The sequence below is a fragment of the Gavia stellata genome, unplaced genomic scaffold (genome assembly GCF_030936135.1).
Source record: "Gavia stellata isolate bGavSte3 unplaced genomic scaffold, bGavSte3.hap2 HAP2_SCAFFOLD_154, whole genome shotgun sequence".
NCBI lineage: Eukaryota > Metazoa > Chordata > Aves > Gaviiformes > Gaviidae > Gavia > Gavia stellata.
This window is the reverse complement of record NW_026777042.1, coordinates 72,956-140,950: the sequence shown is the minus strand read 5'-3', so window position 1 is coordinate 140,950 and position 67,995 is coordinate 72,956. Positions and strand designations below refer to the sequence as shown.

Sequence of the window (67,995 nt, the reverse complement as noted above, 5' to 3'; positions counted from 1 at the left end):
CAATAAACAGGAGGGTTCTGGGAAGAGGTGTGGCATTTGTGTCCCCATCAGGTGTAGCCCGGTGAGGCGCAGGCAGTCTTTCTGTTGTGGGAATGTGCAGCGTGGCTCTTTGGCACAGCAAAACGAGGGAGAAATGAGGAATTTCCCAGGAAGCCCTAGGAGATGAAGAACTGGGATGCATTCAAGGAGTTTCCCAGGAGTTGCTAGGAATGACTGTCTCCTAGGAGATTGGCAGGAACATGGTACATTTGTTGGCTAGGAATTTCCAAATGGGAACAAAGATACCTGTTCCACTGCTGTTTTCTAGGATTGCCCACAGTCTAGGATTGCCCACACTAGTTTTGAAGCATGTGAGGAGCACATCACCATATGGCTCTGGAGGAGCGCTTCACCGTTTGGTTTTCCTCGCGGTCCTGCACCGTTTGTTTTTTTGGGAGCTCTCCACACAGGGGATTTCTTGGAGCGCTCTATCTGGGGCTTTTTGGGAGCTGTCCAGGCCAGGCCTTGGGAGTGCTTCACCCCGGTGCTTTTTAGGAGTGCTCCATCACTTGGGTGTTTTGGAGCTCTGCCCCCCGGGGCTTTTTTGGAATGCTTCACCATTTTGTTTTTTGGAAGCCCTTTATGGTTTCACTGTTTTCTGGAATGCTACACCACCTGGGGTTTCTGGAGTGCATCACCATGCCACCCCAGAGGAGTGCTTCACCGTTTGGCTTTTTTTGGGAGCCCTCTATGTGGGGCTTTTCCGGTTTGCTTCACCGGTTGGATATTTTGGAGCGCTTAACACCGGTGCTTTTTCGGAGTGCTCCATCCCGGGCTTTTTCAGAGTCCTCCATCGTTGTGCTGTTTGGAGCTCTGCACCCTGGGGCTTTTTGGGAGCGCTCCAACCCGGCACTTTGTTGGACTTGTGCACCCTGAGGCTTTTTTGGAGCGTGTCACCATTTTGTATTTTGGGATCCCTCTACAGTTTTGCTCTTTACTGCAATATTACAACAGCCAGGACTTTTGGAGTGCTTCACCGCTCTGCCCCGGAGGAGAGCTCCACAATGTGGTTTTCTAGGAGCCGTTGTCCATTTGGTTTATAGAGGGGACAGCTGCATCGTTTGGTTTTCTTTTTGGAGCTCTGCAACCAGGCAGTTTTTTGGAGGTGGCCACGCTGGGGCTTTTTTAAAGTGCTTAACCAATTTGGTTTTTTGCAGCCCTTTTTGCTGTATACCGGAATAATACAACACATGGCGAGTGCCCCCCCGACGAGAGGATAGCCGCGCCGCCTCCTTGCCCCTCGCCGCAGAGGATCGCTCCGCCACCCGAAAGGATAGCCGCGCCGCCCGCTTGCCCCGCCGTCGAGCGCATCGCCGCGAGGCCCGCTTGCCCCGCCGCCGCAGACGATCGCCCCGCCTCCCGTTTGCGCCACCGCTGCAGAGGATCGCCGCGCCGCCCGCTTGCCCCGCCGTCGAGAGGATCGCCGCGCCGCCCGCTTGCCCCCTCGCCACAGAGGATCGCCGCGCCACCCGCTTGCCCCGCCGTCGAGAGGATCGCCGCGCCGCCCGCTTGCCCACCGCGAGGAGAGCATCGCCGCGCCGCCCGCTCGCCCCGCCGTCGTGAGGATCGCCGCGCCGCCCGCTTGCCCCGCCGTCGAGAGGGTCGCCGTGCCGCCCGCTTGCCCCGCCGCCACAGAGGATCGCCGCGCCTCCCGCTGCCCGGCCGTCGAGAGGATCGCCCCGCTGCCCATGTGCCCCCTCGCCGCAGAGGGTCGACGCGCCGCCCTCCTGCCCCGCCGTCGAGAGGATCGTCGCGCCGCCCGCTTGCCCCCTCGCCACAGAGGATCGCCGTGCCGCCCGCTTGCCCCCTCGCCGCAGAGGATCGCCCCGCCGTCCGCCTGCCCCGCCGTCGAGAGCATCGCCGCACCACCGCAGAGGATCGCCGCGCCGCCCGCTTGCCCCGCCGTCGAGAGGATCGCCGCGCCGCCCGTTTGCCCCGCCGTCGAGAGGATCGCCCCGCCGTCGAGAGGATCGCCGCGCCGCCCACTTGCCCCGCCGTCGAGAGGATCGCTGCGCCGCCCACTTCCCCCTCGCCGCAGAGGATCGCCGCGCCGCCCGCTTGCCCCGCCGCCACAGAGGATCGCTGCGCCGCCCGCTTGCCCCGCCGTCGAGAGGATCGCCGCGCCGCCCTCTTGCCCCCTCGCCGCAGAGGATCGCCGCGCCGCCCACTTGCCCCGCCATCGAGAGGATCGCCGCGCCGCCCCGCTTGCCCCCTCGCCGCAGAGGGTCGCCGCGCCGCCCTCTTGCCCCGCCGTCGAGAGGATCGCCGCGCCGCCCGCTTGCCCCGCCGTCGAGAGGATCGCCGCGCCGCCCGCTTGCCCCCTCGCCGCAGAGGGTCGCCGCGCCGACCGAGAGTATCGCCGCGCCGCCCGCTTCCCCGTCGCCGCAGAGGATCGCCGCGCCGCCCCGCTTGCCCCCCGCGACGAGAGAATCGCCGCGCCGCCCGCTTGCCCCGCCGTCGAGAGGATCGCCGCGCCGCCCGCTTGCCCCCTCGCAGCAGAGGGTCGCCGCGCCGCCCTCTTGCCCCGCCGTCGAGAGGATCGCCGCGCCGCCCGCTTGCCCCGCCGTCGAGAGGATCGCCACGCCGACCGCTTGCCCCGCCGTCGAGAGGATCGCCGCGCCGACCGAGAGGATCGCCGCGCCGCCCGCTTCCCCGTCGCCGCAGAGGATCGCCGCGCCGCCCCGCTTGCCCCCCGCGACGAGAGCATCGTCGCGCCGCCCGCTTGACCCGCCGTCGAGAGGATCACCCCGCCGTCGAGAGGATCGCCGCGCCGCCCGCTTGCCCCGCCGTCGAGAGGGTCGCCGCGCCGCCCGCTTGCCCCGCCGCCGCAGAGGATCGACGCGCCGCCCCGCTTGCCCCGCCGCCACAGAGGATCGCCGCGCCGCTCGCTTGCCCTCCGCGATGAGAGCATCGTCGCGCTGCCCGCTTGCCCACTCGCCGCAGATGATCGCCGCACCGCCCGCTTGCCCCGCCGTCGAGAGGATCGCCGCGCCGCCCACTTGCCCCGCTGTCGAGAGGATCGCCGCGCCGCTCGCTTTCCCCCTCGCCGCAAAGTATCGCCGCGCCGCTCGCTTGCCCCGCCGTCGAGAGGATCGCCGCGCCGCCCGAGAGGATCGCCGCGCCGGCCGCTTGCCCCCCGCGACGAGATGATCGCCGCGCCGCCCACTTGCCCCGCCGTCGAGAGGATCGCCGCGATGCCCCAGAGGATCGCCGCTCCGCCCGCTTGCCCCGCCGTCGAGCGCATCGCTGCGCCGCCCAGTTGCCCCCTCGCCGCAGAGTATCGCCGCGCCGCCCGCTTGCCCCCCGCGACGAGAGGATTGCCGCGCTGCCCACTCGCCCCGCCGTCGAGAGGATCGCCGCGCCGCCCGCTTGCCCCGCCGTCGAGAGGATCGCCGCGCCGCCCGCTTGCCCCCTCGCCGCAGAGGATCGCCGCGCCGCCCGCTTGCCCCGCCGCCGCAGAGGATCGACGCGCCGCCCGCTTGTCCCATCACCGCAGATGATCGCCGCGCCGCCCGCTTGCTCCGCCGTCGAGAGGATCGCCGCGCCGCCCACTTGCCCCCTCGCCGCAGATGGTCGCCGCGCCGCCCGCTTGCCCCGCCGTCGAGAGGATCGCCGCGCCGCCCGCTTGCCCCGCCGTCGAGAGGATCGCCGCGCCGCCCGCTTGCCCCCCGCCGTCGAGAGGATCGCCGCGCTGCCCACTTGCCCCGCGGTCGAGAGGATCGCCGCGCCGCCCGCTTGCCCCGCCGTCGAGCGCATCGCTGCGCCGCCCAGTTGCCCCCTCGCCGCAGAGTATCGCCGCGCCGCCCGCTTGCCCCCCGCGATGAGAGGATTGCCGCGCTGCCCACTCGCCCCGCCGTCGAGAGGATCGCCGCGCCGCCCGCTTGCCCCGCCGTCGAGAGGATCGCCGCGCCGCCCGCTTGCCCCCTCGCCGGAGAGGATCGCCGCGCCGCCCGCTTGCCCCGCCGCCGCAGAGGATCGACGCGCCGCCCGCTTGTCCCATCACCGCAGATGATCGCCGCGCCGCCCGCTTGCTCCGCCGTCGAGAGGATCGCCGCGCCGCCCACTTGCCCCCTCGCCGCAGATGGTCGCCGCGCCGCCCGCTTGCCCCGCCGTCGAGAGGATCGCCGCGCCGCCCGCTTGCCCGTCGCCGCAGAGGATCGCCGCGCCGCCCGCTTGCCCCCCGCGACGAGAGCATCGTCGCGCCGCCCGCTTGCCCCGCCGTCGAGAGGATCACCCCGCCGTCGAGAGGATCGCCGCGCCGCCCGCTTGCCCCGCCGTCGAGAGGATCGCCGCGCCGCCCGCTTGCCCCCTCGCCACAGGGGGTCGCCGCTCCGCCCGCTTGCCCCGCCGTCGAGAGAATCGCCGCGCCGCCCGAGAGCATCACCGCGCCGCCCGCTTGCCCCGCCGCCGCAGAGGATCGACGCGCCGCCCACTTGCCCCTTCGCCGCAGACGGTCGCCGCTCCGCCCGCTTGCCCCGTCGTCGAGAGGAACGCCGCGCCGCCCGTTTGCCCCGCCGCCGCAGAGCATCGCCGCGCCGCCCGCTCGCCCCGCCGTCGTGAGGATCGCCGCGCTGCCCGCTTGCCCCGCCGTCGAGAGGGTCGCCGCGCCGCCCGCTTGCCCCGCCGCCACAGAGGATCGCCGCGCCTCCCGCTGCCCCGCCGTCGAGAGGATCGCCCCGCTGCCCATGTGCCCCCTCGCCGCAGAGGGTCGCCGCGCCGCCCTCTTGCCCCGCCGTCGAGAGGATCGCCGCGCCGTCTGCTTGCCCCCCGCGTCGAGAGGATAGCCGCGCCGCCCACTTGCCCCCTCTCCGCAGAGGATCGCCGCGCCGCCCGCTTGCACCGCCGTCGAGAGGATCGCCGCGCCGCCCGCTTGCCCCCTCGCCACAGGGGGTCGCCGCGCCGCCCGCTTACCCCGCCGTCGAGAGGATCGCCGCGCCTCCCGCTTGCCCCGCCGTCGAGAGGATCGCCGCGCCGCCCACTTGCCCCCTCGCCGCAGAGGGTTGCCGCGCCGCCCTCTTGCCCTGCCTTCGAGAGGATCGCCGCGCCGTCGAAAGGATCGCCGCGCCGCCCGCTTGCCCCCCGCGACGAGAGCATCGCCGCCGCAGAGGATCGCCGCGCCGCCCGCTTGCCCCGCCGTCGAGAAGATCGCCGCGCCGCCCGCTTCCCCGTCGCCGCAGAGGATCGCCGCGCCGCCCGCTTGCCCCGCCGTCGAGAGGATCGCCTCGCCGCCGCAGAGGATCGCCGCGCCGCCCGCTTGCCCCGCCGTCGAGAGGATCGCCGCGCCGCCCACTTGCCCCGCCGTCGAGAGGATCGCCCCGCCGTCGAGAGGATCGACGCGCCTCCAGCTTGCCCCCTCGCCACAGGGGGTCTCCGCGCCGCCCGATTGTCCCGCCGTCGAGAGGATCGCCGCGCCGCCCGCTTGCCCCGCCGCCGCAGGGGATGGCCGCGCCTCCCGCTTGCCCTGCCGTCGAGAGGATCGCTGCGCCGCCCACTTGCCCCCTCGCCGCAGTGGATCGCCGCGCCGCCCACTTGCCCCCTCGCCGCAGAGGATCGCCGCTCCGCCCACTTGCCCCCTCGCCGCAGAGGATCGCCGCGCCGCCCGCTTGCCCCGCCGTCGAGAGAATCGCCGCGCCGCCCGAGAGGATCGCCGCGCCGCCCGCTTGCCCCCCGCAACGAGAGCATAGTCGCGCTGCCTAATTGCCCCGCCGTCGAGAGGATCGCCGCGATGCCCCAGAGGATCGCCGCGCCGCCCGCTTGCCCCGCCGTCGAGCGCATCGCCGCGCAGCCCAGTTGCCCCCTCGCCGCAGAGGATCGCCGCGCCGCCCGCTTGCCCCGGGCGACGAGAGGATTGCCGCGCCGCCCGCTTGCCCCCCGCGACGAGAGCATAGTCGCGCTGCCTAATTGCCCCGCCGTCGAGAGGATCGCCGCGCCGCCCTAGAGGATCGCCGCGCCGCCCGCTTGCCCCCCGCGACGAGAGGATCGCCGCGCTGCCCACTTGCCCCGCCGTCGAGAGGATCGCCGCGCTGCCCACTTGCCCCGCCGCCCGAGAGGATCGCCGCGCCGGCCGCTTGCCCCCCGCGACGAGACCATAGTCGCGCTGCCCACTTGCCCCGCCGTCGAGAGGATCGCCGCGCCGCCCGCTTGCCCCGCCGTCGAGAGGATCGCCGCGCCGCCCGCTTGCCCCGCCGCCGCAGAAGATCGCCGCGCCGCCCACTTGCCCCGCCGTCGAGAGGATCGCCGCTCCGCCCATTTGCCCCCTCTCCGCAGATGATCGCCGCGCCGCCCGCTTGCCCCGCCGTCAAGAGTGTCGCCGCGCCGCCCGCTTGCCCCCCGCCGCAGAGGATCGCCGCGCCGCCCGCTTGCCCCGCCGCCGCAGAGGATCGCCGCACCGCCCACTTGCCCCCTCGCCGCAGAGGATCGCCGCTCCGCCCACTTGCCCCCTCGCCGCAGAGGATCGCCGCGCCGCCCGCTTGCCCAGCCGTCGAGAGAATCGCCGCGCCGCCCGAGAGGATCGCCGCGCCGCCCGCTTGCCCCCCGCGACGAGAGCATAGTCGCGCTGCCTAATTGCCCCGCCGTCGAGAGGATCGCCGCGATGCCCCAGAGGATCGCCGCGCCGCCCGCTTGCCCCGCCGTCGAGCGCATCGCCGCGCAGCCCAGTTGCCCCCTCGCCGCAGAGGATCGCCGCGCCGCCCGCTTGCCCCGGGCGACGAGAGGATTGCCGCGCCGCCCGCTTGCCCCCCGCGACGAGAGCATAGTCGCGCTGCCTAATTGCCCCGCCGTCGAGAGGATCGCCGCGCCGCCCTAGAGGATCGCCGCGCCGCCCGCTTGCCCCCCGCGACGAGAGGATCGCCGCGCTGCCCACTTGCCCCGCCGTCGAGAGGATCGCCGCGCTGCCCACTTGCCCCGCCGCCCGAGAGGATCGCCGCGCCGCCCGCTTGCCCCCCGCGACGAGAGCATAGTCGCGCTGCCCACTTGCCCCGCCGTCGAGAGGATCGCCGCGCCGCCCGCTTGCCCCGCCGTCGAGAGGATCGCCGCGCCGCCGCAGAGGATCGCCGCGCCGCCCGCTTGCCCCGCCGTCGAGAGGATCGCCCCGCCGTCGAGAGGATCGCCGCGCCTCCAGCTTGCCCCCTCGCCACAGGGGGTCTCCGCGCCGCCCGATTGTCCCGCCGTCGAGCGCATCGCCGCGCCGCCCGCTTGCCCCGCCGCCGCAGAGGATCGCTGCGCCGCCCGCTTGCCCCGCCGCCACAGAGGATCGCCGCGCCTCCCGCTTGCCCCGCCGTCGAGAGGATCGCCGCGCCGCCCTCTTGCCCCCTCGCCGCAGAGGATCGCCGCACCGCCCGCTTGCCCCGCCGTCGAGAGGATCGCCGCGCTGCCCCAGAGGATCGCCGCGCCGCCCGCTTGCCCCGCCGTCGAGCGCATCGCCGCGCCGCCCGCTTGCCCCGCCGCCGCAGAGGATCGCTGCGCCGCCCGCTTGCCCCGCGGCCACAGAGGATCGCCGCGCCTCCCGCTTGCCCCGCCGTCGAGAGGATCGCCGCGCCGCCCTCTTGCCCCCTCGCCGCAGAGGATCGCCGCGCCGCCCGCTTGCCCCGCCGTCGAGAGGATCGCCGCGCCGCCCGCTTGCCCCGCCGTCGAGAGGATCGCCCCGCCGCCCACTTGCCCCGCCGCCACAGAGGATCGCCCCGCCGCCCGCTTGCCCCCCGCGACGAGATGATCGCCGCGCCGCCCACTTGCCCCGCCGTCGAGAGGATCGCCGCGATGCCCCAGAGGATCGCCGCTCCGCCCGCTTGCCCCGCCGTCGAGCGCATCGCCGCGCCGCCCAGTTGCCCCCTCGCCGCAGAGGATCGCCGCGCCGCCCGCTTACCCCGCCGTCGAGAGGATCGCCGCGCCTCCCGCTTGCCCCGCCGTCGAGAGGATCGCCGCGCCGCCCACTTGCCCCCTCGCCGCAGAGGGTTGCCGCGCCGCCCTCTTGCCCTGCCTTCGAGAGGATCGCCGCGCCGTCGAAAGGATCGCCGCGCCGCCCGCTTGCCCCCCGCGACGAGAGCATCGCCGCCGCAGAGGATCGCCGCGCCGCCCGCTTGCCCCGCCGTCGAGAGGATCGCCGCGCCGCCCGCTTGCCCACCGCGAGGAGAGCATCGCCGCGCCGCCCGCTCGCCCCGCCGTCGTGAGGATCGCCGCGCCGCCCGCTTGCCCCGCCGTCGAGAGGGTCGCCGTGCCGCCCGCTTGCCCCGCCGCCACAGAGGATCGCCGCGCCTCCCGCTGCCCGGCCGTCGAGAGGATCGCCCCGCTGCCCATGTGCCCCCTCGCCGCAGAGGGTCGACGCGCCGCCCTCCTGCCCCGCCGTCGAGAGGATCGTCGCGCCGCCCGCTTGCCCCCTCGCCACAGAGGATCGCCGCGCCGCCCGCTTGCCCCCTCGCCGCAGAGGATCGCCCCGCCGTCCGCCTGCCCCGCCGTCGAGAGCATCGCCGCGCCGCCGCAGAGGATCGCCGCGCCGCCCGCTTGCCCCGCCGTCGAGAGGATCGCCGCGCCGCCCGCTTGCCCCCTCGCCGCAGAGGATCGCCGCGCCGCCCGCTTGCCCCGCCGTCGAGAGGATCGCCGCGCCGCCGGCTTGCCCCGCCGTCGAGAGGATCGCCGCGCCGTCTGCTTGCCCCCCGCGTCGAGAGCATAGCCGCGCCGCCCACTTGCCCCCTCGCCGCAGAGGATCGCCGCGCCGCCCGCTTGCCCCGCCGTCGAGAGGATCGCCGCGCCGCCCGAGAGCATCACCGCGCCGCCCGCTTGCCCCGCCGCCGCAGAGGATCGACGCGCCGCCCACTTGTGTCCTCGCCGCAGAGGATCGCCGCGCCGCCCGCTTGCCCCGCCGTCGAGAGGATCGCCGCGCCGCCCGTTTGCCCCGCCGTCGAGAGGATCGCCCCGCCGTCGAGAGGATCGCCGCGCCGCCCACTTGCCCCGCCGTCGAGAGGATCGCTGCGCCGCCCACTTGCCCCCTCGCCGCAGAGGATCGCCGCGCCGCCCGCTTGCCCCGCCGTCGAGCGCATCGCCGCGCCGCCCGCTTGCCCCGCCGCCACAGAGGATCGCTGCGCCGCCCGCTTGCCCCGCCGCCACAGAGGATCGCCGCGCCGCCCGCTTGCCCCGCCGTCGAGAGGATCGCCGCGCCGCCCTCTTGCCCCCTCGCCGCAGAGGATCGCCCCGCCGTCCGCCTGCCCCGCCGTCGAGAGCATCGCCGCGCCGCCGCAGAGGATCGCCGCGCCGCCCGCTTGCCCCCTCGCCACAGGGGGTCGCCGCGCCGCCCGCTTGCCCCGCCGCCGCAGAGGATCGCCGCGCCTCCCGCTTGCCCCGCCGTCGAGAGGATCGCTGCGCCGCCCACTTGCCCCCTCGCAGCAGAGGATCGCTGCGCCGCCCGCTTGCCCCGCCTCCACAGAGGATCGCCGCGCCTCCCGAGAGGATCGCCGCGTCGCCCGCTTGCCCCCCGCGACGAGATAATCGCCGCGCCGCCCGCTTGCCCCCCGCGACGAGAGGATCGCCGCGCTGCCCTCTTGCCCCGCCGTCGAGAGGAACGCCGCGCCGCCCGTTTGCCCCGCCGCCGCAGAGCATCGCCGCGCCGCCCGCTCGCCCCGCCGTCGTGAGGATCGCCCCGCTGCCCATGTGCCCCCTCGCCGCAGAGGGTCGCCGCGCCGCCCTCTTGCCCCGCCGTCGAGAGGATCGCCGCGCCGTCTGCTTGCCCCCCGCGTCGAGAGGATAGCCGCGCCGCCCACTTGCCCCCTCTCCGCAGAGGATCGCCGCGCCGCTCGCTTGCACCGCCGTCGAGAGGATCGCCGCGCCGCCCGCTTGCCCCCTCGCCACAGGGGGTCGCCGCGCCGCCCGCTTACCCCGCCGTCGAGAGGATCGCCGCGCCTCCCGCTTGCCCCGCCGTCGAGAGGATCGCCGCGCCGCCCACTTGCCCCCTCGCCGCAGAGGGTTGCCGCGCCGCCCTCTTGCCCTGCCTTCGAGAGGATCGCCGCGCCGTCGAAAGCATCGCCGCGCCGCCCGCTTGCCCCCCGCGACGAAAGCATCGCCGCCGCAGAGGATCGCCGCGCCGCCCGCTTGCCCCGCCGTCGAGAGGATCGCCGCGCCGCCCGCTTCCCCGTCGCCGCAGAGGATCGCCGCGCCGCCCGCTTGCCCACCGCGAGGAGAGCATCGCCGCGCCGCCCGCTCGCCCCGCCGTCGTGAGGATCGCCGCGCCGCCCGCTTGCCCCGCCGTCGTGAGGATCGCCGCGCCTCCCGCTGCCCGGCCGTCGAGAGGATCGCCCCGCTGCCCATGTGCCCCCTCGCCGCAGAGGGTCGACGCGCCGCCCTCCTGCCCCGCCGTCGAGAGGATCGTCGCGCCGCCCGCTTGCCCCCTCGCCACAGAGGATCGCCGCGCCGCCCGCTTGCCCCCTCGCCGCATAGGATCGCCCCGCCGTCCGCTTGCCCCGCCGTCGAGAGCATCGCCGCGCCGCCGCAGAGGATCGCCGCGCCGCCCGCTTGCCCCGCCGTCGAGAGGATCGCCGCGCCGCCCGCTTGCCCCCTCGCCGCAGAGGATCGCCGCGCCGCCCGCTTGCCCCGCCGTCGAGAGGATCGCCGCGCCGCCCGCTTGCCCCGCCGTCGAGAGGATCGCCGCGCCATCTGCTTGCCCCCCGCGTCGAGAGCATCGCCGCGCCGCCCACTTGCCCCCTCGCCGCAGAGGATCGCCGCGCCGCCCGCTTGCCCCGCCGTCGAGAGGATCGCCGCGCCGCCCGAGAGCATCACCGCGCCGCCCGCTTGCCCCGCCGCCGCAGAGGATCGACGCGCCGCCCACTTGTGTCCTCGCCGCAGAGGATCGCCGCGCCGCCCGCTTGCCCCGCCGTCGAGAGGATCGCCGCGCCGCCCGTTTGCCCCGCCGTCGAGAGGATCGCCCCGCCGTCGAGAAGATCGCCGCGCCGCCCGCTTGCCCCTCGCCACAGGGGGTCGCCGCGCCGCCCGCTTGCCCCGCCTCCACAGAGGATCGCCGCGCCGCCCGCTTCCCCCCGCGACGAGAGGATCGCCGCGCCTCCCGCTTGCCCCGCCGCCGCAGAGGATCGCCGCGCCGCCCGCTTGCCCCGCCGTCGAGAGGATCGCCGCGCCGCCCGCTTGCCCCGCCGTCAAGAGTGTCGCCGCGCCGCCCGCTTGCCCCCCGCCGCAGAGGATCGCCGCGCCGCCCGCTTGCCCCGCCGCCGCAGAGGATCGCCGCGCCGCCCGCTTGCCCCCCGCCGTCGAGAGGATCGCCGCGCTACCCACTTGCCCCGCGGTCGAGAGGATCGCCGCGCCGCCCGCTTGCCCCGCCGTCGAGAGGATCGCCTCGCCGCCGCAGAGGATCGCCGCGCCGCCCGCTTGCCCCGCCGTCGAGAGGATCGCCGCGCCGCCCACTTGCCCCGCCGCCGCAGAGGATCGCCCCGCCGCCCGCTTGCACCGCCCCCGCAGAGGATCGCCGCACCGCCCTCTTGCCCCGCCGTCGAGAGGATCGCCGCGCCGCCCGTTTGCCCCGCCGTCGAGAGGATCGCCCCGCCGTCGAGAGGATCGCCGCGCCTCCAGCTTGCCCCCTCGCCACAGGGGGTCTCCGCGCCGCCCGATTGTCCCGCCGTCGAGAGGATCGCCGCGCCGCCCGCTTGCCCCGCCGCCGCAGGGCATGGCCGCGCCTCCCGCTTGCCCCCTCGCCGCAGAGGATCGCCGCTCCGCCCACTTGCCCCCTCGCCGCAGAGGATCGCCGCGCCGCCCGCTTTGCCCCGCCGTCGAGAGAATCGCCGCGCCGCCCGAGAGGATCGCCGCGCCGCCCGCTTGCCCCCCGCGACGAGATGTTCGCCGCGCTGTCCGCTTGCCCGCCGTCGAGAGGATCGCCGCGATGCCCCAGAGGATCCCCACGCCGCCCGCTTGCCCCGCCGTCGAGCGCAATCGCCGCGCAGCCCAGTTGCCCCCTCGCCGCAGAGGATCGCCGCGCCGCCCGCTTGCCCCGGGCGACGAGAGGATTGCCGCGCCGCCCGCTTGCCCCCCGCGACGAGAGGATCGCCGCGCTGCCCACTTGCCCCGCCGTCGAGAGGATCGCCGCGCTGCCCACTTGCCCCGCCGCCCGAGAGGATCGCCGCGCCGCCCGCTTGCCCCCCGCGACGAGAGCATAGTCGCGCTGCCCACTTGCCCCGCCGTCGAGAGGATCGCCGCGCCGCCCGCCTTGCCCCGCCGTCGAGAGGATCGCCGCGCCGCCCGCTTGCCCCGCCGCCGCAGAAGATCGCTGCGCCGCCCGCTTGCTCCGCCGTCGAGAGGATCGCCGCGCCGCCCACTTGCCCCGCCGTCGAGAGGATCGCCGCTCCGCCCATTTGCCCCCTCTCCGCAGATGATCGCCGCGCCGCCCGCTTGCCCCGCCGTCGAGAGGATCGCCGCGCCGCCCGCTTGCCCCGCCGTCAAGAGTGTCGCCGCGCCGCCCGCTTGCCCCCCGCCGCAGAGGATCGCCGCGCCGCCCGCTTGCCCCGCCGTCGAGAGGTAGGATCGCCGCGCCGCCCGCTTGCCCCCTCGCCGCAGAGGATCGCCGCGCCGCCCGCTTGCCCCGCCGTCGAGAGGATCGCCGCGCCGCCCGCTTGCCCCGCCGTCGAGAGGATCGCCGCGCCATCTGCTTGCCCCCCGCGTCGAGAGCATCGCCGCGCCGCCCACTTGCCCCCTCGCCGCAGAGGATCGCCGCGCCGCCCGCTTGCCCCGCCGTCGAGAGGATCGCCGCGCCGCCCGAGAGCATCACCGCGCCGCCCGCTTGCCCCGCCGTCGAGAGGATCGCCGCGCCGCCCGTTTGCCCCGCCGTCGAGAGGATCGCCCCGCCGTCGAGAGGATCGCCGCGCCGCCCGCTTGCCCCTCGCCACAGGGGTCGCCGCGCCGCCCGCTTGCCCGCCGCCGCAGAGGATGGCCGCGCCTCCCGCTTGCCCCGCCGTCGAGAGGATCGCTGCGCCGCCCACTTGCCCCCTCGCAGCAGAGGATCGCTGCGCCGCCCGCTTGCCCCGCCTCCACAGAGGATCGCCGCGCCGCCCGCTTCCCCCCGCGACGAGAGGATCGCCGCGCTGCTCGCTTGCCCCCCGCGACGAGAGGATCGCCGCGCCTCCCGCTTGCCCCGCCGCCGCAGAGGATCGCCGCGCCGCCCGCTTGCCCGCCGTCGAGAGGATCGCCGCGCCGCCCGCTTGCCCCGCCGTCAAGAGTGTCGCCGCGCCGCCCGCTTGCCCCCCGCCGCAGAGGATCGCCGCGCCGCCCGCTTGCCCCGCCGCCGCAGAGGATCGCCGCGCCGCCCGCTTGCCCCCCGCCGTCGAGAGGATCGCCGCGCTACCCACTTGCCCCGCGGTCGAGAGGATCGCCGCGCCGCCCGCTTGCCCCGCCGTCGAGAGGATCGCCTCGCCGCCGCAGAGGATCGCCGCGCCGCCCGCTTGCCCCGCCGTCGAGAGGATCGCCGCGCCGCCCACTTGCCCCGCCGCCGCAGAGGATCGCCCCGCCGCCCGCTTGCACCGCCCCCGCAGAGGATCGCCGCACCGCCCTCTTGCCCCGCCGTCGAGAGGATCGCCGCGCCGCCCGTTTGCCCCGCCGTCGAGAGGATCGCCCCGCCGTCGAGAGGATCGCCGCGCCTCCAGCTTGCCCCTCGCCACAGGGGGTCTCCGCGCCGCCCGATTGTCCCGCCGTCGAGAGGATCGCCGCGCCGCCCGCTTGCCCCGCCGCCGCAGGGGATGGCCGCGCCTCCCGCTTGCCCCCTCGCCGCAGAGGATCGCCGCTCCGCCCACTTGCCCCCTCGCCGCAGAGGATCGCCGCGCCGCCCGCTTGCCCCGGGCGACGAGAGGATTGCCGCGCCGCCCGCTTGCCCCCCGCGACGAGAGCATAGTCGCGCTGCCTAATTGCCCCGCCGTCGAGAGGATCGCCGCGCCGCCCTAGAGGATCGCCGCGCCGCCCGATTGCCCCCCGCGACGAGAGGATCGCCGCGCTGCCCACTTGCCCCGCCGTCGAGAGGATCGCCGCGCTGCCCACTTGCCCCGCCGCCCGAGAGGATCGCCGCGCCGCCCGCTTGCCCCCCGCGACGAGAGCATAGTCGCGCTGCCCACTTGCCCCGCCGTCGAGAGGATCGCCGCGCCGCCCGCTTACCCCGCCGCCGCAGAAGATCGCTGCGCCGCCCGCTTGCTCCGCCGTCGAGAGGATCGCCGCGCCGCCCACTTGCCCCGCCGTCGAGAGGATCGCCGCTCCGCCCATTTGCCCCCTCTCCGCAGATGATCGCCGCGCCGCCCGCTTGCCCCGCCGTCGAGAGGATCGCCGCGCCGCCCGCTTGCCCCCGCCGCAGAGGATCGCCGCGCCGCCCGCTTGCCCCGCCGCCGCAGAGGATCGCCGCGCCGCCCGCTTGCCCCCCGCCGTCGAGAGGATCGCCGCGCTACCCACTTGCCCCGCGGTCGAGAGGATCGCCGCGCCGCCCGCTTGCCCCGCCGTCGAGAGGATCGCCTCGCCGCCGCAGAGGATCGCCGCGCCGCCCGCTTGCCCCGCCGTCGAGAGGATCGCCCCGCCGTCGAGAGGATCGCCGCGCCTCCAGCTTGCCCCCTCGCCACAGGGGGTCTCCGCGCCGCCCGATTGTCCCGCCGTCGAGAGGATCGGTGCGCCGCCCGCTTGCCCCGCCGCCGCAGGGGATGGCCGCGCCTCCCGCTTGCCCCGCCGTCGAGAGGATCGCTGCGCCGCCCACTTGCCCCCTCGCCGCAGAGGATCGCCGCGCCGCCCGCTTACCCCGCCGTCGAGAGGATCGCCGCGCCTCCCGCTTGCCCCGCCGTCGAGAGGATCGCCGCGCCGCCCACTTGCCCCCTCGCCGCAGAGGGTTGCCGCGCCGCCCTCTTGCCCTGCCTTCGAGAGGATCGCCGCGCCGTCGAAAGGATCGCCGCGCCGCCCGCTTGCCCCCCGCGACGAGAGCATCGCCGCCGCAGAGGATCGCCGCGCCGCCCGCTTGCCCCCGCCGTCGAGAGGATCGCCGCGCCGCCCGCTTGCCCACCGCGAGGAGAGCATCGCCGCGCCGCCCGCTCGCCCCGCCGTCGTGAGGATCGCCGCGCCGCCCGCTTGCCCCGCCGTCGAGAGGGTCGCCGTGCCGCCCGCTTGCCCCGCCGCCACAGAGGATCGCCGCGCCTCCCGCTGCCCGGCCGTCGAGAGGATCGCCCCGCTGCCCATGTGCCCCCTCGCCGCAGAGGGTCGACGCGCCGCCCTCCTGCCCCGCCGTCGAGAGGATCGTCGCGCCGCCCGCTTGCCCCCTCGCCACAGAGGATCGCCGCGCCGCCCGCTTGCCCCCTCGCCGCAGAGGATCGCCCCGCCGTCCGCCTGCCCGCCGTCGAGAGCATCGCCGCGCCGCCGCAGAGGATCGCCGCGCCGCCCCGCTTGCCCCGCCGTCGAGAGGATCGCCGCGCCGCCCGCTTGCCCCCTCGCCGCAGAGGATCGCCGCGCCGCCCGCTTGCCCCGCCGTCGAGAGGATCGCCGCGCCGCCGGCTTGCCCCGCCGTCGAGAGGATCGCCGCGCCGTCTGCTTGCCCCCGCGTCGAGAGCATAGCCGCGCCGCCCACTTGCCCCCTCGCCGCAGAGGATCGCCGCGCCGCCCGCTTGCCCCGCCGTCGAGAGGATCGCCGCGCCGCCCGAGAGCATCACCGCGCCGCCCGCTTGCCCCGCCGCCGCAGAGGATCGACGCGCCGCCCACTTGTGTCCTCGCCGCAGAGGATCGCCGCGCCGCCCGCTTGCCCCGCCGTCGAGAGGATCGCCGCGCCGCCCGTTTGCCCCGCCATCGAGAGGATCGCCCCGCCGTCGAGAGGATCGCCGCGCCGCCCACTTGCCCCGCCGTCGAGAGGATCGCTGCGCCGCCCACTTGCCCCCTCGCCGCAGAGGATCGCCGCGCCGCCCGCTTGCCCCGCCGTCGAGCGCATCGCCGCGCCGCCCGCTTGCCCCGCCGCCACAGAGGATCGCTGCGCCGCCCGCTTGCCCCGCCGCCACAGAGGATCGCCGCGCCGCCCGCTTGCCCCGCCGTCGAGAGGATCGCCGCGCCGCCCTCTTGCCCCCTCGCCGCAGAGGATCGCCCCGCCGTCCGCCTGCCCCGCCGTCGAGAGCATCGCCGCGCCGCCGCAGAGGATCGCCGCGCCGCCCGCTTGCCCCCTCGCCACAGGGGGTCGCCGCGCCGCCCGCTTGCCCCGCCGCCGCAGAGGATGGCCGCGCCTCCCGCTTGCCCCGCCGTCGAGAGGATCGCTGCGCCGCCCACTTGCCCCCTCGCAGCAGAGGATCGCTGCGCCGCCCCGCTTGCCCCGCCTCCACAGAGGATCGCCGCGCCTCCCGAGAGGATCGCCGCGTCGCCCGCTTGCCCCCCGCGACGAGATAATCGCCGCGCCGCCCGCTTGCCCCCCGCGACGAGAGGATCGCCGCGCTGCCCTCTTGCCCCGCCGTCGAGAGGAACGCCGCGCCGCCCGTTTGCCCCGCCGCCGCAGAGCATCGCCGCGCCGCCCGCTCGCCCCGCCGTCGTGAGGATCGCCCCGCTGCCCATGTGCCCCCTCGCCGCAGAGGGTCGCCGCGCCGCCCTCTTGCCCCGCCGTCGAGAGGATCGCCGCGCCGTCTGCTTGCCCCCCGCGTCGAGAGGATAGCCGCGCCGCCCACTTGCCCCCTCTCCGCAGAGGATCGCCGCGCCGCTCGCTTGCACCCGCCGTCGAGAGGATCGCCGCGCCGCCCGCTTGCCCCCTCGCCACAGGGGGTCGCCGCGCCGCCCGCTTACCCCGCCGTCGAGAGGATCGCCGCGCCTCCCGCTTGCCCCGCCGTCGAGAGGATCGCCGCGCCGCCCACTTGCCCCCTCGCCGCAGAGGGTTGCCGCGCCGCCCTCTTGCCCTGCCTTCGAGAGGATCGCCGCGCCGTCGAAAGCATCGCCGCGCCGCCCGCTTGCCCCCCGCGACGAAAGCATCGCCGCCGCAGAGGATCGCCGCGCCGCCCGCTTGCCCCGCCGTCGAGAGGATCGCCGCGCCGCCCGCTTCCCCGTCGCCGCAGAGGATCGCCGCGCCGCCCGCTTGCCCACCGCGAGGAGAGCATTGCGCCGCCCCGCTCGCCCCGCCGTCGTGAGGATCGCCGCGCCGCCCGCTTGCCCCGCCGTCGTGAGGATCGCCGCGCCTCCCGCTGCCCGGCCGTCGAGAGGATCGCCCCCGCTGCCCATGTGCCCCCTCGCCGCAGAGGGTCGACGCGCCGCCCCTCCTGCCCCGCCGTCGAGAGGATCGTCGCGCCGCCCGCTTGCCCCCTCGCCACAGAGGATCGCCGCGCCGCCCGCTTGCCCCCTCGCCGCATAGGATCGCCCCCGCCGTCCGCTTGCCCCGCCGTCGAGAGCATCGCCGCGCCGCCGCAGAGGATCGCCGCGCCCGCCCGCTTGCCCCGCCGTCGAGAGGATCGCCGCGCCGCCCGCTTGCCCCCCTCGCCGCAGAGGATCGCCGCGCCGCCCGCTTGCCCCGCCGTCGAGAGGATCGCCGCGCCGGCCCGCTTGCCCCGCCGTCGAGAGGATCGCCGCGCCATCTGCTTGCCCCCCGCGTCGAGAGCATCGCCGCGCCGCCCACTTGCCCCCTCGCCGCAGAGGATCGCCGCGCCGCCCGCTTGCCCCGCCGTCGAGAGGATCGCCGCGCCGCCCGAGAGCATCACCGCGCCGCCCGCTTGCCCCGCCGCCGCAGAGGATCGACGCGCCCGCCCACTTGTGTCCTCGCCCGCAGAGGATCGCCGCGCCGCCCGCTTGCCCCGCCGTCGAGAGGATCGCCGCGCCGCCCGTTTGCCCCCGCCGTCGAGAGGATCGCCCCGCCGTCGAGAAGATCGCCGCGCCGCCCGCTTGCCCCTCGCCACAGGGGGTCGCCGCGCCGCCCGCTTGCCCCGCCGCCGCAGAGGATGGCCGCGCCTCCCGCTTGCCCCGCCGTCGAGAGGATCGCTGCGCCGCCCACTTGCCCCCTCGCAGCAGAGGATCGCTGCGCCGCCCGCTTGCCCCGCCTCCACAGAGGATCGCCGCGCCTCCCGAGAGGATCGCCGCGCCGCCCGCTTGCCCCCCGCGACGAGAGGATCGCCGCGCCGCCCGCTTGCCCCCCGCGACGAGAGGATCGCCGCGCCGCCCTCTTGCCCCGCCGTCGAGAGGATCGCTGCGCCGCCCACTTGCCCCCCTCGCAGCAGAGGATCGCTGCGCCGCCCGCTTGCCCCGCCTCCACAGAGGATCGCCGCGCCGCCCGCTTCCCCCCGCGACGAGAGGATCGCCGCGCTGCTCGCTTGCCCCCCGCGACGAGAGGATCGCCGCGCCTCCCGCTTGCCCCGCCGCCGCAGAGGATCGCCGCGCCGCCCGCTTGCCCCGCCGTCGAGAGGATCGCCGCGCCGCCCGCTTGCCCCGCCGTCAAGAGTGTCGCCGCGCCGCCCGCTTGCCCCCCGCCGCAGAGGATCGCCGCGCCGCCCGCTTGCCCCGCCGCCGCAGAGGATCGCCGCGCCGCCCGCTTGCCCCCCGCCGTCGAGAGGATCGCCGCGCTACCCACTTGCCCCGCGGTCGAGAGGATCGCCGCGCCGCCCGCTTGCCCCGCCGTCGAGAGGATCGCCTCGCCGCCGCAGAGGATCGCCGCGCCGCCCGCTTGCCCCGCCGTCGAGAGGATCGCCGCGCCGCCCACTTGCCCCGCCGCCGCAGAGGATCGCCCCGCCGCCCGCTTGCACCGCCCCCGCAGAGGATCGCCGCACCGCCCTCTTGCCCCGCCGTCGAGAGGATCGCCGCGCCGCCCGTTTGCCCCGCCGTCGAGAGGATCGCCCCGCCGTCGAGAGGATCGCCGCGCCTCCAGCTTGCCCCCTCGCCACAGGGGGTCTCCGCGCCGCCCGATTGTCCCGCCGTCGAGAGGATCGCCGCGCCGCCCGCTTGCCCCGCCGCCGCAGGGGATGGCCGCGCCTCCCGCTTGCCCCCTCGCCGCAGAGGATCGCCGCTCCGCCCACTTGCCCCCTCGCCGCAGAGGATCGCCGCGCCGCCCGCTTGCCCCGCCGTCGAGAGAATCGCCGCGCCGCCCGAGAGGATCGCCGCGCCGCCCGCTTGCCCCCCGCGACGAGATGTTCGCCGCGCTGTCCGCTTGCCCCGCCGTCGAGAGGATCGCCGCGATGCCCCAGAGGATCCCCACGCCGCCCGCTTGCCCCGCCGTCGAGCGCATCGCCGCGCAGCCCAGTTGCCCCCTCGCCGCAGAGGATCGCCGCGCCGCCCGCTTGCCCCGGGCGACGAGAGGATTGCCGCGCCGCCCGCTTGCCCCCCGCGACGAGAGGATCGCCGCGCTGCCCACTTGCCCCGCCGTCGAGAGGATCGCCGCGCTGCCCACTTGCCCCGCCGCCCGAGAGGATCGCCGCGCCGCCCGCTTGCCCCCCGCGACGAGAGCATAGTCGCGCCGCCCGCTTGCCCCGCCGTCGAGAGGATCGCCGCGCCGCCCGCTTGCCCCGCCGCCGCAGAAGATCGCTGCGCCGCCCGCTTGCTCCGCCGTCGAGAGGATCGCCGCGCCGCCCACTTGCCCCGCCGTCGAGAGGATCGCCGCTCCGCCCATTTGCCCCCTCTCCGCAGATGATCGCCGCGCCGCCCGCTTGCCCCGCCGTCGAGAGGATCGCCGCGCCGCCCGCTTGCCCCGCCGTCAAGAGTGTCGCCGCGCCGCCCGCTTGCCCCCCGCCGCAGAGGATCGCCGCGCCGCCCGCTTGCCCCGCCGTCGAGAGGATCGCCGCGCCGCCCGCTTGCCCCCTCGCCGCAGAGGATCGCCGCGCCGCCCGCTTGCCCCGCCGTCGAGAGGATCGCCGCGCCGCCCGCTTGCCCCGCCGTCGAGAGGATCGCCGCGCCATCTGCTTGCCCCCCGCGTCGAGAGCATCGCCGCGCCGCCCACTTGCCCCCTCGCCGCAGAGGATCGCCGCGCCGCCCGCTTGCCCCGCCGTCGAGAGGATCGCCGCGCCGCCCGAGAGCATCACCGCGCCGCCCGCTTGCCCCGCCGTCGAGAGGATCGCCGCGCCGCCCGTTTGCCCCGCCGTCGAGAGGATCGCCCCGCCGTCGAGAGGATCGCCGCGCCGCCCGCTTGCCCCTCGCCACAGGGGGTCGCCGCGCCGCCCGCTTGCCCCGCCGCCGCAGAGGATGGCCGCGCCTCCCGCTTGCCCCGCCGTCGAGAGGATCGCTGCGCCGCCCACTTGCCCCCTCGCAGCAGAGGATCGCTGCGCCGCCCGCTTGCCCCGCCTCCACAGAGGATCGCCGCGCCTCCCGAGAGGATCGCCGCGCCGCCCGCTTGCCCCCCGCGACGAGATAATCGCCGCGCCGCCCGCTTGCCCCCCGCGACGAGAGGATCGCCGCGCCGCCCTCTTGCCCCGCCGTCGAGAGGATCGCTACGCCGCCCACTTGCCCCCTCGCAGCAGAGGATCGCTGCGCCGCCCGCTTGCCCCGCCTCCACAGAGGATCGCCGCGCCGCCCGCTTCCCCCCGCGACGAGAGGATCGCCGCGCTGCTCGCTTGCCCCCCGCGACGAGAGGATCGCCGCGCCTCCCGCTTGCCCCGCCGCCGCAGAGGATCGCCGCGCCGCCCGCTTGCCCCGCCGTCGAGAGGATCGCCGCGCCGCCCGCTTGCCCCGCCGTCAAGAGTGTCGCCGCGCCGCCCGCTTGCCCCCCGCCGCAGAGGATCGCCGCGCCGCCCGCTTGCCCCGCCGCCGCAGAGGATCGCCGCGCCGCCCGCTTGCCCCCCGCCGTCGAGAGGATCGCCGCGCTACCCACTTGCCCCGCGGTCGAGAGGATCGCCGCGCCGCCCGCTTGCCCCGCCGTCGAGAGGATCGCCTCGCCGCCGCAGAGGATCGCCGCGCCGCCCGCTTGCCCCGCCGTCGAGAGGATCGCCGCGCCGCCCACTTGCCCCGCCGCCGCAGAGGATCGCCCCGCCGCCCGCTTGCACCGCCCCCGCAGAGGATCGCCGCACCGCCCTCTTGCCCCGCCGTCGAGAGGATCGCCGCGCCGCCCGTTTGCCCCGCCGTCGAGAGGATCGCCCCGCCGTCGAGAGGATCGCCGCGCCTCCAGCTTGCCCCCTCGCCACAGGGGGTCTCCGCGCCGCCCGATTGTCCCGCCGTCGAGAGGATCGCCGCGCCGCCCGCTTGCCCCGCCGCCGCAGGGGATGGCCGCGCCTCCCGCTTGCCCCCTCGCCGCAGAGGATCGCCGCTCCGCCCACTTGCCCCCTCGCCGCAGAGGATCGCCGCGCCGCCCGCTTGCCCCGCCGTCGAGAGAATCGCCGCGCCGCCCGAGAGGATCGCCGCGCCGCCCGCTTGCCCCCCGCGACGAGATGTTCGCCGCGCTGTCCGCTTGCCCCGCCGTCGAGAGGATCGCCGCGATGCCCCAGAGGATCCCCACGCCGCCCGCTTGCCCCGCCGTCGAGCGCATCGCCGCGCAGCCCAGTTGCCCCCTCGCCGCAGAGGATCGCCGCGCTGCCCGCTTGCCCCGGGCGACGAGAGGATTGCCGCGCCGCCCGCTTGCCCCCCGCGACGAGAGCATAGTCGCGCTGCCTAATTGCCCCGCCGTCGAGAGGATCGCCGCGCCGCCCTAGAGGATCGCCGCGCCGCCCGATTGCCCCCCGCGACGAGAGGATCGCCGCGCTGCCCACTTGCCCCGCCGTCGAGAGGATCGCCGCGCTGCCCACTTGCCCCGCCGCCCGAGAGGATCGCCGCGCCGCCCGCTTGCCCCCCGCGACGAGAGCATAGTCGCGCTGCCCACTTGCCCCGCCGTCGAGAGGATCGCCGCGCCGCCCGCTTGCCCCGCCGTCGAGAGGATCGCCGCGCCGCCCGCTTACCCCGCCGCCGCAGAAGATCGCTGCGCCGCCCGCTTGCTCCGCCGTCGAGAGGATCGCCGCGCCGCCCACTTGCCCCGCCGTCGAGAGGATCGCCGCTCCGCCCATTTGCCCCCTCTCCGCAGATGATCGCCGCGCCGCCCGCTTGCCCCGCCGTCGAGAGGATCGCCGCGCCGCCCGCTTGCCCCCCGCCGCAGAGGATCGCCGCGCCGCCCGCTTGCCCCGCCGCCGCAGAGGATCGCCGCGCCGCCCGCTTGCCCCCCGCCGTCGAGAGGATCGCCGCGCTACCCACTTGCCCCGCGGTCGAGAGGATCGCCGCGCCGCCCGCTTGCCCCGCCGTCGAGAGGATCGCCTCGCCGCCGCAGAGGATCGCCGCGCCGCCCGCTTGCCCCGCCGTCGAGAGGATCGCCCCGCCGTCGAGAGGATCGCCGCGCCTCCAGCTTGCCCCCTCGCCACAGGGGGTCTCCGCGCCGCCCGATTGTCCCGCCGTCGAGAGGATCGGTGCGCCGCCCGCTTGCCCCGCCGCCGCAGGGGATGGCCGCGCCTCCCGCTTGCCCCGCCGTCGAGAGGATCGCTGCGCCGCCCACTTGCCCCCTCGCCGCAGAGGATCGCCGCGCCGCCCGCTTACCCCGCCGTCGAGAGGATCGCCGCGCCTCCCGCTTGCCCCGCCGTCGAGAGGATCGCCGCGCCGCCCACTTGCCCCCTCGCCGCAGAGGGTTGCCGCGCCGCCCTCTTGCCCTGCCTTCGAGAGGATCGCCGCGCCGTCGAAAGGATCGCCGCGCCGCCCGCTTGCCCCCCGCGACGAGAGCATCGCCGCCGCAGAGGATCGCCGCGCCGCCCGCTTGCCCCGCCGTCGAGAGGATCGCCGCGCCGCCCGCTTGCCCACCGCGAGGAGAGCATCGCCGCGCCGCCCGCTCGCCCCGCCGTCGTGAGGATCGCCGCGCCGCCCGCTTGCCCCGCCGTCGAGAGGGTCGCCGTGCCGCCCGCTTGCCCCGCCGCCACAGAGGATCGCCGCGCCTCCCGCTGCCCGGCCGTCGAGAGGATCGCCCCGCTGCCCATGTGCCCCCTCGCCGCAGAGGGTCGACGCGCCGCCCTCCTGCCCCGCCGTCGAGAGGATCGTCGCGCCGCCCGCTTGCCCCCTCGCCACAGAGGATCGCCGCGCCGCCCGCTTGCCCCCTCGCCGCAGAGGATCGCCCCGCCGTCCGCCTGCCCCGCCGTCGAGAGCATCGCCGCGCCGCCGCAGAGGATCGCCGCGCCGCCCGCTTGCCCCGCCGTCGAGAGGATCGCCGCGCCGCCCGCTTGCCCCCTCGCCGCAGAGGATCGCCGCGCCGCCCGCTTGCCCCGCCGTCGAGAGGATCGCCGCGCCGCCGGCTTGCCCCGCCGTCGAGAGGATCGCCGCGCCGTCTGCTTGCCCCCCGCGTCGAGAGCATAGCCGCGCCGCCCACTTGTGTCCTCGCCGCAGAGGATCGCCGCGCCGCCCGCTTGCCCCGCCGTCGAGAGGATCGCCGCGCCGCCCGAGAGCATCACCGCGCCGCCCGCTTGCCCCGCCGCCGCAGAGGATCGACGCGCCGCCCACTTGTGTCCTCGCCGTCGAGAGGATCGCCGCGCCGCCCGCTTGCCCCGCCGTCGAGAGGATCGCCGCGCCGCCCGTTTGCCCCGCCGTCGAGAGGATCGCCCCGCCGTCGAGAGGATCGCCGCGCCGCCCACTTGCCCCGCCGTCGAGAGGATCGCTGCGCCGCCCACTTGCCCCCTCGCCGCAGAGGATCGCCGCGCCGCCCGCTTGCCCCGCCGTCGAGCGCATCGCCGCGCCGCCCGCTTGCCCCGCCGCCACAGAGGATCGCTGCGCCGCCCGCTTGCCCCGCCGCCACAGAGGATCGCCGCGCCGCCCGCTTGCCCCGCCGTCGAGAGGATCGCCGCGCCGCCCTCTTGCCCCCTCGCCGCAGAGGATCGCCCCGCCGTCCGCCTGCCCCGCCGTCGAGAGCATCGCCGCGCCGCCGCAGAGGATCGCCGCGCCGCCCGCTTGCCCCCTCGCCACAGGGGGTCGCCGCGCCGCCCGCTTGCCCCGCCGCCGCAGAGGATGGCCGCGCCTCCCGCTTGCCCCGCCGTCGAGAGGATCGCTGCGCCGCCCACTTGCCCCCTCGCAGCAGAGGATCGCTGCGCCGCCCGCTTGCCCCGCCTCCACAGAGGATCGCCGCGCCTCCCGAGAGGATCGCCGCGCCGCCCGCTTGCCCCCCGCGACGAGAGGATCGCCGCGCCGCCCTCTTGCCCCGCCGTCGAGAGGATCGCTGCGCCGCCCACTTGCCCCCTCGCAGCAGAGGATCGCTGCGCCGCCCGCTTGCCCCGCCTCCACAGAGGATCGCCGCGCCGCCCGCTTCCCCCCGCGACGAGAGGATCGCCGCGCTGCTCGCTTGCCCCCCGCGACGAGAGGATCGCCGCGCCTCCCGCTTGCCCCGCCGCCGCAGAGGATCGCCGCGCCGCCCGCTTGCCCCGCCGTCGAGAGGATCGCCGCGCCGCCCGCTTGCCCCGCCGTCAAGAGTGTCGCCGCGCCGCCCGCTTGCCCCCCGCCGCAGAGGATCGCCGCGCCGCCCGCTTGCCCCGCCGCCGCAGAGGATCGCCGCGCCGCCCGCTTGCCCCCCGCCGTCGAGAGGATCGCCGCGCTACCCACTTGCCCCGCGGTCGAGAGGATCGCCGCGCCGCCCGCTTGCCCCGCCGTCGAGAGGATCGCCTCGCCGCCGCAGAGGATCGCCGCGCCGCCCGCTTGCCCCGCCGTCGAGAGGATCGCCGCGCCGCCCACTTGCCCCGCCGCCGCAGAGGATCGCCGCACCGCCCTCTTGCCCCGCCGTCGAGAGGATCGCCGCGCCGCCCGTTTGCCCCGCCGTCGAGAGGATCGCCCCGCCGTCGAGAGGATCGCCGCGCCTCCAGCTTGCCCCCTCGCCACAGGGGGTCTCCGCGCCGCCCGATTGTCCCGCCGTCGAGAGGATCGCCGCGCCGCCCGCTTGCCCCGCCGCCGCAGGGGATGGCCGCGCCTCCCGCTTGCCCCCTCGCCGCAGAGGATCGCCGCTCCGCCCACTTGCCCCCTCGCCGCAGAGGATCGCCGCGCCGCCCGCTTGCCCCGCCGTCGAGAGAATCGCCGCGCCGCCCGAGAGGATCGCCGCGCCGCCCGCTTGCCCCCCGCGACGAGATGTTCGCCGCGCTGTCCGCTTGCCCCGCCGTCGAGAGGATCGCCGCGATGCCCCAGAGGATCCCCACGCCGCCCGCTTGCCCCGCCGTCGAGCGCATCGCCGCGCAGCCCAGTTGCCCCCTCGCCGCAGAGGATCGCCGCGCCGCCCGCTTGCCCCAGGCGACGAGAGGATTGCCGCGCCGCCCGCTTGCCCCCCGCGAAGAGAGCATAGTCGCGCTGCCTAATTGCCCCGCCGTCGAGAGGATCGCCGCGCCGCCCTAGAGGATCGCCGCGCCGCCCGCTTGCCCCCCGCGACGAGAGGATCGCCGCGCTGCCCACTTGCCCCGCCGTCGAGAGGATCGCCGCGCTGCCCACTTGCCCCGCCGCCCGAGAGGATCGCCGCGCCGCCCGCTTGCCCCCCGCGACGAGAGCATAGTCGCGCTGCCCACTTGCCCCGCCGTCGAGAGGATCGCCGCGCCGCCCGCTTGCCCCGCCGTCGAGAGGATCGCCGCGCCGCCCGCTTGCCCCGCCGCCGCAGAAGATCGCTGCGCCGCCCGCTTGCTCCGCCGTCGAGAGGATCGCCGCGCCGCCCACTTGCCCCGCCGTCGAGAGGATCGCCGCTCCGCCCATTTGCCCCCTCTCCGCAGATGATCGCCGCGCCGCCCGCTTGCCCCGCCGTCGAGAGGATCGCCGCGCCGCCCGCTTGCCCCGCCGTCAAGAGTGTCGCCGCGCCGCCCGCTTGCCCCCCGCCGCAGAGGATCGCCGCGCCGCCCGCTTGCCCCGCCGCCGCAGAGGATCGCCGCGCCGCCCGCTTGCCCCCCGCCGTCGAGAGGATCGCCGCGCTACCCACTTGCCCCGCGGTCGAGAGGATCGCCGCGCCGCCCGCTTGCCCCGCCGTCGAGAGGATCGCCTCGCCGCCGCAGAGGATCGCCGCGCCGCCCGCTTGCCCCGCCGTCGAGAGGATCGCCCCGCCGTCGAGAGGATCGCCGCGCCTCCAGCTTGCCCCCTCGCCACAGGGGGTCTCCGCGCCGCCCGATTGTCCCGCCGTCGAGAGGATCGGTGCGCCGCCCGCTTGCCCCGCCGCCGCAGGGGATGGCCGCGCCTCCCGCTTGCCCCGCCGTCGAGAGGATCGCTGCGCCGCCCACTTGCCCCCTCGCCGCAGAGGATCGCCGCGCCGCCCGCTTGCCCCGCCGTCGAGAGGATCGCCGCGCCGCCCGAGAGGATCGCCGCGCCGCCCGCTTGCCCCCCGCGACGAGATGATCGCCGCGCCGCCCACTTGCCCCGCCGTCGAGAGGATCGCCGCGCTGCCCCAGAGGATCGCCGCGCCGCCCGCTTGCCCCGCCGTCGAGCGCATCGCCGCGGCGCCCGCTTGCCCCGCCGCCGCAGAGGATCGCTGTGCCGCCCGCTTGCTCCGCCGCCACAGAGGATCGCCGCGCCTCCCGCTTGCCCCGCCGTCGAGAGGATCGCCGCGCCGCCCTCTTGCCCCCTCGCCGCAGAGGATCGCCGCACCGCCCGCTTGCCCCGCCGTCGAGAGGATCGCCGCGCTGCCCCAGAGGATCGCCGCGCCGCCCGCTTGCCCCGCCGTCGAGCGCATCGCCGCGCCGCCCGCTTGCCCCGCCGCTGCAGAGGATCGCTGCGCCGCCCGCTTGCCCCGCGGCCACAGAGGATCGCCGCGCCTCCCGCTTGCCCCGCCGTCGAGAGGATCGCCGCGCCGCCCTCTTGCCCCCTCGCCGCAGAGGATCGCCGCGCCGCCCGCTTGCCCCGCCGTCGAGAGGATCGCCGCGCCGCCCGCTTGCCCCGCCGTCGGGAGGATCGCCCCGCCGCCCACTTGCCCCGCCGCCGCAGAGGATCGCCGCGCCGCCCGCTTGCCCCGCCGTCGAGAGGATCGCCGCACCGCCCACTTGCCCCCTCGCCGCAGAGGATCGCCCCGCCGCCCACTTGCCCCGCCGCCACAGAGGATCGCCCCGCCGCCCGCTTGCCCCCCGCGACGAGATGATCGCCGCGCCGCCCACTTGCCCCGCCGTCGAGAGGATCGCCGCGATGCCCCAGAGGATCGCCGCTCCGCCCGCTTGCCCCGCCGTCGAGCGCATCGCCGCGCCGCCCAGTTGCCCCCTCGCCGCAGAGGATCGCCGCGCCGCCCGCTTGCGCCGGGCGACGAGAGGATTGCCGCGCCGCCCGCTTGCCCCGCCGTCGAGAGGATCGCCGCGCCGCCGCAGAGGATCGCCGCGCCGCCCGCTTGCCCCCCGCGACGAGAGCATAGTGGCGCTGCCCACTTGCCCCGCCGTCGAGAGGGTCGCCGCGCCGCCCGCTTGCCCCCTCGCCGCAGATGATCGCCGCGCCGCCCGCTTGCCCCGCGCCGCAGAGGATCGCTGCGCCGCCCGCTTGTCCCATCGCCGCAGATGATCGCCGCGCCGCCCGCTTGCCCCGCCGTCGAGAGGATCGCCGCGCCGCCCGCTTGCCCCGCCGCCGCAGAAGATCGCCGCGCCGCCCACTTGCCCCGCCGTCGAGAGGATCGCCGCTCCGCCCATTTGCCCCCTCTCCGCAGATGATCGCCGCGCCGCCCGCTTGCCCCGCCGTCAAGAGTGTCGCCGCGCCGCCCGCTTGCCCCCCGCCGCAGAGGATCGCCGCGCCGCCCGCTTGCCCCGCCGCCGCAGAGGATCGCCGCGCCGCCCACTTGCCCCCTCGCCGCAGAGGATCGCCGCTCCGCCCGCTTGCCCCGCCGTCGAGAGAATCGCCGCGCCGCCCGAGAGGATCGCCGCGCCGCCCGCTTGCCCCGCCGTCGAGAGAATCGCCGCGCCGCCCGAGAGGATCGCCGCGCCGCCCGCTTGCCCCCCGCGACGAGAGCATGGTCGCGCTGCCTAATTGCCCCGCCGTCGAGAGGATCGCCGCGATGCCCCAGAGGATCGCCGCGCCGCCCGCTTGCCCCGCCGTCGAGCGCATCGCCGCGCAGCCCAGTTGCCCCCTCGCCGCAGAGGATCGCCGCGCCGCCCGCTTGCCCCGGGCGACGAGAGGATTGCCGCGCCGCCCGCTTGCCCCCCGCGACGAGAGGATAGCCGCGCTGCCCACTTGCCCAGCCGTCGAGAGGATCGCCGCGCTGCCCACTTGCCCCGCCGCCCGAGAGGATCGCCGTGCCGCCCGCTTGCCCCCCGCGACGAGAGCATAGTCGCGCTGCCCACTTGCCCCGCCGTCGAGAGGATCGCCGCGCCGCCCGCTTGCCCCGCCGTCGAGAGGATCGCCGCGCCGCCCATTTGCCCCGCCGCCGCAGAAGATCGCCGCGCCGCCCACTTGCCCCGCCGTCGAGAGGATCGCCGCTCCGCCCATTTGCCCCCTCTCCGCAGATGATCGCCGCGCCTCCCGCTTGCCCCGCCGTCAAGAGTGTCGCCGCGCCGCCCGCTTGCCCCCCGCCGCAGAGGATCGCCGCGCCGCCCGCTTGCCCCGCCGCCGCAGAGGATCGCCGCGCCGCCCGCTTGCCCCCCGCCGTCGAGAGGATCGCCGCGCTACCCACTTGCCCCGCGGTCGAGAGGATCGCCGCGCCGCCCGCTTGCCCCGCCGTCGAGAGGATCGCCTCGCCGCCGCAGAGGATCGCCGCGCCGCCCGCTTGCCCCGCCGTCGAGAGGATCGCCCCGCCGTCGAGAGGATCGCCGCGCCTCCAGCTTGCCCCCTCGCCACAGGGAGTCTCCGCGCCGCCCGATTGTCCCGCCGTCGAGAGGATCGGTGCGCCGCCCGCTTGCCCCGCCGCCGCAGGGGATGGCCGCGCCTCCCGCTTGCCCCGCCGTCGAGAGCATCGCCGCGCCGCCCACTTGCCCCCTCGCCGCAGAGGATCGCCGCGCCGCCCGCTTGCCCCGCCGTCGAGAGGATCGCCGCGCTGCCCCAGAGGATCGCCGCGCCGCCCGCTTGCCCCGCCGTCGAGCGCATCGCCGCGCCGCCCGCTTGCCCCGCCGCCGCAGAGGATCGCTGCGCCGCCCGCTTGCCCCGCCGCCACAGAGGATCGCCGCGCCTCCCGCTTGCCCCGCCGTCGAGAGGATCGCCGCGCCGCCCTCTTGCCCCCTCGCCGCAGAGGATCGCCGCACCGCCCGCTTGCCCCGCCGTCGAGAGGATCGCCGCGCTGCCCCAGAGGATCGCCGCGCCGCACGCTTGCCCCGCCGTCGAGCGCATCGCCGCGCCGCCCGCTTGCCCCGCCGCCGCAGAGGATCGCTGCGCCTCCCGCTTGCCCCGCCGTCGAGAGGATCGCCGCGCCGCCCTCTTGCCCCCTCGCCGCAGAGGATCGCCGCGCCGCCCGCTTGCCCAGCCGTCGAGAGAATCGCCGCGCCGCCCGCTTGCCCCGCCGTCGGGAGGATCGCCCCGCCGTCGAGAGGATCGCCGCGCCGCCCGCTTGCCCCGCCGTCGAGAGGATCGCCCCGCCGTCGAGAGGATCGCCGCTCCGCCCACTTGCCCCGCCGTCGAGAGGATCGCCGCGTCGCCCGCTTGCCCCGCCGTCGAGAGGATCGCCGCGCCGCCCGCTTCCCCGTCGCCGCAGAGGGTCGCCGCGCCGCCCGCTTGCCCCCCGCGACGAGAGCATCGCCGCGCCGCCCGCTTGCCCCGCCGTCGTGAGGATCGCCGCGTCGCCCACTTGCCCCGCCGTCGAGAGGGTCGCCGCGCCGCCCGCTTGCCCCCTCGCCGCAGAGGATCGCCGCGCCGCCCGCTTGCCCCGCCGCCGCAGAGGATCGCCGCGCCGCCCTCTTGCCCCGCCTTCGAGAGGATCGCCGCGCCGCCCGCTTGCCCCCCGCGACGAGAGCATCGCCGCCGCAGAGGATCGCCGCGCCGCCCGCTTGCCCCGCCGTCGAGAGGATCGCCGCGCCGCCCGAGAGCATCACCGCGCCGCCCGCTTGCCCCGCCGCCGCAGAGGATCAACGCGCCGCCCACTTGCCTCCTCGCCGCAGAGGATCGCCACGCCGCCCGCTTGCCCCGCCGTCGAGAGGATCGCCGCGCCGCCCTCTTGCCCCCTCGCCGCAGAGGATCGCCGCGCCGCCCACTTGCCCCGCCGTCGAGAGGATCGCCCCGCCGTCGAGAGGATCGCCGCGCCGCCCGCTTGCCCCGCCGTCGAGAGGATCGCCCCGCCGTCGAGAGGATCGCCGCGCCGCCCGCTTGCCCCCCGCGACGAGATCATCGCCGCCGCATAGGATCGCCGCGCCGCCCGCTTGCCCCGCCGTCGAGAGGATCGCCGCGTCGCCCGCTTGCCCCGCCGTCGAGAGGATCGCCGCGCCGCCCGCTTCCCCGTCGCCGCAGAGGGTCGCCGCGCCGCCCGCTTGCCCCCCGCGACGAGAGGGTCGCCGCGCCGCCCGCTCGCCCCGCCGTCGAGAGGATCGCCGCGTCGCCCGCTTGCCCCGCCGCCACAGAGGATCGCCGCGCCTCCCGCTGCCCCGCCGTCGAGAGGATCGCCGCGCCGCCCGCTTGCCCCCTCGCCGCAGAGGGTCGCCGCGCCGCCCGCTTGCCCCGCCGTCGAGAGGATCGCCGCGCCGCCCGAGAGCATCATCGCGCCGCCCGCTTGCCCCGCCGCCGCAGAGGATCGACGCGCCGCCCACTTGCCTCCTCGCCGCAGAGGATCGCCACGCCGCCCGCTTACCCCGCCGTCGAGAGGATCGCCGCGCCGCCCACTGGACCCCTCGCCGCAGACGGTCGCCGCGCCGTCCTCTTGCCCCGCCGTCGAGAGGATCGCCGCGCCGCCCGAGAGGATCGCCGAGCCGCCCGCTTGCCCCCCGCGACGAGAGGATCGCCGCGCCGCCCGCTTGCCCCGCCGCCGCAGAGGGTCGCCGCGCCGCCCGCTTGCCCCGCCGTCGAGAGGATCGCCGCGCTGCCCGAGAGGATCGACGCGCCGCCCGCTTGCCCCGACGACGGAGAGAATCGCCGCGCCGCCCGCCGCCGCAGAGGAGAGCATCAGCATTTGGGTTGTTTGGGAGTCCTGCACCTTTTGGAGTATTTGTTGGGGGGTCCTGCACAGTTTGTAGTAATTTTTGGAGGGACCCCTGCACCGTTTGCAATAATTTTTAGGGAGCTCTTCACCGTTTGCAGTAATATTTGGGGAGCCCTGCTCCGTTAGGAGTAATTTTTGGAAGGACTCCTGCATCCTCGGTCTTTTTTGGAGTTCTGTGCGCTTGGTCTCGTTTTGCAAGGGTCACCGTTTTGGGTTTTGGGTGCCCTTTGTGGTTTTGCTGTTTTTTAGAATATTATAAACCCCGTCATTTCTGGAGCGCATCACTCTGCTGCGCACCCCCCCGCCAAAGGAGAGGATCACTGCGCCACCCTCCCCCCCCCACCCCCCTCCGGAGGAGAGGATCACCGCGCCGCCCCACCGGAGGAGCGCATCACCATTTGGCTTTTTTGGGAGTCCTGCACCGTTTGGAGTAATTTTTGGAGGGAGCCCTTCACTGTTTGGGGTAATTTTGGGGAGTCCTGCACGATTTCGGGTATTTTTTTGAAGGAGTCCTGCAGCCTGCGGTTTTTTTTTTTAATCACTCCAATTTGTCACTTCTTGGAGCTCTGTACCCTTGGTCTTTTTTTTTGTATGCATCAGCATTTTTTGCGAGCTTTTTTTTTTTTTTTTTTTTAAATATTACAAAACCCGTGATTTCTGGAGAGCATCTCTGCGCTGTCCCCCGCTCCGGAGGAGAGGATCACCATTTGGTTTTTTGGGGGAGCCCTGCACCGTTTGCAGTTTTTCTGGGGGAGCCTTGCACCATTTGGCGTGGTTTTGGCAGGAGCCTTGCACCGTTTGGAGTAATTTTTGTGGAGTTCTGCACTGTTTGGAGTATTTTTGGGAAGGAGTTCTGCACTCTGGGGCTTTTTTGGATCCCTCCAACCTGGCACTTTTTTGGAGCTCTGTACCCTTGCTCTTGTTTTGTGTACATCTCCGTTTGGATTTTTTTGAGCCCTTTCTGGTTTTGCTAGTTTTTGGAATATTACAAAACCAGTGATTTCTGGAGCGCATCACCGCGCCGCCCCCTCGGACGAATGCATCACCATTTGTTTTTTTGAGAGCCGTTCACCGTTGATTTTTTTGGATGTTCCTGCACTGTTGTTTTTTTTTCTGGGAGCTCTCCAGACTAGTTCTTTTTTGTACCTCTGTACCCCGGGGCTTGTTTGTAGCGCGTCACCATTTCGGTTTTGGGAGTCCTTTACAGCTTTGGTGCCTTTTGGAATTTTACCAAACCCGTTTTTTCCAGAGACCTTCACAGCGCTGCCCCGGAGAAGTGTATCACCGTTTGTGTTTTTGGGGAGCCCTGCACCATTTGGAGTCATTTTTGAGGAGTCGGCTTTTCCCCTATTTTTTTAATATTCCGAAACACAGATTTTCTGGAGGCCTTCACAGCGCTGCCCTAGAGGAGTGCATCACCGTTTGTTTTCTTGGGGAGTCCTGCACCGTTTGGAGTTTTCTTGTAGGGAGTCCCGGACTCTGGGGCTTTTTTTGATTGCTCCAACCTGGCACTTTTTTGGAGGTCTGTACCCCGAGACTTGTTTTGTGTGTGTCACCATTTTTTTTCTTGTGATCGCTTTACAGCTTTGCTGCTTTTTGGAATAGTATAAACCCCGGAATTTCTAGAGGGCTTTGCATCCCTTCCCTGGAGGAGTGCATTACCGTTTGGTGTTTTTTTGGGGGAGTGCTGCACCATTTGGTGGTTTTTTGGAGGCAGTCCTGCACCCTCGGGCTTTTTTGGAGGAGTCCTGCACCCTGGGACTTTTTTGCATCCCTCCAACCTGGCGCTTTTTTGGAGCCCTGTACCCCGGTCTTGTTTTGGGTGCGTCATCGCCATTGTGGTTTTTGGAGCCTTTTACAGTTTTGCTATTTTTTGGAATATTACAAAACCTGGGATTTTCGGGGTGCATCACAGGGCCACCCCAGAGGAGTGCATCCTCATTTGGGTCTTTTTTGGGAGAGTCCTGCACCATTTGGGTTTTTGGGAGATCTCCAAACCGGCAGTCTTCTGGAGCTCTGTACCCCGGGACTTGTTTGGAGTGCGTCACCATTTTGGTTTTTGGGAGCCCTTTACAGCTTTGGTGCCTTTTGGAATATTGCCAAACCTGCTATTTCCAGAGGCCTTCACAGTGCTGCCCCGGAGAAGTGCATCACCATTTGTGGTTTTGGGGAGCCCTGCACCATTTGGAGTATTTGTTGGGCAGTCCTTCACCATTTGGAGTTGTTTTGGAGGGAGTCCTGCGCCCTCGGGCTTTTTTGGATCCCTCCAACCTTGCACTTTTTTGGAGCTGTGCACCCTGCAGCTTGTTTTGGGTGCGTTCGTGTTCGGGGCCAGCACAGTGCGGTAAGTTCTGCCTCTTCGGAGTAGCCACGGTATTTTTTTTTTTTCCAAACATTCTGTTACTTCCTCAGGATCCTGTAGTTGTTGGGGAGTGAAGTTCCAGAGCTTTGGAGGTGAGTTCTCTAGATACCTGCCCATATTCTCCCCCAGGGCCGTGCCACCCATGACCATACTCTCCCGGAGCCTGGGTCATATTCCTGAATTGCTTCAGTACAGAGACCAAGTACCAGATTAAGCTCAAGGTCAGTGTTTTAATAACGAATCTCCCAGGCAAAACATCACTAATCACTACAGAGCAGAGCAAACTGGAAAAGCCAACACCAATCTTTAACAGGTAGATCAAAAAAGAAGAGCACAGTGCAGATCAAATTAATGTCGAGAACAGCTGAATCAATATCGTGACCTGCAACTGTTAACAGACGTAAATCGCTTCTAATACGCTCTGTTGAACCTTCGAGCCCCACGTCGGTGCCAAAAAGGACTGTCATGGTTTAACCCCAGCCAGCAACTAAGCTCCACACAGCCGCTCGCTCGCTGCCCCCTGCCCCAGCGGGATGGGGGAGAGAATCGGAAAAGCAAAAGTGGGTTGAGATAAGAACAGTTTAAGAAATGAAATGAAATAATAATGCTAATGTTAATAATAAAAATTGTAATGAAAAGGGAAATAACACCACCACCACCAATTAAAACCCAAGAAAGACAAGTGATGCAAGGGAAAACAACTGACCAGCCTGTCCCCGAGCAGCGGTCCCCCGGCCATCTTTCCCCCTGGTTTATATACTGAGCATGACGTCATATGGTATGGAATATCCCTTTGGTCAGTTGCGATCAGCTGTCCCGGCTGTGTCCCCTCCCAGCTTCTTGCGCACCCCCAGCCTCCTGGCTGGTGGGGCGGTGTGAGGAGCAGAAAAGGCCATGACGCTGTGCAAACACCGCTCAGCAGTAACAAAAACACCTCTGCGTTGTCAACGCTGTTTTCAACACAAATCCAAAACATGGCCCCATACTAGCTACCATGAAGAAAACTAACTCTATCCCAGCCAAAACCAGCACGACAGGTCAAAACATTCCAGGAGATGCCTGGGAGGAGTCTCGGGTGCATCCCTGAGGAGAGAGCTTCCTCTAAAGAACAAAAACCGTCTTGGGAAGCTTTCTTGGGGGAGTCTGGGGCTGCTACCCGAGATCTCAGGTCCCTAAAGGAGAGGAGAAATACTCCGGGACGTGCCTGGGAGGCGTCTCAGGTGGATCCCGGAGGAGGGAGCTTCCTCCAAAAGAGGCCCAACACCTCAGGCAGCTGCCTGGGAGGAGCCCTTGGTTGCTGCCTGGCTTACAGACACCTGCCAGAGGACGAAAACCACCTCGGCTGTCCGTGCTGGGAAGCCCCTGAGGTGCCTTCCGTGGAGGGAGGGAAGGGCTCAGGCAGCGCTGGTGTCCCCTGCAGCCGGGGCAGCCCTGGGCCCTGGGCGGCAGGTCTGGCTCCCGTGCTCAGGGAGCAATCGCCAGTTCTGGGCTCAGGAAGGAGTTTTTTCCCCCGGGGCAGATTGGCACAGGTCCCCGGGGGTTTTCCGCCTTCCCCCCCAGCACTGAGCAGGGCCCCTCGCCCGCGCTCCTCAGGGCCGTTTCTGGCCAGCGGTTCCCCGCTGTTGCAGGAGCAGGAGTCCGGCTGTGCCCTCCATCCCGCCGCCTCTCTTCCCTGTGCCAGGCGGGCAGGGGAGCCTCCAGGACTTCCCCGCATGAGGTCCCCTGGGGCTCTTCTGCCCTGTGCCGGACGTGGCCCGCTCGGAAAGGCTGCAGGCGTGCTGCTCCGTCGGGAAGGAGCCGCCGCTTGCGCTCGCTGCGCGGCCGTGCGCGCAATAAAAGCGGAGCGTCCGTCTCCTCTGCCGGAGCTGCCGTGTGTGTCTCGTCTGTCCTGGTCGTGCTGCCCGGAGCTGTCTGTACCCTCCTCCGAGGGGGGTATCTTTTATTCTTAAAATCACTAACTGACCGTAGTTTAGCATCCCAGTCTTGATGAAATCCCAGACTCCTTCTCCACAACAACTCCCACGTCCCCACACGCCATCGCACACACTCAGTCGGTTGTTGCTGTTACAGGACATGTTGAAAAACAAGGGTTAAAAGTAAGTGAGAAGAATGTAAAGAAGATACTTCATAACAATTGCTCCTGGCACTTAGACATATTAGAGATAAAGACTGCCTCACTAACTCTCTGCTAACCAGCAATAACGATTAGCACAAGGACGAATAGAATGGACTGCCAAAATAGTGCCCTAGAGTTAACTCGTCTCATTATAATCTCATTCTAATGCTAAGGAACACACCTCCGAGCTAGAAAAGCCCCAACCCAATTTAGCCCCCTACTCTCTGAGCATGCGTGGTGAATTAAAAGAGAAGTGTAACTTTAAGATGAAGTAAGAAAAGTATTAACCAAGAGTTAATTAAGGGGTAGCACCAGGAGGCGTAACTAACTTTGTTACCGTTTTAAATACCGGTCATGATTTTAACCCGGTGTGCATGTCAGGAGGAGAAATCCCCTTGCACCCGGGACCGCAATAAACCAATGTCGGCTTTATAACTCTGTGTGAGCTGTGAAGTTTGTTTCCGCGTGTCAATTTTGGCACCCCAGGTGGGACCCTCTCTGCCCGGCTGCGGGACCGCTGAGAGGGGGACATCCTCGGCGCGCCCCAAGATTTCTCGGAGGACCTCCCTCGCTCGCCCGATCACTGCAGGGACAGACACGGACCATCAGCGGACCCGGTGTGTTAAGGGAGGGGAACCTGTAAGTCGTGAGGAGACGTCCTACGGGAGGTAGAGAGCGTTGTGCTCGCCCCGGGTGGGATTCGAATCCAGCAGTGAGGGCGCGGGAACCCCTGGATAGGGAAGTACGCAGGGGGGTGCTCTTCGCTGAAATTGCAGGAGTGAAGGATACCTACACGAACGCGGGAATCCCTGATTAAGGGAAGTACGCGGGGGTGCTGTCGTTTGTACCAACTATTATAACCCATGGGAACTGAAATTCGTATTATTGTGGCTATAATTGACATTTTATGATAGTCATTGCAATCTATATACTTAGGAAGTTTTGTGCCCGGTACTGTGTATTCTGTGAAAAGTGCTTCATTATACAATTAATGTTGTTGTAAGTTGGGTGAGTGTTTGAGTGAGTGAGGCGCAGTCGGACTGCGGGGCGAGTGCGGAGTCCTGATCCGCGGTTCCGCGTTCTCCGCGAGGAGAGCGGCCGGAGACGGACGAAGCGTATGACGGACTGTGTTAATGGAACCGATTGTTAACCCTTGTTGTCCTATACACAGGTATCAGGATTTTTCATGCAACCCAATATATGTTTTTGAATGTTTTGTTTGTAAATAGGACGTTTGAGTACGGTTTGGGGACGAGACGATTTTTGGTGTAGTGGGTGTCAATGAAACTGGTCTAAATGGAATAAGATTGAGCGCTCAGGCCAGCTTAGGCAAGTGCTTTGTGGAAGTATAAAAGGTATAAGGAATTAGTAAGAATGTCGCTGGTATGGAGGGGGATGTAGAACAGAATAGTGACGGGTTTATTTGGCGTGGAGCACTGTCTGATTTGCCATTGGTGTTCCTTGTTTGTTCGTGTTAAGTGTTTGGAGTGTCATAAGTACATTATTTCCTTTTCGACAATTGTCTTGAATTTCGGTGCATTCGCTGTGGGGCGAGTACGCCTTCGCATCTTTTGCCCTGGATAGGGTAGTATTGTTGTCAGTTCAATCAGGTTGTGTTCTTAGGCTGAGGAATAAGCCCCTGCGGGCAGGGTGTTCTTTATGGGAGGTGAACAAAGGGGCGGAATCTTGAAAAGGAGCCCTCTAGGCTGTATTTTAGCTCACTGGGAGGAGATAGGAGAGCTACCAGGAGGAAGCGTGAGCAGAAAGACTTTAATAAAATATTGTCATCAATGGTGGCCTTTGTATAAATTGGATGATGAGGAGAAATGGTCCTTCGATGGAACCTTGAATTAGAATACCTTGTTGCATATGATGTTGTGTTTGAGGGGGAGCCGGTGCCATGTTTCCCGGATGGGGGGGAAGCAGGGAAACGTCCCCGCGGCCTCCCCCGGCTGGGGAGGGAGCTGGAGCCCAAAAAAACCGCTGTGACGAGGCCCGAGCGCGGTGCTGCGTGGTGTGTGCCCCAGCCAGCGCCCAAGGGGGCCCCTCCCGCCTCAGCGGTGCTTCTCGGAGGCAGCAGCCCCGCTGCTCAGAATGACAGAGAAAGGGCGGACCCTGTCCTTGATTTTATTTTCTCAAGATGAAACCTATCAACCAAGCTTTAACACCTACGGATGATGGTTTTGTAACGGTACAGGAGCTACTGGCCAAAGTGAAAAGGGGTATTTTTTAAAAACCTCTTAAATTTAGATTGGGAAAAGAATTGGGAATACACAAATTCTTATCTGTACCTAAGTCACCAAAACCTCTGTTGGGGTGAGACTTATTGGAACAACTAAAAGCGGAAATAAAATTTGAGAAAGGAATTAAGGAACTAATTATAAATGCATTAGACGCGGCTCAGACTAATGTTCTAAAGCACTTAGTTGTATCCAAGCCCAATTATGGATACAGACAATAGGAGCTGCAATCATTAGGGAAGGTGAAGACGGAATCCTACCAAAAGAAATCCGAAAAGTGATTTGGAATAACATAACGGAATTCAAATATTTGCGTTTGCAACTTTGTTAGTCTTACAGGATGTGATTTTAACTACCCGGCTCCTGTTACTACTTATCAATTGCTACAGTTTAATTATACATTGATTCAGGATATACAGCCCACCCCTATTGGAATGAATCTCCCTCTAATAAGAAAACTATTGCATCATGAAAATTTAAAAAGGTTGTTAAAACAAGTTGAAGAAAGTGGAAGAAAGACTTTAATTACTGTCCATCATGATGCCGAGGAAATACACCAAGCAGTGGAACGAGTGAAGTCAGAGGGAGAGCACAATTGGTGGGATGTGTTTAGGGGTTATTCCCCGTCAGCTACCAAAATCTTAAACATAATGACCCACCCGATATTGGTGACAACATTAACAATAGTAAATCTTATCCTTTGATGTAAACTCAAGGAACTTATTGGGCAAGTATAGACACTAAAAATAATAATGAAACATAACGAACCACTTTTAAAAGCCAAAGAATTTGCTTAGGGGAAAGAATAGGGGGAAATTGATACAGGACGTCTTGGAAAAAAAGGGTTAAAAGTAAGTGAGAAGAATGTAAAGAAGATACTTCATAACAACTGCACCTGGTACTTAGAAATATTAGAGATAAAGACTGTCTCACTAACTCTCTGCTAACTAGCAATAACGATTAACACAAGGACGAATCGTAGAAAAATAGAATGGACTGCCAAAATAGTGCCCTAGAGTTAACTCGTCTCATTATAATGTCATTAGAATGCTAAACAACACACCTCCTAGCTAGAAAAGCCCCAACCCAGTTAAGCCCCCTACTCTCTGAGCATGCGTGGTGAATTAAAAGAGAACTGTAACTTTAAGATGAGGTAAGAACAGTATTAACCAAGAGTTAATTAAGGGGTAGCACCAGGAGGCGTAACTAACGTTGTTAACTGTTTTAAATGCCTGTCGTGATTTTAACCCGGTGTGCATGTCGGGAGGAGAAATCCCCCTGCACCCGGGACCGCAATAGACCACTGTCGGCTTTACACCTCTGTGTGAGCTGTGAAGTTTGTTTCCGCGTGTCACCGCCCCCTCGAAGGCCCTCGCACAGCACCGTCCTCTTCGCCAGGACGCGTGTCCCAGCGACCGGGGTGAGTCCCCGTCCCCGTCCCCGGGGACACCCGAACCCCCTCGCTATGGCGCGGTCCCAGACACGGCAGGAGGGGCGGCCGAGGGGGTGCGGTGCCTCCGCCCGGCAGAGTGGCGGGCGGGTCCCGCAGGAGAGAGCTGCTTCCAGCACCGCGGGAAGCTCCCCCGGAGGGGCCTGGGGCCGCTGCCCGGCTGTGGCGGAGAGGCGCGGGCCGTGGCCGGGGCGAGCTGCCCCGCAGCCGGCCCGGCCCGCAGCGGAGCGGAGCGGCAGGTCTGGGCGCAGCGGGGGGCTCCCGGGGCGGGAAGCGCCCGGGCCGCGGAGAGAGCCGCCGGCAGCTGCCGCGAGGCCGGGGCGGGGCCGGGGCGGGGCCGGGGCGGGGCCGGGGCGGGGCCGGGGCGGCGGCGGGCGGTCGCCCCGCGCTGTAACGGACAGGAGCGGCCGGTGGCCGAGGGGAGCCGCTCCGGAGCCGGCCCGGCCCGCAGCGGAGCGGAGCGGAGCGGCAGGTCTGGGCGCGCCGGGCCGCGGCCGCCCCCGCGGCTCTCGACAGCGGCCGGGGCAGCGCTGGCGCCCGGAGCGGGCGAGGCCGGCGTGGCAGCCGGGAAGAGCTCGGCTGCGGTGCCCCGCCGGCAGAAAGCCGCGTCCTCTGCGCTCGCCAGGCCGGCGGCGGCAGCCGGAGAGAGCCCCCCCGAGAAGGGGCAGCCGCCCGGGCCTCGGGCTGCCGGGCGTGCCGGAGCCTGGGGCTGGTGCCGGCGGGCGGGAGCGAGAAGAGCTGCGGAGGGGTGACCCAGCGGAGCGCCTGCTCGGCCCGGTGGGAGAGCTGCGGGGGGAGGGAGGAAGGTGGGGGGGCGTCGGGGGGCTGAGACGGAGCTGGGCTGGGGGAGCCGCGCGCTGGAAGGAAACAGACGGAGCCGGTCTGTTAACACATGTCTCTGTGACTCCTGTCACCATCACAGTTTGGGGTTTTTTGACAATGGGATGGCCGACACGGCACCAGGCCAGCTGGGGTCGGATGGGATTTCTCAAAGGGGGAAGAGGGTCTTTGCTGCCGAGCTAGCGGGTCTCATTGACAGAGCTTTAAACTAGACTTGGAAGGGGAGGGAGATGATATCAGGCTTGCCCTGACAAGCTGTGGGATGACACGCCAAGGTTAGCGGGACAGGGTGCTAGCGAGGGCCCTCGGCCTGTTGCTCTGAGATGTGCTGGGTACAGGGCAGCAGACATGAAGTCTTACGGAGATGAGCCGGGGACTCCTGAGGTAATAGGAGCCAAGAGGGAAACAACAGTGAAATCACAGAGTCATAGAATGTTGTGGGTTGGAAGGGACCTTTGAGGTCATCTAGTCCAACCCCGCCCCTGCCATGAGCAGGGACATCTTCAACTAGGTCAGGTTGCTCAGAGCCCTGTCCAGCCTGACCTTGACTGTTTCCAGGGATGGGGCATCTACCACCTCTCTGGACAGCCTGTGCCAGTGCCTCACCACCCTCATTGTAAAACATTTCTTCCTTATGTCTAGTCTAAATCTGCCCTCTTTTAGTTTGAAGACATTACCCCTTGTCCTATCGCTACAGGCCCTGTTAGAAGTCTCTCCCCATCTTTCTTATAAGCCCCCTTTAAGTACTGAAAGGCCGCAAGAAGGTCTCCCCAGAGCCTTCTCTTCTCCAGGCTGAACAACCCCAACTCTCTCGGTCTTTCCTCATAGGAGATTTGTTCCTCCCTCTGACGATTTTTGTGGCCCTCCTCTGGACCTGCTCCAACAGGTCCGTGTCTTTCCTGTGCTGAGGACTCCAGAGCTGGACGCAGTATTCCAGTTGGGTTCTCGCCAGAGCGGAGTAGAGGGGCAGAATCACCTCCCTTGACCTGCTGCTCACGCTTCTTTTAATACCTCAAAGGAATTAATGTGTGTTCCTCTGAGGAGGTGACATGCTGAAGTGCGTCTGCACCAATGTACGGAGCATGGGCAGCAAACAGGAGGAGTTGGAAGCCACCGTGCTGCTAGAAAGCTACGACCTAGTTGCCATTACTTAAACCTGGTGGGAGGAACCCCATGACTGGAGTGGGGCTATGGATGGCTACAGGCTGTTCAGAAGGGACAGGCAAGGAAGGAGGGGGTGAGGGCTTGCCCTCTATGTCAAGAAATGGATAGATTGTGAAGAGTTGTCTCTGGAGGACAGCCACGAGCAAATTGAAAGCTTGTGGGTGAAACTAGAGACCGAGGAAACAAAGGTAACCTTATGGTTGGTGTCTACTACAGGCCACCAGATCAAGGGGAGCCTATTGACAAAGCCTTCTCACTCCAGCTACAGGAGGCATCGCACTCGCAGGCTCTCGTCCCGCTGGGGGACTTCCACCACCCCAACATCTGCTGGAAAAGTAGCACGGCGAGCTGTAGGCGATGCAGGAGACTCCCGGAGAGCACTGAGGATAACTTCTTAAGCCAGGTAATGGACAGCGTGGCGTGGATGGCATGATAGATGCACTTTGCTCCTAAGAGAGAAGCAGCAATATGTTTATTGATATCAAACCTTGTTAAATCGCTGTTTCACAGTAAATGTGACAGTGCTTTAACAAGATTCGATGGCAAGAGACACTTGATTATTTACTGCATAGAGGACAGGGTCAGACAGAACTGTTAGGGAGACCCTCCCGCTGACTCACGAGGTTCAGAGAGGACCCCCTTTGCATTCTAAACTCCTTCCCTCGGAGGAGTCTAGGTGCGGCTGGATCCAAACTTAGTCTTGGACTTGGTCAACGGTTTATGTCTAAAGGATTATATGTGCACAAGCAATCAAAGATATAATCTTAGTGAAGCTTACAAAGTTTAGCAAGCTATTAGTCACTTAGCAAGGATCTGCTGCGGCAAGGACTCTCTCAGCACCGAGGCGTAAGGGATCTCTGCGGCAGGCGTAACCCTGGGAGGCGTCCCTGCTCAAGGGGAGATCCCGTCGTGCAGCCCACTGCCGTGCAGGAGAGCTCAAAGGGCTCTTGGGCTGCTCACCGTTTATGGGGGTAAGATGACTGACTCCTAGTGATATTTGCATACCGACCACAGAGATCTTAGTTTCTATCAGCACTTGGCTATTCTGTTGTTATCTGTCTCCCAAATCCACTTTGAGCCGGACGCAGCCATCATGACTGCCACTGGTGGTTATCGATGGACTGCAAGACCGGGACTGAGGGAGCAAAGTCGCTCCCACTGTAAGAGAAGATCAGGTTCATGACCACCTGAGGAACCTGGACGTACATAAGTCTATGGGACCTGGCAAGATGCCTCCCGGAGTCCTGAGGGAATGGGCTGATGTAGTTGCCAAGCCACTCTCCATGCTGTTTGAAAAGTCATGGCAGCCAGGTGAAGTCCCTGGTGACTGGAAAAAGGGAAACATTGCACCCATATTTAAAATGGATCGGAAGGAGGATGCTGGGAATGACTGACCTGTCCACCTCACCTGTGTGCCTGGGAAGATCATGGAACAGATCCTCCTAGAAGCTATGCTAAGGCACATGGAGGGCAGGGAGGCGATTCGAGACAGCCAGCATGGCTTCACCAAGGGCAAGTCTTGCCTGACCAACTTAGTGGCCTTCTATGACGGAGTGACTACAGCAGCGGACAAGGGAAGAGCTCCAGATGTCATCTACCTGGACTTCTGTAAGGCCTTTGACACAGTCCCCCACAACATCCTTCTCTCTGAATTGGAGATGGATTTGATGGATGGACTGTCCAGTGGATGAAGAATTGGTTGGATGGTCGCATCCAGAGGGCAGTGGTCAACAGCTCAATGTCCGGATGGAGATCAGTGACAAGCAGTGTCCCTCAGGGGTCCATACTGGGACCAGTACTGTTTAATATCTTCATCAGTGACATAGACAGTGGGATCAAGTGCACCCTCAGCAAGTTTACAGATGACACCAAGCTGAGTGGTGCAGATGACACACCTGAGGGACGGGATGCCGTACAGAGAGACCTGGACAAGCCTGAGAAGTGGGCCCATGCGAATTTCATGAGGTTCAACAAGGCCAAGTGCAAGGTCCTGCACCTGTGTCGGGGCAATGCCCGGTATCAATACAGGCTGGGGGATGAATGGATTGAGAGCAGCCCTGCAAGGAATGACTTGGGCATACTCGTGGACGGAAAGCTGGACATGAGCTGGCAATGTGCGCTCACAGCCCAAAAGCCAGCTGTATCCTGGGCTAGATCAAAAGCAGCGTAGCCAGCAGGTCAAGGGAGGTGATTCTGCCCATCCACTCTGCTCTCCAAAAGAGGAAAAACCATCTTGGGTAGATTCCTTGGAGGAGTATGGGGCTGCTACCCTGGGTCTCAGATCCCTAAAGCACACGTGAAAAAACTCCTGGAGATGCCTGGGAGGAGTCTTGGGCAGATCCTGGAGGAGAGAGTTTCACCCAAAGGACAAAAATATACTCTGGGTGCTTCCTTCGAGGAGCCTGGAGCTGCTACCCGGGATCTCAGGTCCTTGAAGCAGTGGTCAGAAGACTCTGGAAATTGCTTCGGAGGAGTCTGGGGTGGACCCGGAGGAGAGAACTTCCTCTAAAGAAGAAAAAACATCTCGTGAAGCTTTGTTGGAGGAGTCTGGGGCCGCTACGTGGGATCTCACGTCACTACATCAGAGGTCAAAAGACTCCAGGACATGCCTGGTAGCAGTCTCGGGCGGATCGCCGAGGAGAGATTTTCCTCCAAAAGAGGGAAAAACTTCTCGGGTATCTTTCTTGGAGGAGTCTGGGACTGCTACGCGGGATTTCACATCACTAAATCAGACGTCAAAACACTCCAGGAGATGCCTGGGAGGAGTCTAGGGTGGATCCCAGAGGAAAGAGTTTCCTCCAAAGGAGAAAAATATACTTGGGAAGCTGCCTTGGAGGAGTCTGGGACTGCTACCCGGGAACTAATGTCCCTAAAGCGTATCGCCAAACACTCTGGGATCTTCCTGAGAGGAGTCTTGGGTGGATCCCAGAGGAGAGATCTTCCTTCAAAAGAGAAAAATCATCTCAGGAAGCTTCCTTGGAGGAGTCTGGGGATGCAACCTGGAATCACAGGTCCCTGAAGCAGAGGTCCAAACACTCTGGGAGATGCCTGGGAGGAGTCTCGGGTTCATCCTGGTGGAGAGCTTCCTCCAAAAGAGGAAAAAAATCTCGGGTAGCTTCCTTGGAGGAGTCTGGGTCTGCTACCCAGAGTCTCAGGTCTCTAAAGAAGAGGTCAAAAGACTCTGGGACATGCCTGGGAGGAAAATCAGGCAGATCCTGGAGGAGAGAGTTTCCTTTAAAGGTGAAAAACCATCTCGGATAGTTTCCTTGGAGGAGTCTGGGGCTGCTACCCGGGATCTCATGTCCCTGAAGCAGAGGTCAAAAGACTCCGGGAGATGCCTGGGAGGAGTCTCGGGCAGATCCCTGAGGAGAGATCTTCCTTTAAAAGAGAAAAAATATTTTGTGAATTTTCCTTGGAGCAGTCTGGGGCTACTATGTGGAGTCTAAGGTGCATAAGAAGCGGTCAAAAGCCTCAGGGACATGCCTTGGAGTAGTCTTGAGTGCATCCCAGAGGAGACGTGTTCCTCTAAAGGAGAAAAAACATCTCAGGTAGCCTCCTTGGAGGAGTCTGGGACTGCTAGCTGGGATCTCAGGTCCCTAAAGAAGAGGTCAAAAGACCCCGGGACATGCCTGGGAGGAGTCTTGGGCATATCCCGGAGGAGAGATCTTCCTCTAAAGGAGAAAAAACATCTGAGGTAGCTTCCTTGGAGGAGTCTGGGGCTGCTACCCGGGATTCCACGTCCCTAAATCAGAAGTCAAAACTCTCTGGGAGATATTCGGGAGGAGTCTCGGGTGCATCCCAGAGGAGAGAGTTTCCTTTAAAGGAGAAAAGACATCTCGGGTAGCTTCCTTGGAGGAGTCTGGGGCTGCTACCTGGGATCTCATGTCCCTAAAGAAGAGGTCAAAAGACTCCGGGAGATGCCTGGAGAACTCCTGAGGAGGAGGAGGAGGAGGAGGAAGATTATGATGAGTTCTGAGGAGAAGGATGAGGGGGAAGAAGAGGAGACAAACTCCTGTGGAGGAGGAGTAAGAGAACTCCTGAGGAGGAAGAAGAGGAGGAGGAGGACGAGGACACCTGAGGGCATGGAGGGCTCCAGAGAAAAGGAGGAGAAGGACTCCTGAGGTGGAAGCAGAGGAGAAGGAAGAGAACGATGAGTAAGAGGATAACTCCTGAGGATGAGGAGGAGGATTTCTGAGGAGGAGGAAGAAAGGGAAACCTGAAGACAAGGACTCCAATACAGGAGGAGGAGGATGGGGAAGACTCCATAGGAGGAGGAGGAGGAGGACTCAAGAGGAAGAGGACTGTGGAGGAAGAGGAGGATGACAACGACTCCATAGGAGGAGAAGGACTCATGAGGAAGAGGACTCTAGAGGAGAAGGAGGAAGAGGAGAATTGCTGAGGAGGAGGAGGAGGATGAGAATGACACCTGAGGAGAAGGATTCCTATAGATGAGATGGAGGAGGACACCATAGGAGGAGGAGGACTCATGAGGAAGGGGAAAAGAAGTCTAGAGGAGGAGGAGGAGGAAAACTCCTGAGGAGATGGAGAGGAAGAGGAGGAGGACTCCTGAGGAGGAGAATCTAGACAAAGAAGAGTCCTGAGGAGGAGGACTCCTGAGGAGGATGACACCTCTAGAGTAGAAGGAGCACTCATGAGGATGAGGATGAGGAGGAGGACTCCTGAGGATATGAAGGAGGAATCCTGAGGAGGAGAACTCTTGAGGAGAAAGAAGGAGTGGACGACTGAGGAGGAAGATGAGTAGGAGAATTCCTTAGGGGGAGGAGGTAAACTCCTGAGGAGGAGGTGAAGGAGGACTTCTGAGGAGGAGGAGGAGGTGGAGGAGGAAGAGGACTCCTGAGGGGGAGGAAGTTAAGGAGGAGTTCTGAGTAGGAGTACTCCAGAGGAAGAGCAGGACTCCTGAGGAGGAGAACTCTGAGGAAGGAGGCATCCTGTGTAGGAGGAGAAGTCCTGAAGAGGAGGACTCCTGAGAAGGGGGAGGAGGAGGACTCCTGAGGAGGGGGAGGAGGAGGAAGAGAAGGAGGAATCCTGAGGAGTTGAAGGAGGAATCCTGAGGAGGAGGAAGAGATGGACTCCTGAGGAAGAGGAGGACTCCTGAGGAGGACTCCTGTAGGTGGAAGAGAAGGACTCCTGAGGAGAACTCTGTTGAAGTCCTGAGGAGAAGTCCTGAGGAGGTGGAGGAGGGGAAGTCCTGAAGAAGAGGTGAAGAACTCCTGAATGGGAAGAGAACTTCTGAGGAGGACATAGGAGGACTCCTGAGGGGGAGGACTGCTATAAAGGAGTCCTCACTCCTTGCCCCTGACTTCATAATTCCCTTGGAAGCCAGGGCTACAGCCTCTCTCTTAAGAATGTGTGTTAGGGGTGCGAGTGCACAGGGGGAGCAATTTGAATGGCGGGCAGTGCGAATAGGCAACGTCTCAGTCCATGGACAGGGAACTTGTTATTCCTGTCTTCTGGTGACGGGATGTCGTGGGCTTTAGCATCTTGCAGAAGGTTGTTCTTGAGAGGATGAGAAACAGGGAAGTGCTCGTCCGTCTTCCTAAGGTGCGGCATTGGGGAGGCACAGTTGGGCTCCCAGCGTGTGGGAGAATCTGCTTTCATATTAATTAGTTAGTATGTATTAAAATCAATTTGTCCTATCCTGCCCATGTGAAACCAAAGTGGGGCTGGTCCCCGTGTGGAGCTGCTCCAGGCAATGCTGAGGCAGCCTAGTGACTTCATCCCCAAGGCTTTTCCTTATTTAGCTTTTTGGTTCAGACTTCCCACCTTGTTTCCTGAAGTTTAAGACCCATCCCGAGACCGTGTTGCCGTAACTGTGGTTTGAAGAATACCCAGTGTTCTTGCAAGTGGTTGCAGAAATTGTTGAAGTGATGTCCAGCTTCCTCATTCAGGGCTGTTCTGGATGGAGTAGAAGGGGGGGAAAATTATGATTCCTGTCCTGGAGTTTTCCTGGGGAAGGTTTTCCAAACCCCACATGTTAAGGTTGAAAATTTTCACGGTGGAAATTAATTTACAAATAATCTGGTTCTCCTGAAATCAGAGCGCTCTGTGTTATGCCTCAGTTTTGATGTTTTTCAACGTTGGTGAGTCACTACAACGTTAAAGACATATTTTGGTTTGTGGCACACTTGCTTCCCTCTCAGGCTTTCCCCTCCTGACCCCAGGCTGTACTTTCCTCCCTGTTACCACCTGCGTGAGGGTCCCTGCGGCAGTGTCCGAGGGAAAGGCTGTGCGGGTTTGTGTGTTGCAAGCCCTGCGGCTGGCCTGGCCCACAGCGGTGGGTCTGAGCCAAAAGTCTATTTTTCATAAGGCGATGGAGGTGATTTGGGAAAAAAACTCCACTTGTTCATGAGACTTGATATGAAATTTTTCCAGGTGTTTCAGGAAAGGAAGTAATTTGAGTTGGAGCTACTGTGTCAAGTATTTCTGATTGGTGAAAGTCTAATGATTTTCTCGCAAATACAAAACTTTCCCACAAAAAGCTTAAGCTTTGCAGAATATAAAATCTCTGTCAGGAAGATCTTACCGGCTGGTAATCTGCTCCCGCGCTGTGCGTATACACCCTCGTAGCACAGATCGGTTTATTCTATCATTCTGCATCTGCTCGTTGAGCGTTATAATCTCTGTCCAAGAGTAATTGAGCGTGCATTTGTAAGATAAGCGTAAGTGACAGTATCACATTTGTGACAGCAAATAACCCTGTCTTGGCCCTATTGCTGGGAGATGGGCCTGTTTGCAGGGAGATGTAATTTGAGATGGCAGACACCCTGCTTCAGAACAGGAGTGGTGCATGGTGGAAATGGTGGCAAGCTTTGTTTACTTCTTCATTTCTAAGCCCTGCAGCTGAGTTCCTACCTTAGAGATGGCAATTCCGGTCACAGCAACAATGCGGCGCAAGGTTCTTGTTCTGGAGGTGCAGCGAGGTCAGTAAGGGACCCAGCCGAGGAGCCTGTCCGGCCGTCTGGGCCGTCTTTCCCCAGCTGACGGCAGGGTCGTGGCCTTTGACAGATGTGGAGTTGTTGTCGTTGGCAATCAATACCTCCCCTGCTCAAAGTGTGAGGAGCAGCCAGCCTGCCTCTGTTACGATCCCAGGTGGAGCGGGTCTTTGCAGCCGAGCGGCCGTGCTGTAAATGCAGCTCTACCTCCTGCCCGGTCTGTCTGGCCATGTTCTGGTCTGGGGCAGGAGCCTCAGTTCACATCTGGGGGGTTTGGGCAGCTGGGTGCAGGCTTTCTGTCCTGGCTTTGGGTGAGACGTGCTGTGCCGTAGGTTTCAGCCACTCTGTTTTAGTGTCTTGGAGGCTGCACCCCCACGAGCCAGCCCCGTTCAAGAGCAAACGTGTGCAGGTCCGTGCATCTGGACTCTGCTCTCCTCGCCTGTCCTCTTGCAGTGTGGAGGAAGGTTACTTTAATAAAGTGAGAAGCCTCTTCCATGGCTTAGTCTGCTCCTCTCTGATTATGCCCAGGGATGATCTCCAGGGACTCCACTCTGCAGGGACCTCTCTCCCCATGTCTCTGGCTTCTTGGTCCTTTGCTTTCTTTCAGGAGATGCAGCTGAACCAAGGCGTCTGGTCCATGCGAGCGGCAAGTCAGGGGGAAATAGGAGTTACCGGCAGGGCTGAGAAGCTCTGTGGGGTTGGGAGGAGGCTCAGACCATTTGAGGGCAGCGCAAAGCCCGATGTGCAGGGAGCCAGGGCTCACACGTGCCTCAGACTGACCTGCAGCAGTGGGGCAGGACAGGGGTCCCTCTGAGCCCCCCTCATACAAATGCCTGCTGCTGGAGAAGGTCCAGCTCAGTCGCTTGCCCCGTGCCTGGCACACTCACCTCCCAGGATTACCAGAGCCCTCAGCACTGCTGGTGCCCAGGGAAACCCCCAGCACCTCGGCCCTTGCTGGTGCCCCCTCCACAGCAGGACCCTCCCCAGGCCTGGTGTTCCACCCAGTCAGGGGCTTGACTCCCTCTTCCAGCTCCAGCCCCACCTCTGTCAAGGAACGTGACTGTGGCAAGGCAGGAGCACGTGTTTGAGCAATCTTTGCAGACTCTTCAGTTAGGAACACAGGGATGGTGGGACCCCCGGGACAGGGGACCAGAGGCTTACATGGGCTCGCAGCGGGGCCAGGGTGCCCAGCAGCCTGAGGGACGAAACCGCATCTCTGCTGGTGGGCTCCCTGTGTAGAGCTGCCCCTGCCCCACACAGATGTGCCCAGGCCCGCCGGGGCTGGGGAGCAGCACCAGTGGGGCCTGTGTTAGTGGGCAGGGGTCCGATGGGCCAGCCAGAGCCCTCTGCTACACTCTGTCCCTCTGCTCAGCCCCTGAGCCATAGCTGACCCTTTAAGATCCCCCCGACATTCCCTACTTGTCCCCCAGTGCCCCCCTTCTGCCCCCTGACCACAGCCCTCTAAACTGCTGTGCCTCCCTTGGTTCTCCCCACCCATCCTCCAGTGCCCCCTACTCCCCCCAGTGCCCCCCTTTTCCCCTGATACCCCCCCACTCTGTCCCTGGGTAAGTGCTGTGGGGGGGCCCAGCATGGCAGGACACCGGGGAGGGCAAAGCCTGCTGTGGTGGTATGGTCAGGGCTCTCCTGGGCTGTTCCCTGCGCCAGCCCTTGCTGGTGCCAGAGGTGGTCGTGCCGTGGTGGGAGGGGTGGCAAGGGGATCCCCATGGGCAGTGGGAGGGCACGGCCCCAGGACCCCATGGGGAGACCCCTGCTCTGGGGTCTGTCCCAGCATGACTGCGTTGTGCCCAGCCCATGAAGATCCAGGAGGGGCCATGCAGCTGGCAGCCCCCAGCCTCGGTGTCACCCACATGTGGTCCCGCCAAGCACAAGGGTGCCATCGGGGGAAAAAAGATACACTGCCCTTTAGGCATCTTGTGCTGAGCTTTATTTAATTAACTCCTTGGTGCTGGCTGGGGACAGGTATCGTGGAGAGACTCCTCTAGCACCTGCTTCACTCGCGGGTCCTTGTTGTGCTGCAGTCTCAAGAGAGCTGGAAGGACACAGGCAGTGCTGTGGGGACCTGGTCCTGGCCAGGCGCTCCCCTGTCTGCTCCGCTCCAGGGATCTTCCCACAAAAAAAGACATCCCAAGGAGCCGGATCTCACTAAAACCCTCTGAACCCTTCCTTCCCCACCCCCTGCCTTACCTCAGCAAAGAAGGCTGTAGCTGTCACCCGCAGCTTAACTGAGCAGGAATCCAGCCATGGCAAGAGGGTCTGCTTCAGACAGGGTGATAGAAGCCCAGCCTGGACCAGGACGCTGCGCAAGGGAGCACAAGCGAGGGACACACAGTTACCCAGGAAGGCCACAGGCCAGGTTGCCAAAATTCACGTACACCGATGCAGACACTATTCGTCAGCTCAGGACGGCTTCCCAGGCACGCTGGAAGGGTCCTGCAGGCATTTCCCTGGGCACAGCCCCGCAGGAGGCAGCCACGTGCATCCCTGGGGCTCTTACCTGGTCAGGAGACGCACCCCATCAGAATGGCTCAGGGGGTCTTCAAGGAGAGCCCACGCTGCCCGATTCATGAGCAGCCGCATCCACTTCTCTGCCATGCATTTGCCTAGCACCAACTCTAAAGCCATAAGGAAAACCCTGGCAAAAGAAACAAAACACAAAACCAGTCAAAACACAGTCAAACTAAACAAGAAAAAATCAAAACGGCAGCAACACCACAAAACCAAAGAAAGATCAAATCACTGCAGCTTAGGGGAAGATTTCTCTTTAGCAGAGCTAAATACCCCGGGAATGATGCTTCGTAGACTGCAGCTAACGACACTGGCATTTTCATCATGCCCCAAACCCACTGAAGCAGAAGAAACTCCACGCCCCTGGACTGACTCCATGCTAGAGAACCAAGGCAACACCTAATACCTCTTCCCACCAGCATTTTGTGAAGAATGATGCCATTGCCCGCAAGAGTCACACTCCCCCCCCGGTGGGGGTCCGCTGAGGGAGTGCAACGCTATCGTGCATGCAAGGGTATGCAGAAGGCAAGATGACAGCCGTCCACAGCACGAGCTGCCTCAGACCTTCCTGCCTGGGAGCTGGAGTTTCCCCATGAAGGAGCAGAAGTACACCCAACCATGACGACCGGTTTGCACAACTAGGAAGCGGGGCAGGCGAAGCACTCCCTCAGCCCCACAAAGGCACATGCCGTGGCGAGGGGAACGAAGCCAGCCCCTCCATCTGCCCCTTCGGCTCCTTACCTGCACGGCTTCTCCTCAAGCACCTGGCCCTTGAGGAACAGTTGTCTCCAGCCTTCTCCCAGGGGGGAAAGCAGCCTCTCCTCGCCCAGGGTTTCGCTGGCCCACCTCAGGAGGCTGGGAAGGAGGTGGGGAAGCAGCTGCCTGAGCTCCTCCGTGCTCCTCAGGGCAAGCACCACTTCAGAGATGGCACGGGTGATCTGCAGAGAAACGTGACCAAGAAGCCCCTCTTCAGGCAAGGCCTTTTCCCACCAGCCTGGTTCCCCTGCCTGCCTGGGGCAGGGGGGTTACTGTCCGCAATTGTCACTTCTGCAACAGCCTTGTGGCTCAGGAGCAAAGGCTGTCCCAGCTCCCCACACTGCTTGAGGCTGGCCCAGCACAGCGCCCTGGGAGTCTCCAGGGGCATCTGCAAAGGGCACCTGACTCCCTCGTGCCGAAGTAGGAGTTACAAAGCAGATGCAAAGCTGCAGAAACGTGTCTACTGTTGAACGTACCATCAAAGTCTCCAGAGCAGTCTGACGGTTGTGCTGCTCACAAGGGGAGGAGTTGGTCCCCAGGCAGTTGTTTCCTGCTCTGTTTAGTTTCTCCACTAAGCACCTCAGGACCTGAATCCCAATGGCACTTCTCCCCAGGCTCCTCCACAGCTCCACCGTGTCACTGCAAGGGAACAGATGTTCACCCCTGAACCCCTATCTTCGCAGTCCTGCAGTGCCCTCAAACCTTCTCCTCGTCCGCAATGGGGCTTACAATGCCCCACTCACGGCAGAGACACAAGCACGCAGTCTTGCAACACTCAAGACAGCCCAGGCAGAAAAAAGACCTGCTTCTTAACTGGACCACCCCAGTGCACGCAAGCTGCGGAGTCTCTGTTTGACTACAGTGGGGAAGTGGCTGGTGCACGTACCTGTCCATGGGCAGACCTTTCCGGAGGAGACTGCTGACGACGGGCTCCTGGTGAAAGTGGGCGAGGAGAAACACGGCCCGGAGCAGGAAGGGCCTGTGGGTGCTCTGCCGCATGTAGGTGCAAAGGGTCTTCAGGATTTTTGGCACCTGAATGGAAATGGAGGAGAAAGAAGGGCTCGGTGCATCCTTTACCCCCTCCTGCGGGGCCCAGACACAGTCATTCAGCACAGGAGCAGTGCAGACCTAGAGTCCAGACCTAGCTTGAAACCTCACCCCTTCCACCCTGCCTGGCCCTGGCTCACGTCTGGAGCTGGGTGTGCTCTTGGCAATTGTGCGCACGTACGCACACATGCACGCGCTCACACGCACAGACTCAGTCACTGCACGTGCCTGGCCCCAACCGTATGAGCAGCTGCGTGCCCTTGCGCACACAGAGGACACGGGCACGTTTTACACCCAATGCTTGAAGAACTCTCCCCACATGTGTGTAGCGATGCAAGAGCAAAACCAAACACGCTCTTTGAGACCCTGAAGTCGCCTTGCAGGGCCTCTGCAAGGGCACCTGACTCCTTCAGCAGCCCCTTGGCTCGACACACAGGTGGCATTTCTTGAGCCTGTGCCAACTGCACAGGGTGTCGTTAAACAGCCAACAGGAGCAAAGACAAAGTCAAATGGGAAAAAGGTCTCCTTTACCTCCTGGACTATTTCCTTCCTGCATTCCACCAGGAAGATGAACACCCACTTCCATAGTGGCTTCACACACGTGGGTGTGACGTGCAGCAAGCTGTGCAGGACCGCAGTCAGAAAGTCTGTAGCCTGCGCTGGAGGGATGCACTTGCAAACAGCCTGGAGAGAAGTCAGGAACAAGAGAGACCATGTCACAGCTCTGCTCCAGCAATTCAGAATGGAAAGGAAACTTGACAGAACTGTTAGTTCGGCAGTCATGCAGGGGGCAATCACTTTTTCATCCTGCTGTGCATACAGTGCTGTTCACATCTGATGCAGCTACCCGATTGGGAAGTGTCGCCCCCCATGTTGTTTGCTTATTATGTACCAAATTTGTATTCTGACGAGCAATCACACACGCACACATATACGGTATATACTCCCGCATGCCTAAAGGACAGTCTTGTCTCAAAGCCTCCTGCTACTTGCTAACAACAGCCATCCTGGACAGCTTGCTCTGGAGACAGCGAGACACTCTGGAGGGGAGCAGGGAGACGTGCAGGAGCCCAGGAGCTGGGCCCCCACCCTGCTCTTTTGAGGCCAGTTACCTTTGCTATTTTGGCACAGGTCTGCACGGTGTCTGGGCTGTTCAGCTCCTCACCAAGGCACCTGATCTCATCTGCCTGAGGCACCACCTCCATGGTCCTGGCTGGAACAAACACCAGGAGAAAAGGGGAGTCACACCCACAGAAACCCAACCTCTGGCCCTAGATACTGCTAAAGGAGAACGCAGGGGGTGGCAGTGAAAGCCACAGGGAAACCCAGGGCCCTCCTGAACTCGGTGCAGCAGGATTTCCTGAGCCCGATAAATGGCTGACAAATCCCGGGCTGGAAAGAGCCCTCTTCCTCCTTGAACCATTTGTTGGGGCTTCAGGGTTTCAGCAGCTACTGGCCTCTGATCCCAGCAGCTGTGTCCCCTATTCCCACACAGGCCACCATCGTCTCTGGGAGGCAGGAAACCTCCCCGTGACTGCCTCAGCACAGGCAGACCCTGCTGCCTGAAGAGGAAACGGTCCAAACACAACCCTTTGCGGCACGCCCCGGGCCTGCAGTTCAGATCCCTCTTCCCTGCCCAGTTTGCTCTGGGCAGCAAATTGGTTTCCTCTCTTGTGCTCAGCAGGAGATTTCTTCCCTGGCGGCGATGAGTTTGGATAGTTTGCCTGGGGAGCTGCCTGTCTCTCCAGGCTCAAGGCAGGGAGCAAGGGGGAAGGCACCCTCTGGAATGTCAGGGGCCTCATCCGAGCGAGTTGTCTGACCACCCTCTGTCTCTCCTGGAACGTGGAGGGGGGCAGACATGGAGGGGGACAGTCCCCAGCATTGGTGGCAATGTCCTGCTCTCAGACAGCAGTGGGGGATGGCCCTGACCAACCGCACACATGCGCTGCGGAGGTGGGACTCAGCGACCCTCTCCCAGGGATCCTTCCTGACATGTCCAGGGAGGCAGAGGGCTAACAGGGTGGGGGCACAAAACCAGCCAAGCACGTTGCCTCCCCCTTCCCTCCTGGGGACAGGGCCTGGCCCTGCAGGATCCCAGTGGTGCCAGGCTGGGAAGGGAGGGAGGATCAGGCTGAGCAAGGCTGGGAAGCGCCCACTCTCCTTACCTTGCATTTGGAGAAGGTAGCCAAGGCAGACCCATGCCCTCTGGCGGGACGTGGCCAGGCAGTCGCTGGTCAGAGTCGCCAGCAATCCCACCAGGGAGCCGAACCGCTTGCAAGGACGTCCTCTCTGCAGGGGAGAGCAGCAGGAAAAGGGTCGCAGGCAGCCCCAGCACCCACTCCCCTCTATCGCCCATCCTGCTCCCTGAGCAGCGACCGGGCAGAGGGGCAGGCAGAAGGGCTGCCCCGTAATCCCTGGAGCCCCAAAACCCAGCACCCAGTTGGGCAGGGCTCCCTTCTGGGGCCATGAATGGTGGGAAAAGGGCGCCAGGGCACGCGAGGGGGCTCTACTCACCATGAGCTCGAATCGCTCCTTGCAAGCTCCCAGCACGTGCGTGCAAACCTGCAGGGCTCTCTCCCGCTCCCATTCTTCGGCTGAGGTGAGCCAGCCCTTCAGGACCTGAGGCAGGGTGCATCTCTCTCACAACAGGCATCTTTCTCTCCCTGAGATCCCTCTCCAACTCCCTCCTTCTCTGGCCCCTTCCCAGTGCCATCCCCAGCCCCACCGAGCACTGGCACTGCTGCCTCCACCGCCTCGCTCCCTCCAGCCGCCTCTGCCCTGAGCCCGCTCTTGCTACCCTGCCAGCGTCTCCCCACTCCAGCCTTCCTCCAGGCTGCTCTCAGCCAGCTCAGGGCTGGCTCTGGGCTTTCCTTCCATCAGGGCCCACTGCTCTGCCTGGCCTGAGGATGCAGTGGCCGGGCGCTCCCGTCTCCCAGCTCAGCCCCTGGCCCCGGCCAGACGCACAGCCTCAGAGCAAGGAGCCAAAGCCCCACGTTCCTGCAGGAAAGGTATCCACCTCCTAACACCCTCTAAGGCCTCCACTCTCTGCCCCTGCAACACTTTCCCTCTTGCCCCACGGCTACTCACATGGACCACGTCATCAAAGCAGGCAGAGGTCACCTCTGCCTCCAGAAAGGTTTCTAGGAGATGGCCCAGATCTTCCACGCATCTCCTGTGCAGGTCCTGGTCCTCGGAAGGACAGGACAAGACAGTCTGGCAGCACACTGACAGCAGCTTGCGATTTTCCTTCCGCCTCAGAGGTGGCCTCAGCTTGCTGGCCAGAGGAAAAAGGAAGAGAAAACAGAAAGGAGATTTACTGTCTCCAGAGTAGCTCAAACCACACCTGGGTTCCTCCTAATCGAGGGCCCCAAATCCAACACCCCCACCCACGCCAGCGAGCACTGCCTTCAGCGCCAGCAATTCCTGCCTCCTTCAGGCAGCAGGCAAACCCCTGCCCCCAGGTTAAGGAACCCCGGGGGCTCCCTTCCTGTGGGAGACACCCGACATGGGGGACACCCTCCCACTCCACAGCCCCAGCAGCTCCCGGCCCCATGCTCAAGGCCACTGGGGCTGCCCCAGCCAGCTGGGATGGGGCACACTGGGAGTCCCCACAGCCCGGGGAACAGACCTCACCTCAACTCCTCCAGCGCCTGGAACACTCCATACACCAGGGAGTCCCAGGGCTCCCCCTTGATGCAGTCCTGCAAGTCCCAGAGAGAGAAGCACAGAGTTGGCAGGGGCACGGGACGGCCCTCCCGCCTCCCCTGGGGGGACACGTTCTGCTGCCAGGCCTGGGCAGACACTGCCCCGTCACCCCCACACATCCCCAAAGGCACCGCAGAAGGGCCCCTGCTCCCCAACCACAGCCACCCAGCACCAGCACTCAAGAGCCCCGCCAGCTCTGGACACAGCTCCAGGAGCTCACGTGAAGCCCAGAGACCATCGTGCCTCTGGGGTAACGAGTCCGATGGCGCAGCCCTAAACTCCCCCATGCGACCGCCCCGGCTACGGGCACTCACCAGCAAGGTCCACGTTGCCTCCTGCTTTAAGGACAGCTCAAAGCTGCCACAGTTGCCCACAACCCGGATGGCACAGCTGACCTCGGTGATGCTCTGCACCAGGGCGAGCTTGAGCTGCAAGTCCTGAGGCCAAAGACAGCAAAGCACCCCTTCAACTCTTTGAAGGGCTGAGCTGAGAGGTGGAAGAAGAGCATGGGCAGGGGAAACCCATGGGGGGCTGGATCTGGACGTTGAGGACAAACCCTTCCTTGGGAGATCTTTAGAAAGAGACTGACCATCTCGGTACACCCCAGCCCCAAGGGGCTGGAGCTGGGACACCCTGCCCTGGCACATCCCTGCCCTGCACGCCCCATGCTCCTACCCTCTGTTTAGCTCTGGAGAGCCGCAGGATGTTGCCCACGATTTCTTTATCCACGCGGGTGAGCAGCTGCTCCTTGGGGGCACGCAGCGCAATGCCGCTGTAGGTGCGCATGAGAGCAGCACGAATGGCCTGGGCGCTCTCCATCTTCTGCCACCGCTGGACCTGTGTCAACAGAGACGCCCCGAGAGGTCAGCCCCGGGACTTTGGCAGGCTCCTGCAGCAGGCCCTGCCCCGCACCCTCACCAGCTCCTTGTTTCCCTGGGCACCTCCCAGCAGCTCCCCAAGCCACTCCTCGAGCTGCGAGCTCCAGGGCCAGAAGTTGTTCCCATCCCACAGCTTGGGATCTCGCATGGGGATGGGGACGAGGGGCAGCCAGCACCACACACTGCTGGCTCTTTTACCACTGATTTGAGAGGTCGAGGAGCTGCCTGGAACCTTTCTGTGGAAAGGTATCTGACATAGCCTGCCACGGTCCTGCTCAGACATGCAGCCCGTGCGCGTCAGGGGTGCAGATGAGCCCACTCTGCTCACCTCCCCAGGCCAGGCTGCACCGCTCTCTCTGTAGGGCCCTGCCCTGCCCTGAAAGGCTTCCCCACAGCCCCCAGGTGGGGAGCAGAGCCAGCGAGACTTCACCAGGCTCCTGCTCTTGGCCCTCAGCTTTGGGGAAGGGTCAGAGTGTCGCACCGTGCCCACCCCCTTGTCGCCAGCTCCTGCTGAAGTTAAGTCAGGGGCAAGGTGGCTGCAAGCAAGCAACCGCTGCAGCTGCCCCAGGTGGCTCTGATCCACCCGGTGTCAAACCCCCTCCTCTCCAAAGACACCTCAGGGGCCCCAATGCCAGGACGTTCCCTCTGAAACACAGGTCTCGGGTAGCTCTTACACGAATGCTTATCTAAAGGCAGCTGCCACAATTTGGCTGCTGCAGGTGTAGAAGTGAAAGGCGGCCAAAAAAGGAAAGCCAAACAGGGAAACCCTGCCTCCTTTACCTTCCAGCCCATGGAAGTCCGATAAAACCAGCTTCTGGTGAAAGCAGCGGAGAACATGGTCACCGTGTCCAAGACCAGATGGAAGTGGCTCTCAGCCGTGTGGGACACAACAGAAATCATTCCCTGCAACCACAGAGAAACAGGGAGTTGGCTCCAGCCCAGGCACTCGGCCATGGCCAGCAACAATGGCCAGGCAGGACATTGCGGCAAGGGGGAAATGGCAGCAAGGGGGAAATCGAGGTCTGGAGCAGCCCTGCCTCTCCCCTAGGAACAGGCAGGGGATGCGCAGGACATGAACATCACCTCACCTGGGCTTCAGACAGCTGCACAAAGCTTGTCTCCTGCAGGAACCTCAGCACCTGCCCTTGGACGTGTCTGAGATCCTGACAAGCTGCCAGCACTGTCCCAAGGGCCTTGTACAGGAAAAGCTGCAAGAGAAGAGGCCACGTCCGAGATGTGCTCATGGCCCGACCTGTCAGGAAAGGTCTGGCCCCAGACAGACCCGACCACCCCTGGTGGTAGCCAGCCACTGGAGTAGCCCAGGGAGGCGCATTTTGGGGGCAAGAGAAGGGGAAGCAATGAAAACCGCCTGCGTGGGCAGAGCCCCAGCCCTGGCGCGGGGCAGGAGACACACCTTCTCCCAGGAGCCGGGGGCAGAGCTGCCCAGCTGCTGGCTCAGCTCCTGGCTCAGGCCCATGGTCCAGGCCCTGTCCTCGATGGGCTCCAGCGACGCTCGCAGGAACTGTGGGGAACAGAGAGGAAGCGAGTGTTCCCCTGCCCTTGGCCAGGATGCTTTCTACGCTCGCATGTCCCGGGACACTGCTGAGGGGAGCTACTGGGAACGGCAGACTCTTCCCCTGCCCCACCCAGCCCTCTTTTCACCAGCCTCCCTCTTCTCCTAACACCTCAGGCGAGACCCCCCCGGCATGCCAGACATAGAGGAGGAGGCAATGCTAAGGCGTGTGCCACAGCGATAGAGGGCATTAGCCATCAGCCGTGGCACGTGCGCAGACAGCAGCTCCTCTGAGTGGGCAGGCACCTACTGCGGGGGGAGGCACAGGGCACTCAGGAGGTGCCCCCACCTCCTGCTGCCTACACAGGCAGCCCCGAGCTTCCTCCCACAACTTTGTCTGTTCCCTCTTCTCCCCCTCTATTTGTGACACCCCCCAAGGAAGCTGTACCTTGAGCACATGATGCTCCCACTCTGCAGAGTCCAGGGACCTCTCGGTTTTCCCTAGAAAGCAAGAGGAAGCAAAAGCCCTCGCTGCTATTTAAGCTCACACCAAAGACAAGCCCTGTGGTCTCCTTTGCGGTCAGACCTCCCAACATTCCCAGGCCATCACACTAGAAAGGGCCTACAAGCACCTACACCAAAGCCCTTGTGAGGCCAAAGACACAGGAGGGATCCCAGGAACATTTGTCAGGGCCACTGATTCAAGCTGGGCAAGGACGTGCTGTCCACGGCAGATCCCCACTGCTTCACTGCAGCTCCCAGAACAACTCCGACCACTGCGTGCGAGCGTGCATTGGCAACACACATTTTCTCCTTAATGACCCACCACTTTCTGCCCATTTGCAGCTTTTCTCCCAGGCTATTGCCAAGGACAGCTGCTGCAAACCTGGTCTGGCCTGGCAACTTGGTTCTCCAAAACCAGGGGCAGCACCCCCTCCAGGAGCACCAGTCCTGTCCCTTCCCCAAACACCATCCCGGCCAGGACATGGGGGTGCCGCCAAGACCTGCCCTCCAAAAGGACATCAACAGCCCCATCCATCCCCTGGGCCAAATCGACACTGGGGGACAGCTGCCCCCAGCCTCAGCTTTGGCTCCCTGGAAGGGGAAAGGCTGCAGAGCAAATGCTGGGGAACTGGGGACAATTCTCCTCCGTCACGCTGGGAAGCTGCATTTTCCTGCTCCCCTTCCCTCCCCCCAGCCTCTCCCTCCCCACCCGCACTTTACCTTCCAAGTACTGCAGCAGGAGGGGGATCTCGGTCGCCCACACCACCCCCAAGGCTCGGTGTATCCTGCCATGCAGGGCCTGCAGCAGCTGCAAGGCAGCGACGGCACGTTCACCGCTCTTGTGAGGAGCTGCTGCCACCACCTAGGCGAGGGCAGGAGAGAAGGGTCACTCCTGCCACCAGAGCTGCAGTTTTTCCCGGGAGGGAGGGAGGGATGGAGGGAGCTCGATGCCGCTCCTGCACCCGGGGTGCTGCTAGCCCCAAGAAAGGAGTGGGATACCGGACAGGCCCAGGCAGTCTCAGGCACACTGCCTCCTCCTTGGGGGATCCCGGCACGGGCCTCAACAGCATCTCTGCCCTGGGCTCCCCCACCACCCCTGGCCAGAAAAGCTCTTTCCCCCGGGCCCCACTACTCACCAGCAGTCGAGCCAGCAGGGCCTGGGGAGCCGGCAGCCGGGCTGTGGGGAGGAAGAAAGGCTGGGTGAGCCAACGAGCCCCGGCCATGCCCTGCCCATCGCGCCTCCGATGCCCCGCACAGGGCTGAGAGCAGCTGTGCTGCCATGGCATTGACCCAGGAGAAATCCCCAGGGCTGCCCAGCACGGGACGAAGGCAGCTCCAGCATGGCCAGGAACAAGCCCCGGCTCGCCAGGAGAGTGCTGCGAGCAGGAGAAGCAGGCCTCTGCGCTGGGCAAGGGGCAATGCAGGGCAGAGCCCCTCGTGCCCAGCAGCAGAGCCTGGCTCCGCTCTTTGGTTCTCCCAGGCTTCTGCTGAGAGCTGGCAGGGTGCATGTAGACACAGACTGGCCAAGCCCCTGGCTGAACCCATTAGCTTCTACCTCGCTCCTGGGAGTCCACGGCGTCAGGCTCCTCCTCGTCTTCTTCACACCCTGCACTCTCCCGTCTCTCAACTAGGGCTCGGAGACAGCGGGAGAGCGGGATCAGCATGCCGCTGTACTGGGCTGGCACCACATACTGCAGCAGCCTCGGCCACAGGAGCTGCAGAGAAGAACCAGACAATTCACCACATCAGCATTTCTATTCAGCTCAAAGACAAAAATGACAGTCTGCTTTTCCCTGAGCCTTGTGTGCTTCAGCACATGTGAGGGGAGAGGTTCACAGCATGGGGAAGCACGAGGAAAAATGCCCTGAAGGCAAGAAGTGGCCACAGCAGCAGGGCACAGGGCGACTTACTTTGGTCATCCCTCTCAGAGAGACGTCCAGCGAGCCCAGGATGTCCACACACAGGGCTCGAAGAGCTCCTTCCTCCGGTGTTACCCAGGCAAAAAGGCCTCCTGCCACCTGTAAGACAGAGTTGGCAAAACCCATGTTACTCTCAGCTCCCGACCGACAAGGCTCAGGCATGGCCCCACCAGTGCTCCTGCGCCAACCTCCCAGGAGCACTGACCTCCAGAAGGAGGACAAGGACGGCCAGACCCAGCTCGGGAACCACTTCCCAGACCCTGGGAAGGACTAGGAAGCCTGGGAGCAGAAAGAGACACCGCTTGTCTGCACGGTCCCCCAGGACCCAAATGCTGCTGTCGTGCCATGGTGAGGAACGTGCCCTTCAGCAGGGCTGTGTTTGATGCCAGCCCTGGCAGCAGCACGCCCAGCCCGACAGATGTGGAGGAGAACCTGGCTCTTTCCTTTGTCCTGCTCCCAAAGCAGAGCCTCCCCAAGCCCTGGAGCAAAGCAACACCCACAGATCCCCTGGTTGGAGGGAGGCTCTAGCCAGAGGGAAGATCCTCAGCAAGTCAGCAAAAGGCTCAGCCATGCCCATCCTTCATCTCCTGAGCACCCAGCTGGAAACACTCACCAAAGGGACTGCCAGACGGCCTGTCCCCTTGGCAGAAGGGATGTGCGTCCCCAGACTGCTATGGGATGGGCAGGGCATGCTTTTGAGGGCCAGAGTATGAGAACACCACAGAAAGATCCTCTAGCCAGGCCCATCTGGCTGCAGTGGCTGTGTTTTGCTGATTGTCTGTGAGCACTTAAGGATGGAGGATGTCCTGTCCCTAGAAGACCCCTCCCTTTGCAAGGCAGCTTTGCTGAAGGTGTCTGTGGGCACAGCTCAGCCTGTGGGGTGCGCAGGCAGCCCCACAGTCCCAGGTGGCACGCCCGGGTGCAAACCCTCATCATTCACTGACGTCTCCACCAACATCAGCACACACACACATGAGGAACAGCCATTTGCAGGTCATTCCAATGGCAGCGCCGGCACTGATGGCCCTGCAGCGTGGAGCTCTCCATGCTCAAGGATGCCTGCAGGAGCTCTCAGCACAGGCCAGGCACCGCTGGAAGCCCCAGGTGTCTCGCTCTGCCCTTACCAGTCTGCCTGAGGTCCGGCTGAACTCGTTGAAGATGTGCCCCACCACATCCCATGCCCAGCAGCTCTGGGAGCCGGAGCTGAGCAGCTCCCGGATGAACTCCAGAACTGCCCTCCGCACCTGCCAGGGGAGAGCGTGGTTACGGTCCTCCTGTTCAAAATCCAAAGGGAAGCCGCCTTTGCTTGGGGGCAGCCTTTGTGGCTCGCGGAGAGATGACAAGCGCACGCAGAAGCTTTCGCTACTGCCATCAGGGCTGGGCTTTAGCACCAGGCTGGATGGGCATTTGCCCCACAGAGCACAGCGACCTCCCCGCTCCACTCTGCCAGCTCTCCCCGGGGAAGAGCCATCACCCACTGCCTGGGCAATGCGCTGGCACTTCCCCAGGCACCCCAGCTCTGCCCTGAGGGAAAGGCTTCCTCTGCCTCCCCTGGTGGCACTGTCCCTTCCCAAACCAGCTCACCTGGGCACTGGGGTCGTTGCACACTGACCCCATGGCCTCCACCACCTGGGGCAGCTTCTCTCTCACTGCAGGTGCTGGAAGAGATATGGAGAGGTGTGCATTGAGGCAGAGCCCCAATGGCAGAAGCTTCCAAGTTTTTCGCACACCAAGGGGACAGAAAAGCGGGGCCTGACTCTGACTTCACAGGAGGCAGCGGCGTAGCCAGAGCGACTCCATTTCTAGAGGCACAGCTGTTTTATAGGGACTGAAAGCTATGGTAATATGGTAACACAGAGCACGTGAGAAATGACTTGGGTACAAGCAGCTCCTGTGCACCAGCCCACCCGCCCACCCACGAGCCTGCCCGTGTTACTGAGCTTGGAGCATCATCCCTGGTGTGCCACCATTTCTAACTGCCGGAGGAGAGCTCGAGCCCTGTCGCAGGGTGTCAGCTCGGCTGGGGGACCCGCTCTTTGCAGCTCCTTTTGGGTGCAGGTGCACCGCTTCCAGCCCGTTCCTGCTCTCAGCCCAGCAGCCCCAACCCCTGCCTTCTGTCCCTGGCCCATGGCACTGACCGTCAGAGTGGGCCAGCGCTCCCAGCAGGCCCAGGGCTGCCACGCGACCGGCCTTGCTCCCACCGCTCTCCGGGGAGTGCAGAAACATGCCCGTCTCCTCAGGGCATATTCGTGCTGCAGGGAAGAAATCGCATTCTGCACTAGCAGGCAGCTGCCTCTGACTGCCGAGGACAGGGAGAGAGCCGCCACAGCACGACGGGGGGATCGCCCAGTCTCCTCTCCTTACCCTGCAGCGCGATGCAGTGGGGAAGTTCTGCCTTAGGGGCCAGGCCAGGCTCTTTGGTCACGTCAGGGAGCTGTGGGAACAAGGTCTGTTTTAAAGAAATCTGCATCAGCATTGAGGGGGACTGAAAAGAAAGGGTGCTCTCTGCCCTCCTCTCCCAGAGTCCTCCTGCGACTTGGCTGAGAGGGAAATCACTGTGGGAACAGGGCTGCCCCTCAGGCCCATTCCGAACAGCCAGGATCAGGCCTCCTGCAGCCTTAAGGAACCTACGTGGCACCTGTCTCACAAATCCTGGCGTGTTCCTGGCCTGCAGGAAGGTCTGTGAGACAACGGGGGAGGAAGAGGAGGCTAAAGCTACCTAAAGGCACATCTGGGAGAAGGGGAGTCCCTAACACCAGCTCCCAGGGAAAACCACAAACCCTCCTGGATGGGGCTTCTTGTTTGCCCTCCCCTCAGAGCAGCATCGGCAGGGTCTCTTTCCTCTGAACAGAGCCCGCTGTTGACAACTCCGTTTCCTGGCACTTCCCACTCATCAGACCTCAGCCCTCACTGGACGGGACTGGACACAGCCCTGGGCATTAGGGCAAAGCTCTTCCCACACACAGAGCCCTAGGGAGATGGCAATGCCTCCCTTCCTGAGAAGACGAGCCCCGGGGACTCTTGCCTCCCTTCTGGCCCCTCCCCGCATTTCTCTTTTCTTGCCCAAAGAGTGTGGGGAAGTCTCAGGCCTCCTCTGCTCTCCCCCTCCCTGTTCCTTCTCTAAGGCCTTCCCAGCTCCTCCTGGCACCCCACAGCTCCCCAGTGCCTCGTGGCACTCGCGCAGACCCACCCCAGCAGCCACGCCGGGCCCTGCGCAACACCTCACCTTGTTGACCCGGGAGGTGTCTCGGACCTCCTCAGATTGGTGCAGCAGCCAGAGGAGCTGCTCCCAGGCATGCTCGCGGTGCTGCTCCTCACGCAGCAGGACCTCCATCATGGCAGCCACCGCCCTGAGCACAGCCTGCTTGTCCTGAAGAGGGAAGGGAGAGGCTCTGCTTGGAGGGCTGAAGGTCTGCCTAGCACTCAGCATCGCCTGCACACCAGTCTGCCCTTCCCACTGGGAGGGGTTTCCCTTTCCCTTCTGCCCTGCAGCAGAAGGGCTCACTCCAGAGGAGAGAGAGCAGTTCCCCACGCTCGCACCCCAGCCCTCCCTGCAGAAAGGCCCCAGGACTCGGCTGCTTCCTGCCAGAGAGCCTCCAGCCCCAGGCACAGTGACAGCAGGCTCCCGGCCTGGGATGCTTTCTCATTCAGACCGCTCCCTCCCCTCACCCCTCTGCTCGCACCCCACCAGCCACAGACAGACCCACCAACGTGGACATCCCCGCTGTGGCCCCAGGCGTGGAAAGCAGCACTTCTTACCTCTTCTTCCTCGCAGCCCAGCCAATTTACCAGCGCGTAACGGAAGACTGGGTAAATGTCTTCACAGAGCTGCGCTTCCCCGTTGCGAGGGAAGGGGCATTGCTCCCGGCTGCCGAAGTACGTATTGACCCCTTTTGACCATTGCTCCAGAACTGCACCAGGAGAAAGGGAAGGGCAGCATGTGACAGTCTGCAGCAGGGACGGTACCTTGCACCCTCACCCAAGCCTGCTCTAAGGACGGTCCCAGGCTCGGCAGGGCTCAGCCCAGGACCAGATCTGCATCTGAGGCCAAGCTGTGCCCTTGAGGTGTCTGGTTTCAAACACCCCACCGTTTCTCTCCTCCTCCCCATCCTTTTCCTCCTCAATGGCCTGTTCCCCTCCAGTATTTCCCAGGGTAAACAGGGGAACAGAAGCCATGGGAAGAGACCCAGGAGTTCCCCTGTGCAGCACCGTCACGTCCTACCCACAGAAACCTCCGGGGCTTCTCCCGCTCCTTCTGCACACTCACAGCGGTTTGGGATCGCCAAGGCCTGACCTCGCTGTGGGCTGACACCTGCCATGTTCCCTCTGAGATCACATGGAGGCATCAAAGGCCACCCCAGCCCCTGACCCTGGGACCCCAGCTAAGGAGCCGACACTCACCACTGCAGACGGCGCGCAGGATCCGGCCACTCCCCACCTGGCTCAGCATGGCACGCAGGGCAAGCAGCGTCATTCCCACGAAGGGGATGCACCGCAGGGCTGCAGAGAAGGCAGGGACAGAGGGACCGAGAGGGTCAGTGAGAGACACGGGAGACCGGGGTCGATCCCTGGCAAGGCTGGGGCTGCTGGGCCATGTGGGACATGCCAGAGGGTGTGGGGAGGGCTGCCTTCCCCAAGGGGGACACAGGAAAGCCCTTTACAGAAATGGGGAGGAGGGTGCGGGGCAGAGACCCTGCGGGTTTGTATCCAGTGGGTTCCCACCCTCCAGGAACCAGGACTGGGCTAGTAAGGCAGAGCTGCCGGCCAGCCCTGGCACAGAGCAAGGAGGCATGGCGACTTCATAGCCCCCCAGTTCAACACAGAGCCTTCAGGAAGGGGGAGGGTGCTTTCTCCCCGTTATCTCAGACCCCTACCCAAACCAAGAGGCCCAGGGTGCCGTACCGTAGCTGCGGGCCATTTTGCCCAAGGTGAGGAGCACAATCTCATCAGGGACCTTCCCCATGGCCTTCAGGTGGCTCTGGAGCTCAGACATGACAAAGTGGAAGTGGGAGCGGGCCAGAGCCACCAGGACGTCGCTAGCAGCCATCTTCACATCATCTGTCACACCCTGAAAAAGTGCCACAAGTTAAACACTCCCGAGAAAAAGGCTGAGGCACTCGGACAGGCTGAACGCCCCTGCCTCACCTGCAAGACCCCACGGGGCAGTTCGCTCAGACCGGGCGCCTGCTGCCTCTTGTACCCTGGGGTAGGCGAGCAGCTCCCCGGTGAGACCAGGGAGGCTTTTCCCTAGCACAGCCCTGTGCTGCTGCCTTCTCTCCCTCTCTGCAGAGATGCCAGGAACAAACTGTCACAGACTCAAGGACCCCCTGGGGCCTCTCCACTGGGGCTGCTGGGTTCCCAGGGCTGTTCCTCAAGGGAGCTTGAACCCAGCTCTCGCTCAGTTAAAAATAGCCCCACGTCCACCTCTCTGCACTACTCTCTGCATCTCCTCTTCAAATTCCCTATAAGGAGGAGTCCCCTTCAGACCTCCACTGGGTCTGAATAGTTGAGGAACATCTCTGTGCTGCTCTGGATTTCCCCAAAAACCAGGGCCAGAGGCAGGCTGCTTTGGCGGCCTTGAAAGAGAACAAGCTCACCTGGGCTGCTCGCATGTCACTGGACACCTCTGCTATCAGGCGGTTCACGACACCGCTCTGCAAACTGCCATCGTCTCCTTGCAAGAAGCTCTCCAGCTCCCGGTATGTCTCCACTCGGTCACCCTGGGGACAGACCACACATGGGAGTGATGGGACTTGCTTTGCCCTCGTTGCCAGGGACCCACGAGAGAGACCTACTGCCCCCCAAATCATCTCTCTGCCATGGGCACGAGGTACGAGCTGCAGGCATCGGTCAGGACAGCCATGGGGAACGGCAAGATCTTCCACGGCACCTCTGACACTACCAGAGAGCCAGACAGGGAGGTTGATTCCACCAGGGTAAAAGGCCATGCGGGAGCCTAGGAAGTCGTTCCTGAGGATGGGGGATGGTGGAGGTCAGACGGACAGTGCCAGGCGAGGAAGGGGAAGATGTGGGAATGAGACCAGTCCCTGAGGAGGGGAAGCCATGAACTCCCTGCACCTTGGGGCACAGTGTCGCTCCCCTCGCACAGGCAGGAGCCCAGGCACTGGGACAGTTCTGGAACCAAAGCTAAAGTGGGGCCTTGAGCACTTGGGCAAAGGTGCTGGAGAGATGCTGGGATTTATGCCAGAGGCTTTGCCTTGTCCAGGAGAGCACTGCAAGCTCCCAGGGAAAGGAGGGAGGGAGCAGTGGCATTAGTCCAGCTGGAGCGGCAGGATCGGCGCTTGGGGACGAAGCGCCTGCAGGAGGGCAGAGGTGCCATCAGGCGAGATCCCCCTCTGCCACGGCACCTGGGGAAGTCAAGGGCTTGGAGGGGAGCCCTCGAGCCCCCTTGTCTCACCTCATGGTCTTGCAGCCGCTTTAGCAGAGAAGCCCCACTAGCCACAAAGGTAGTGACGGCTTTGGGGACAGCCTTCTTTGCCCTGCCTCCATCCTCAGGATGTGCAGGTCTGGACTGAGAACCAAAGCACGGGCAGAGAGCTGGAAGAAAAGAAAGAAATGGTTTTGCTGGCTGCAGGGCTTTGCACCAGGGAGGGGGGAGGATCTTCCCAGCCCCTCCCAGCACTAACAGCCTGTGCTGGGCTGTACTGGCAAGAGGGCAGTCAGTGGGATGAGGGAAGGGAGTCTTCCCCTCACTGCGGCACCGGGAAGACCGCACTGGGAATACCACACTGGGGGACTGGATCCATTCTGGGCTCCCCAGTGACAGAATGGCAGCAATGCGCTAGAGCGAGTCCAGCACGGGGGCCCCGAGCTGGGCGGGACATGGACATGGGACCCTGCAAGGAGGTGCTGGGAGGGCTGGGGCTGGGCAGCCCCGACAAGAGTCGGCCGGGACAGGTCGTCTTTGAGCAGTCCCCAGCTGCCCCACGGAGGGCAGGGAGAGGATGGAGCCAGAGCCCTCTCGGAGGTGCCTGGCAGCAGGATGAGAGGTGACGGGGACGCAGCCCCCAGCAGGCAGCAGCCCCCAGCCCCCAGCCCCCCACCACCCCCTCACC

General features: G+C 65.9%; 1 protein-coding gene and 1 long non-coding RNA gene across 2 annotated transcripts; both read right to left on the bottom strand.

Moving 5' to 3' along the window:
* Positions 1-52,615: 52,615 nt before the first annotated feature.
* Positions 52,616-57,820, bottom strand: LOC132321610 (uncharacterized). The gene is made up of 7 exons (XM_059835083.1): positions 57,764-57,820; positions 56,820-56,942; positions 54,915-54,980; positions 54,566-54,689; positions 53,513-53,613; positions 52,955-53,084; positions 52,616-52,659 (listed from the first exon to the last, which is right to left on the bottom strand). Exons 1-7 carry the CDS (start codon positions 57,818-57,820, stop codon positions 52,616-52,618), a joined length of 645 nt encoding a protein of 214 aa, XP_059691066.1.
* An 8,120-nt stretch (positions 57,821-65,940) lies between these two features.
* On the bottom strand, positions 65,941-67,389 carry LOC132321613 (uncharacterized). Its single transcript, XR_009484812.1, has 3 exons — positions 67,338-67,389; positions 66,517-66,639; positions 65,941-65,987 (listed from the first exon to the last, which is right to left on the bottom strand). It is a non-coding gene; the product is annotated as an uncharacterized LOC132321613 (long non-coding RNA).
* Positions 67,390-67,995: the final 606 nt, after the last annotated feature.

Coding starts and splice junctions, on each gene's coding strand:
- LOC132321610 (XM_059835083.1), bottom strand. CDS start 57,820: ATGTTCTCCGCTGCTTTCACCAGAAGCTGGTTTTATCGGACTTCCATG. Junction 53,614..54,565: donor CTACCTTCTCCAAATGCAAG/GTAAGGAGAGTG, acceptor TGTTTGTTCCAG/CCAGGACCATGGAGGTGGTG. Junction 52,660..52,954: donor GTTCATCTTCCTGGTGGAAT/GCAGGAAGGAAA, acceptor TGTGTGCGCAAG/GGCACGCAGCTGCTCATACG.